The sequence below is a fragment of the Drepanopeziza brunnea genome, assembly GCF_022702325.1.
Source record: "Drepanopeziza brunnea f. sp. 'multigermtubi' strain 214-2 chromosome Unknown ctg16, whole genome shotgun sequence".
Lineage (NCBI taxonomy): Eukaryota > Fungi > Ascomycota > Leotiomycetes > Helotiales > Drepanopezizaceae > Drepanopeziza > Drepanopeziza brunnea.
The window spans coordinates 1,449,954-1,513,446 of NW_027094079.1; the positions used below are offsets into that span (position 1 = coordinate 1,449,954).

The 63,493-nt window shown below is 49.0% G+C and overlaps 13 protein-coding genes across 13 annotated transcripts; 7 read left to right on the top strand and 6 right to left on the bottom strand.

The window, feature by feature from the left end:
- Positions 1-4,127: 4,127 nt before the first annotated feature.
- On the bottom strand, positions 4,128-5,639 carry L3040_008696 (uncharacterized protein; the record flags this gene model as incomplete). The annotated part of the gene is made up of 1 exon (XM_007290871.1): positions 4,128-5,639. The coding sequence occupies one exon, from the start codon at positions 5,637-5,639 to the stop codon at positions 4,128-4,130; it is 1,512 nt and encodes a 503-aa protein (XP_007290933.1).
- Positions 5,640-21,924: 16,285 nt separating this feature from the next.
- L3040_008697 (uncharacterized protein) lies at positions 21,925-22,696 on the bottom strand (the record flags this gene model as incomplete). Its single annotated transcript, XM_007290870.2, has 3 exons — positions 21,925-22,358; positions 22,422-22,527; positions 22,583-22,696. The coding sequence occupies 3 exons, from the start codon at positions 22,694-22,696 to the stop codon at positions 21,925-21,927; spliced, it is 654 nt and encodes a 217-aa protein (XP_007290932.2).
- Positions 22,697-26,273: 3,577 nt separating this feature from the next.
- On the bottom strand, positions 26,274-27,555 carry L3040_008698 (uncharacterized protein; the record flags this gene model as incomplete). The annotated part of the gene is made up of 3 exons (XM_007290869.1): positions 26,274-26,478; positions 26,584-27,099; positions 27,155-27,555. The coding sequence occupies 3 exons, from the start codon at positions 27,553-27,555 to the stop codon at positions 26,274-26,276; spliced, it is 1,122 nt and encodes a 373-aa protein (XP_007290931.1).
- A 758-nt stretch (positions 27,556-28,313) lies between these two features.
- L3040_008699 (uncharacterized protein) lies at positions 28,314-30,029 on the bottom strand (the record flags this gene model as incomplete). Its single annotated transcript, XM_007290868.2, has 3 exons — positions 28,314-29,816; positions 29,927-29,936; positions 29,995-30,029. The coding sequence occupies 3 exons, from the start codon at positions 30,027-30,029 to the stop codon at positions 28,314-28,316; spliced, it is 1,548 nt and encodes a 515-aa protein (XP_007290930.2).
- Positions 30,030-31,643: 1,614 nt separating this feature from the next.
- Positions 31,644-33,476, bottom strand: L3040_008700 (uncharacterized protein; the record flags this gene model as incomplete). Its single annotated transcript, XM_007290867.2, has 1 exon — positions 31,644-33,476. One exon carries the CDS (start codon positions 33,474-33,476, stop codon positions 31,644-31,646), a length of 1,833 nt encoding a protein of 610 aa, XP_007290929.2.
- A 308-nt stretch (positions 33,477-33,784) lies between these two features.
- Positions 33,785-35,395, top strand: L3040_008701 (uncharacterized protein; the record flags this gene model as incomplete). Its single annotated transcript, XM_007290866.1, has 2 exons — positions 33,785-34,307; positions 34,356-35,395. The coding sequence occupies 2 exons, from the start codon at positions 33,785-33,787 to the stop codon at positions 35,393-35,395; spliced, it is 1,563 nt and encodes a 520-aa protein (XP_007290928.1).
- An 886-nt stretch (positions 35,396-36,281) lies between these two features.
- On the top strand, positions 36,282-40,841 carry L3040_008702 (uncharacterized protein; the record flags this gene model as incomplete). The annotated part of the gene is made up of 5 exons (XM_066157164.1): positions 36,282-36,969; positions 37,045-37,142; positions 37,196-37,639; positions 37,690-40,485; positions 40,542-40,841. 5 exons carry the CDS (start codon positions 36,282-36,284, stop codon positions 40,839-40,841), a joined length of 4,326 nt encoding a protein of 1,441 aa, XP_066010424.1.
- Positions 40,842-42,602: 1,761 nt separating this feature from the next.
- Positions 42,603-45,396, top strand: L3040_008703 (uncharacterized protein; the record flags this gene model as incomplete). Its single annotated transcript, XM_007290864.1, has 4 exons — positions 42,603-44,224; positions 44,275-44,343; positions 44,449-44,659; positions 44,707-45,396. 4 exons carry the CDS (start codon positions 42,603-42,605, stop codon positions 45,394-45,396), a joined length of 2,592 nt encoding a protein of 863 aa, XP_007290926.1.
- A 1,124-nt stretch (positions 45,397-46,520) lies between these two features.
- On the top strand, positions 46,521-47,447 carry L3040_008704 (uncharacterized protein; the record flags this gene model as incomplete). The annotated part of the gene is made up of 4 exons (XM_007290863.1): positions 46,521-46,571; positions 46,836-46,942; positions 47,112-47,264; positions 47,399-47,447. The coding sequence occupies 4 exons, from the start codon at positions 46,521-46,523 to the stop codon at positions 47,445-47,447; spliced, it is 360 nt and encodes a 119-aa protein (XP_007290925.1).
- Positions 47,448-47,808: 361 nt separating this feature from the next.
- On the bottom strand, positions 47,809-49,170 carry L3040_008705 (uncharacterized protein; the record flags this gene model as incomplete). Its single annotated transcript, XM_007290862.2, has 2 exons — positions 47,809-48,936; positions 49,084-49,170. The coding sequence occupies 2 exons, from the start codon at positions 49,168-49,170 to the stop codon at positions 47,809-47,811; spliced, it is 1,215 nt and encodes a 404-aa protein (XP_007290924.2).
- A 1,078-nt stretch (positions 49,171-50,248) lies between these two features.
- Positions 50,249-50,636, top strand: L3040_008706 (uncharacterized protein; the record flags this gene model as incomplete). The annotated part of the gene is made up of 3 exons (XM_066157166.1): positions 50,249-50,434; positions 50,502-50,543; positions 50,634-50,636. 3 exons carry the CDS (start codon positions 50,249-50,251, stop codon positions 50,634-50,636), a joined length of 231 nt encoding a protein of 76 aa, XP_066010425.1.
- A 3,099-nt stretch (positions 50,637-53,735) lies between these two features.
- Positions 53,736-55,226, top strand: L3040_008707 (uncharacterized protein; the record flags this gene model as incomplete). Its single annotated transcript, XM_007290861.1, has 1 exon — positions 53,736-55,226. One exon carries the CDS (start codon positions 53,736-53,738, stop codon positions 55,224-55,226), a length of 1,491 nt encoding a protein of 496 aa, XP_007290923.1.
- A 2,553-nt stretch (positions 55,227-57,779) lies between these two features.
- Positions 57,780-59,435, top strand: L3040_008708 (uncharacterized protein; the record flags this gene model as incomplete). Its single annotated transcript, XM_007290860.2, has 9 exons — positions 57,780-57,935; positions 57,992-58,117; positions 58,174-58,296; positions 58,359-58,437; positions 58,503-58,614; positions 58,698-58,969; positions 59,044-59,129; positions 59,215-59,245; positions 59,317-59,435. 9 exons carry the CDS (start codon positions 57,780-57,782, stop codon positions 59,433-59,435), a joined length of 1,104 nt encoding a protein of 367 aa, XP_007290922.2.
- Between the last annotated feature and the right edge of the window lie 4,058 nt (positions 59,436-63,493).

The window sequence follows — 63,493 nt, forward strand, 5'->3', positions numbered from 1 at the left end:
GTACACGTACACAAGATCTTGGGCTTGTCATCCTCGTCACACACACTATTGTGTGCTGTGCTGGTACTCTGCTGATTAGAACTGGGTGTGTCCAGGTCTATATTTGTATTCTATGTCCTTCTTACCGAGTAATCCTGGCTCTGTCTGTCTGTCTGTCTCTTTCTCTCTCTCTCTCTCTCTCTCTCTCTCTCTCTCTCTCTCTCTCTCTCTCTCTCTCTCTCTCTCTCTCTCTCTCTCATCCCGCCGAAGACGACATCTCTGCGCTCCTTTCGTTGGGTATACAATGTGAAAATATCACTCAATGTACTAAACTACTGTAGTTGTATTTGTGTTTGTGGATCCAACCCCGATTTGTTCCCTACTGCCTGAGTGAGCACTGGACCTCGACTCTGCTCCGTCTGTTCGGACCAGAACTTTCAGAGATTGAGAGAAAAAGTCGCGTACTCTGTAAGCTCGTTCGTATGGATAAGGCAGGCTGGTTGGTTGATTACGTGGTTGGTTTTTTTTGCAGCTAATAGGTACGGGGGACACCTATCAGACTATGAAATTATTGGGAGAGAAGAGAAGAGAAGCTGTCTTGTATACCTGTATACCTGTATAAACGATAAGCTCAGCACCCATTTCTTGCATCCTTATGGAGAGCCGCCGCCGTCTAGAGCTCTCAAGTCTCAAGTCTCAAGAGGTCAGGTCGCCTACGGAGTATAGATACACTGTCATCGAAGCCAGTGTGAGTGCCATCCCCGAACAGCCAAGCTTGCAATACCCGTACCTAGGTAGGTACCTAGCTGTAGCAAAGCCGCAGCGGGCGCTCACGTAGGGGCTGGACTCGGTACCTCTCCGAATTCAAATTCAAACTGAAGAAAAGTGCAGCAGCGTGTATGCGTTACCGAATCTGCATCCGGCAGGTTCTGGGTAACATAGGCGTTGCAACACAATGGGAGAGCCTGCGTATATGGCTGCGTTGGTAGGCGATATACAGAAAAACCTTCACGTAAAGATACCTTGCTGGATCTAAGGAAGGATGGCTACCTCGTAACCACCCATATTTTTCACGAACCGATTTTTTGGCTCGTGTTCATAGGTAAGGATACATTCACTCCGTGATTACCTAGGATGTCCATAGGAATCTAGATCCCGACAGGGCCCAGTTGGGTAGTCCGTACCTAGCTGTACGGATATCCTTCCGCAGAGGCCAGTACGTGGTTCAAATCCCTTCTCTCTCTCTCTCCCTTTTTCTTCTTCTTGATAACACTTATTCATTCAGCCATACATTCCTTTTTTAAAAAGGCCCGTTTGATAACGCTTCCTTCCTAGTCATCTTTCCAGGCCATTTTCGAATTCCTACCTATTTTATGATATAACGGTAAGTCAATCAGTGTTTGTTTGGTGAGCAGCTTTCTCCGGATAGGAATCGAAACCTCGAAACTGAAAAAAACCAGGAACTAGGAACTAGGAACTACCGAGGTAGGAAGCAAGCTCGAAGCCTCGAAAGTAAGTAGGTCGGAGCCAGAAATGTACACAGCACTTGCTCACTTCCGAAGCACCTAGTTCCGAGAACACCACAAATTCCAATCCCAAATTCCAATCCCAAATTCCAATTCCCAATTTCCTTGTTCTCCACGTGCCTTTGAGCCCGTATACGGAACTTTTCTTGTACGGCTCTTGTAACACCAATCGCCACTACGTAAAAACCCTTTGATACGCTACCTGACCGAGGCAGGTACTTCTCTACCTTACTTATCATACATTGACTCATCCTTATCAGATTACCAAGGATGCCGTACGGATCTCATACCTACCAAGCTACCTCCCTATCTGACCGACAGGAGGAACGTCAGTCGGCATCAAACCATCAGCTACCTACCTAACCTACCCACTCAATCCTTTTTCAAACGAAGAAGAGTACATCCCGTATTTCCCGCACTCCCAAGCACCAGTCACACGTAGTAGGTTCTCCAAAACCCGTAGAAAGCGCTTCCCAAACAAAGACTCTTTGGCGAACTGCGTCAGAGACACATTTCCAACGCAGGCGTTCTACGTGGGAACATGAGCCGTCTATTTCTATCTTCTATATTCTGATTCCTTCTTCCTAGCTCCTGGTACTCCGAGATTCTCCTCCCGAAGTGACTAGATGAGATTTGTTAAACGGCATCTTACCTCTCCCATAAGTGATGATGATGATGATCATCATCTCTGCTCTCCTCTCTCTACCCCTTCCAAACCCAGCGTTCATCTTTCATGACCGTTTGCTCGTAAAAGAACCTCTCTCTCTCTCTCTCCCTGTCTCATCGCCAATGACCATTCTCCTACCTTTTCGAATAGATACCAACCTCTCCATCTACCCTACCCGCTTCCAACATCGACCTATCCACCAGTGATGGTAACAATAAGTAGATAACAGCGCTAACTCTAACTCTAACTCTTTCTCTACCTCTGGTTTAGTTTAGTAGATCCTGCATGCATTGTAGATACCCCTCCTTTTGGTTTTTGTTCTAACCTACCTACTCCTCTACCTACTACCTACTCCTACCTACTCCCACCTACTCCCACCTACTCCTCTACCTACTACCTCCCCCTACCAACTCCGTATACCCCGTATACGCAGGTGCCAAGCACATCGCCATACACCAAAAGATAAACAAACATCCCCTTCCTCCCCCCATCCCCCCCCACCCCATCCCCCCCATCCCCATCCCAGTTCCAAACCCGCGCAACCCATCCACCCACACCCACCACCCTCTCCATCCCCCGCCCCCCCTCCACCAATCCCACCCGCATCCCCAACCCCACGATCCCCAACCCCAACCCCACGATCCCCCCACCGCCAAAAGCAGCAAGCACACCAAACAGAGATCGCAGATCCGCCGTTCCTCTCTCTCACTTACGCGCCCAAACCCAACCAACACCGACCCCAAGTACAGTACTTGTGCCTACCTACCTACCTACCTACCGACCTGAGACCGGCTGCATACCCGAATGCGCGGAGGAGAGTCTGAGATGGATACCTACATACCTACCTACCTAGCCACCTACCTTAGCTAGGATGCAAGAGGACGGTCGTCGACTTCTTGTTTACTACTACTACTCCTCCTACTCCTATTGACTACTACTACATACCACCCCTCCTCGAATCCGAGATATCCCACTTACCCACCACACATACCCACACACCACACACCACACACCCACCATCCACTTGACCCTTCCCCTCCCCTCCCATACCAAACATACCAAACATACTACCTACCTACCTACCCTCCCCTCCCATACCAGCAACCATCTCAGCAACCATCTCAGACTCCAAGTCTCAGTCTCCGAATCTCAGACTCCAAGTCTCCGAGTACCGCTAGCTACCGGGTATTGATTGATTGACTTTGATGAATGAATTACGTCAACCAACAGGCGGTGGATGGTGGATGTTGGATGTTGGATGTGGATTTTGGATTTGGGATTAGGGATTAGGGATTTGGGATTTGGATTAGGTTGCATAACATAACATAACATGCATTCAAGTCATTCGTTGGTTGGTTGATCGATGACGATAACTTACCGGGCGAGAAATTTTCATTACATATTGCACAAATGTACAGGAATACGGTACCCATCTCATCAGTCCTGGTAATAGCCCAGAGGAGAGGGAAGAGATCACAATAGTCACTATGAGGCAATGTAGATCAAGATCTTTGGTGTTTGAAGATCTTGCTTGCTATTACTTGGCATGCTATGATCTGTGTACTAGCAACTCATGTCTTTCCCCAAGTGCGATTTAGACTTTTTCCCCCCCCCCACGCTCCCACGCTCACATGTCCCCCACGCCCCCCCCACACGCCCCCCCACGCTCCCCCACGCCCGAGAAAATAAGAAAAAAGCAAGGATCAATCCGCCCTTGGGCATTGATGGATGCAAAGCTGTAGCCATCCGACGCCATACGCAATGCAAAGCAGACCCTGTGCCACCCACCCACGCCATCAATGCAGTACCGCAGTACATATCCCGGTGAAGCAAAATGTGCTATGCTGGGAAGAGGAAATAAACAAAAACAAAATAACACTAAATGTACTCTACAGTCGAAAGTCGAAGAATGAGCATCCAGAGCAAAACGAATGAGATTCAGGGTAGCCTCGGCTCTAGATCAAGAACTTCTTGTCCAAGACCCGAATCGCTCGCTGGTCCTCTCCCACAATGTTGAGCTTGTCGTGCGGAATATCGGCCGTGGATCGTTGGGCATCCCCTCCGGCAGACTTCGGGCTCTTACTACCGTGCCGACTGGCGTTGCCGTTGCTGTTGCTCTTGTTGTCCGACATGACGCACACCGAGTCCGTGGCATGCACCAAGCTGGAGATACTCGGGATGCTCTGAGCTTGCGAGGTACTGGCCGACTTTGGTGTCTCTCTCTTGGGAGAAGCGGGTCGAGTCGCCGGAGAAGGGGTAGTGGCTCGAGATTGGGCGGTGCCGTTGACTTGAGGAGGGGTGGTGGTTCTCGGAGTCTGAAGTTGGACTGGGGCGAGTGGCACTTGTACCGGTGGGAGAGAGATCGGGGCCATGGGAGTCGAGAGTCGGGGATCGATCATGGGAGGGCTTTGCAGGGCTCTCTGGGCGATCTGGGCTTGCTCGGCGATGAGGCGGGTAGTGGGAGGGACGCGCGGGCTGGGATTGGATGGGTAGCTTGGCATTGACAGAGCCAGGTTCGCAGCGGTTGCAGTGCTCATCCCTCTGGAAGAGCTGGGAGGAGGTGGAGGGAGCGACGCCTCGGAGAGAGGCGGGGGCGCTCGCTCGTAGGCAGCCTGGGGATGCGGTATCAAGCCATTCTGAACATGACCGTTCATCATGTGAGGGCTGTGATGTGGGTATGGCGAGCTGTGGACAGATCCGGGGGGTGGGGGCGGGAGAGGAGAGTACATCTGGTGGCCTGGATAATGGCCATACGGAGGAGTCTGGGCGGGGGAAGGTGGCCACGAGTATCCGGACTGGTAGCCGTAAGGTGGTGGCGGAGGTCCTCGGTGGGGGGTAGGCTGCATGGGTTGGTGTTGCATGTATGGACTCTGCTGCATAGGTGTTCGGGTAACAGCAGGTCCCTGAGCCTCGTGTACGGTCGATTCGGGATACATGCCCTTGACTGGGACAATGTGACGAAGCTGTGGGTCTGTCGTTGGCGTATGTAGCTCGGGCGCATTTGGATGCGGTCGAGAGTAGTAGCTGATCAGATGGAGGTGTTGGCCGGTAGAGGTTGTAATGCTGAAAGATTGCTTCATCAATCCATCAGGCTTGTATCTGTACCCGTCTGGCCCATCGCCGTCCATGTCGAGGTCCTCATCACTGCCTCTTCCGCTGTCTGGTGTCTTCCCATTAGGCCGGCGAACGGGCGGGGGAACAAATTGGCCTCCTCCTCTCTTGCCCTCCATCTCGCGGTAGGTCAGGAAACTCCCCGAAACTCTGCTCGCACTCCACGATTTTCCGTCTGTCCATCTGCGCATGCCTGCTTCCCTCTCGTCCCACACGAACACCGATCCAGACTTGATGGATTGTCTCTCCTTCTCCGACAGTCTGCGTTGCACTCGAGGTAATAATCCCAGGCGGCAGGCCTCGAACAGCTTGATTGCGTCTGCTGGCGACCTGACGTGGCCGTAGTATGTATCCATCTTGTCTGTACTCTTCTATCCACACAGGTGGATTACCTCTTGAGAAAGTTCTGAACGCGATTCCAAGATTCTCGTTCCTCAGCGCATGCCTCTGCAGCGCGGAATGATTGCTGTTGAGTGGCGCCGTCTAATATCTGTGGCCTCCTGCAGATCCTACGTGGGTGTCTCCACGCGATCTTGGGGCGTCAGAGAAAGCTCAACTGGTGGGCCTCTGGCACAGTGGTCAAGAACTGTGGTAGTCGGAGGCTGTTTTGAAAAGGGCGACCGCGGGGTGAAACGGTTGCCGTATGAGATTCCGGTCCTTCGGATGAGTGTTAGCTGCAGCTCATCCAGCCATGCAAAAAAAAGAGTCGACGACGATCTGGACGGCGAGATAAGGTGAAGCACTAAGTGTCAGAAAGCTTAAATAGGCTTCTGGGCAGCTCTGTGTATCGTCTTGCCCCGACTGGAGGCGTTATAGAAGAGTGCTGGCCCTAGCAGCGTAGAGCCGGGCGTGATCTGCCAGAGCGCGGAGAATGTTATGTATGTGCTTAAGTGCTGGACTAGGAAAACATTGGGGCCCTCCGCGTACATGCCCAGAGGCCGAGGCGCGCCAAACAGGTGAAAGTCACCAGATAGTAGGGATGGTTTTTCCATGTGTGTAAAACGACGCGACAAAGATCTGATAACGAGAGAAAAGGTACGCACCTTGCGACGAAGCGTCGGCGGGGAGATCAAGCGTTTCCCAAAGTCGTGTTGGGCATGTGGGTATGTAGTGGTCGTCGTTGGGTAGCTCGGTCGGAGGGGATTGGAGAAGCTTGAATGGTTCTGGTCACGGGACTTCTCTCCCAGGTCGACTCTCTTTTCTTGCACGACTCTCCGTCTCAAGGCACAAGATGTGGACTTGGAGTATGTTGATTAAGAGGATAACCCCCCCTTTTTTTTTTCTCTTTTGGTGCGTGAGTTTCTGATGATTCCGAATATAATCTGATCTTTGCTGGATCTGTCGTGCTGAGCTGAGCTAAGCAGATCAGAGCAGTACGGTGCGTTGCGGTAGAGAAGTCAAGTCCTTTCTTTGTGGACGCCGTCTCGAGTGGTCTTGAGGGAGCAATTCTTTTAAGAGTAACTCAGCGGCGGACTTCACGGTATATCAAGGACTTGCCATATGCCACGTTACCGTCCCAGGGATGGACAAAGCCGTTTGGCGTTCGTTGGTTCAAATTATCTTAGATTAGGCTTTTACTTGGGCCCGGCTAGGGTGCACAGGCAAGTATCTGTAAGGACCGAGGGGACGGAGGCTACGACACCGTTTAATCCTATTTAGGCAATGGAGGCAAGGTTTCCGATCCCGCATGGGGCAGTATATGCTATGGTATGCGTGAGGAAAGGTCGAAGGTTATGCCCTGGATAAGGAAAAAGATCTGACGGGAGTAACGGTAACAAGCTAATTAGTTGTACTTACTGTGCTCCGTACCGCACTGGGATGTTGCAAATGCAATGCGCATATCAGACGTCGGAGTCTAATTGATGGGATGGTGTTGAAGAGCGCCTTGGCCTTGGACTTGACCTTGGCGCTGCTGCTCTGGCTTCCTTTTCCTCCAAGGCCAGAGGTTCCGAGGCATAGCAGAGAGAGAGAGAGATAGAGAGAGAGAGAGACTCACTCTGTACTGACCATATCTCCATAGATGCCTCCCTCGCTAAGATGGAATTCTTAGGTACGAAGGCACGTACGTAGTATGTGTAAGTAAGTGTATGTATGTACGTAGTAAATAGCCATGCTTCCTTCCACCTATCAAGAGCCAGCCCCCTTCTTCCCTTCTTCCCTGGGTATACTATTACCGTCAGTCACAGCTGACTTGGCTTGTTCCGACAAGACTCTGAACAAGCAAATATCGGACACCTTGGCTGTGTGGCTTTGTTTCTCGGACAGGGTCTGGGTGGATGGCGGGTCTCGGACTCAGGACGTGGCTATGCTTCACGGGAGCTGGAGAGTACCTCCGTAGAGATGATGGGTGGATGGATCCCCTTTTGGCTGGCTGGCTGACTGACAGACGAACGAAGAAAGGAGAGAGAGGCCTTTGCACATTGCACATGCGGTCGAGAGAAATACTACGTACGTACCGGTAGTATGAGCTTACCGATTCCACCCCCGTTTCTTGCCGACCAAAGGATCCATCCTCATCCGGGCTTACAAGTGCAGGCAGGAGATCCCATCCAGTCTAGTCCACCGGTAGTCCAATCTTCGGTTTGGTGGCTGGCAGGCAGCCTTCCACGTACCCACTCGCAAGATCAGGGTTGGTACTTCGAGTACACGCAATTACAGCTGGAGTGCTGCAGTCTCAGCTACAAATACTCCGTACTACTATATTCTTCTCATCTCGCATATCGGCCTCCGCGGGAGAGCGAATGGCAGGTCACCCAAAGAAAGTGATGCATTAATGCATGCCCGTGCTCGGTAAACTCTTTCAAGCCCCGACCGAATCGAATGTCTAGGTAGTCGACGAAGAAAGTTGCTTGGAACATTGAGCCAAGTTACGGTCAAGAGGGAAACCGGAGGTAATGATTTAAGCACCGCTAAACAAGATGAAACATCTAAGTAACTGCTGACTGACTGCACCGAGTGACAGACACGGCATTCATACTTATCACTTCATACTTATCACGAGTTGGTCTGTCGGTCGATGGACTGCCTGACTGCCTCACCTCGTTTAGCCTTGCCTCGCCTTACCTCGCCTTATCTCTCGCCTTACCTCGCGAGGCCTCGCCTATACGGGTTGTTTCTCTTCCTTCCTTCTAGCGCAGCTTTCTTTCAACGACTGACGAGGCCTGTGGGTCCTCTCCGCAAGGCCAGGCAACCCTTCGCAACGCCCGTGATCAGAGCATCCAGGTAGGAGGAGTAGCTTCCTATTCTACGGACGGCAGTTCGTCCAGTTCAGTTCTATTCAGCGTCGCTCTCTCTCAACCCGACGTCCACCACCACCACCACCAGCTCCTCCTCCCAACCTGACCTTCACACTCCTATAGCCTGTAGTAGACTAGTAGCTACCTACGGAGTGCTCGGGCTTGCGGAGTTTGAGCAACTCCTGCCGACGATCTGCCCATTCCATTTACGGAGAGGAGGATAGAGTTGCGCTGTAGGGCAGGGGGGGCCAGTGCTTCAAACCCAAAACTCTAATGGAGACTGGGCACGCGTATGCCCGCATCTGGGCACAATTATGAACAACTCACTCCCTTCAGCCATGATGATGAGAAAGGCCGCCGATCTCTTCGTCCATGCTCTGTGGCATTGCGATCCTCCTCCGCCCAACGATCGAGATGGTGTGTCAGTCAGTCCCCCTGGTAGTTGAGAAAGCAAGCAAGCAAGCAAGCAAGCAGAAGGTCTTAATGCCAGAGTTCATTAAGGTCTTAAGGTCAGAGTTCTATCATCCTCCGGTACAGTAAGAAGCCTTATACGAGGTGCCAAGCCAAACCTTCTCACCCGACACGGCTGTACGGCGCCTTAACTCCTGACCAGCGGATTTCTTATTTTCTTATTTTCTTGTTCTCTTATTTTCTTATTCTCTTATTCTCTTGTTTTCTTACTTTCTCACCTGATCGGATCCCGAGGGGCCCAGCGTGGCTTGCGCGCTAACAAAGCGATTGGCAACAAAGCGGAGGGGCTTGTCTCGATGGGCAGAAGCTTGGTGAGTCTTGGTCGTCGCAGATCGGCCTATGAGTTCATACGTCGCACTTTTCATATACGTAGTAGTAATATTAGTAGAAGTAGTAGTAGGAGTATTTATTTCTAAGTACTTAGGTACTTATGACAGTACGTATAGCCCTTATCTCGCATTCGGCAGTTGGTCTGGTCTCACGCCGCAGAGCAGCATTGTTTCAATCAAATCATCTACCTATCCATCCAAGCGAGATAATGCATATGGTTGGTAGTTATCTTTACCCCCAAACCCAATAAGCGACTATTCCCGCCCTCTGAATCCATACAGTACTGTAGAAGTAGTTGTACTACCGGTACCGGTACTACATAGTAATACATACCCACCCATCTTCCTTCCTTCTCCTCCTCCCCCTACCCCCTACCCCCTTCCTTCCCCCCTTCCCACCTCTCAGTCTCCGTACGGACTAGGGCTTACCTTACCTCACCGCACCGAATTAGTTGCGTATAACTTTATTCCCCTTGGCGCGGCAATCCGTGTCGGTCTTGGCGCTGCATCCCAAATGCCGTCGTGTCAAACAAATTCAAGGTTTTAAGCATGTTTTTTAACCTACTGCAGATCGCCCCCGCCGCCCGCCGACGGCCGGACACCCTTGCTTTGCTATGCTTTGCTATGCTCTGCTATGCTTTGCTATGCTTTCCATTCCAAATCCCATCCCAACCCAATCACACATCCGAAATGAATCGGTAAGTACGTACGTAGGTGTGGCCTTATTGACACCCCTCTCCGTCTGCGAGCGAGTGAGCGGGTGGGAGCGGGTATGGGTAGCAGTGAACGACTGGGCTATTACTGTAATTGGCATTGAGATACAAATAGATACGCTTTCGTCTCCGTTTCGGCTTAAGGTTTAAGTTGAGCTTTTGCGCCAAGGGCGAAAAGGAATACTCCGTACGTACCCTATACCCTACCGAGTATGCCTGCAGCCTGGACGGGGGCGGGGATTACCCACGTCGCGACTAGGCCTGGTCGCGACAAGACGGACTTGGATATCAGAACGTAGTAGTAAGTAGTCCTACTACAGTACGTAGTACGTAAGGTGGATCCGATCTCGGCTTGGCTGACGAGAGTTTTTTGGGGGTATTTTTTTTTTCTCATTTTCTTTTTTTTTCTTCTTGTCTTTTTCCTTTCTTTTTTTGTTCGTCGCTTTACTTTTCGGCTTTTACTTTTTCTGCTTGCCTGTTTTTGTCTGCCTTTCCGCTTAAGATTCAAGTACTGCGTATTACGTATCGCTTCCGATCTCCGCGCGCGCCCGCTAATAATGCAATACGATCCCCATGCCAGACTATACTGTACCATATTACACTACACCAACCGGTGTCTACCTACCTCGCTAAATATAATGACTAATGGATAAGTCGTACCTAATGGTAACCGCCCTGCGTGTTTTGCCTTTCATTTTCATTTCGTAAAATCGGAATTACGGAGGGAGATCCGAAACCAAGACTTGCTTGATTTAAAGTACAGCAATTTTAAAACAAAAAAATTATAACATAAAAAAAAATATTCCGAGAGATCCAAAATAAAAACCCTGGACCTTGCGCTTTCTAAACGTATCGTCCCGTCCGTCCGCCGTCTGCCGTCCGAAGCTTGAGATGAGATGAGACGAGACGAGACGTGAGAGGGGAAGGGGGAGAGAGAGAGGGAGAGAGAGACGGAAAAAAGAGAGTTAAATTTAGGGTTAGAGTTGGGCTGGCCTTTCTATTGGAGTCTCGCACTCGCAAGCCTACCCAAAGAAACGGAACGGAGTATAACCAAGTACACACGGATACTACTACTACGTATGTACTGCACGAAGCCTGGATGGACTGTACATAGGGCGAGCTTGGATTGAGATGAATGGAACTAAGGGGATGTCTGTTCGCAGCGGAATACGGAGAGCGGCTGAACGAAAGCCCATCACATCGCAGGAGATTATGTATGTGTGTAATGTAGGTAAGATGAGGAAAGCATATACTACTTACGATGTAAAATCTTAAGTACGTGATGTAATGTTATGCATTCCCCCCCCCCACGCTCGCCCCCCCACGCCTTCGAAGAGCGCAATATAGGGGAACTACAGTACCCACGGTACAGGGCTAAGTATTCCCCCTAGTACGTCCCAGGCGTAAGTAGTAGTATTACCCCTCGAGGGTAGGGTAACCAGGGGGTTTAAAGTGGAAACTAGACTTTTGAGGCACCCTCGAGGGGTAATACTTAGGCCTGTCCCGTGGTAGTAATATGCTACTAGTAGTAATCCTCGAGTGCATCAGGTATTCATTCTTGTACGTAGTAATTTCCACAAATTAAATTCGAGATAACCGACCATTAGCTCCGTAAGTAAGCATGTACTATACAAGACATTTTTCTCCGCTGCTGCATACTGCCAAGAGCGGCCTTGTCCCCCTTACGGATATTATACCTGATGCGCTTATCTCCTGCTCTCGCTCTCCGCACGTGCACACTGACATATAGTTTGAGACCTCTGCTAGGCTGAGTGTCAAACGGGAGAAGATCGATCGATCGAATAGTAGTAAGTAGCGACGGATAAGTTATACTCCGTAAACAAATTCTTTCCCCTACTAGTCTATTTCATGCGTGATATTTTATCCCCCCCCCCCCCTTACCAACCCCCCGCCCCAAAAAAATGTTGGCATGATAAATAAAGGGATATGGATCTAATTAACCCCTTCGCAGATATATTACTGCTATATATTCTCATTTCGTTCGTGCGCCCTACCACTCAAGGCTTCATTGATTTACAGCGTCTCGCGCAGCGTCAACGCCGCTTTAGGCAGCTCCCGCAGTTGAGTTTGACGCTATTTCCGTAATCGTAATACGACTGCCGTATTTGATATGAACTACTAGTCTATTTACTACGTACAACGACTTCCGTAGTACTAGTACGTTTTGCTACGCCTGAGCACCGATCAGTTAGTATTCAATGATTCAACGCGCATGCTGTCGAATGATAGAACCCTAAGTGGTGGGGCGCGCGAACAGAGTGAGGATATACGGAACGGTATCCAGTTGGAAGAAATACGCAGTAGATGAGACTTCCGTCTACGGATTACAGTCCCCCGCCCCCGCCCCTCCCCATTCCCCTTGAATACTACGTAGTACTACCTACTGTACTACGTACTAGTACATGTCGAAAAGCATAGTAAAATTTGGCACAGGCCCTTACCAGGGCTTAAACCAATAAACTTATAACGATCTAGTTTTGAAAAGTATCTCCAGGCAAGTCTCTAATTTATGCAATGAAAACTGATAAGGCTTTTAAGCCATTCAGAGACCGCCGCTCTACTGTACTCTGTACGATTTATCAGGCTACATTAGGTCCCGTATGCAGTCAGAGAGGGTGGGGGGACTGTACTACTTCTAAAAGTAGCGGAACCGAACTAAGCTTTCGCGAATCGGAAATTGCAGTTAGAGTTCGTCATTGGCATACGTATACGGCACGGAGTACTTAACTGTATACAACACTCTCATCCCCAAAAGCAAAACTAGAGACAGATGACGGCATGTACGCGCTAATCGCATATTTAGACAGAATTGCGGAGTCCGCGATGTCCGTCTCCGGCACGTGAGAGAGGCAAGGGGAGGGCGCTACGAAAGGTCAGAAAAGAGTCGTAGCGCCGACCGTACTTTGTTACTCACCTGTGTTTGGCAGCCTTGCGGAGATTACGGAGCTTACGCAGAGGGGGGGAAGACGGAGACCAAGATGGAGATAGCGCCTTAACCTATCGTAAGCTTGCCGTCCTTGAATTTAAGCTTATCCGTGTCTTGAGTCCTGACCAGCTCTCACCGTCCAGCTTGTTTGGCTGCTACCGTGGGCTTTCTTCAGGATCGACTCCTCCAGGACTCTTTTTCAAATCTCCTTGCTTGCAGTTTCGCAGATACCTACACGTATGATATTCGCGGGATCTCATATGTACCGTGATCAACCGTCGATATCTGACCTCTCTTTCTCTGTATCCTTCCTTTCCGGACGAGAAAAGAAATAAACCTCGCGTTGCTTATTGTCGCGTGTTCAGTGTCAGCTCCAAAATATAGTAGTACTACCTCCTCTTCTTCTTATTTTCCTCTTCTTCTCCTTTCGTACTGTACTCCGTGTTAATTATACTACCCCGCCTCTAAAAAAAATAACGGATCCAGTGTAGCCTTATACGTAGTAAATCGTGGAGCGGTGGGTTTCTGAATGAATGGCTCAGAGCCTTGTCGACTCTATTGCATAAATTAAATACGTGCTTAAAGATCCTTTTCAAGGCTACTTCCCCCCCTCCTTGAATAAATGTAATACCGGGTCTTTTATGGGCTGATTCCAGGGGGTATAGCAGGAGGCAAGGCAAGGAGTAATAGTGGAGTATACAAGGATTTGAAGCCAATTGAAATAAAGCCTACCTAACTTTACTTATCCTTCGTCTTGCTTAGAATCTTTCTTTTTTTTGCTTAACATTCTTGTGTGCTCGACCCGTTTTCAATCTATTAATAGCGATAATATATATCAATCAGTTATTACCACGGTACAGGCGTAATTATTACCCCCTTGAGGGTGCCTCAAAAGTTCACGTTTCCATTATAAACCCCCTGGTTACCCTACCCCCAAGGGGTAATACTTACGCCTGGGACGTAGTAGATCCACCGATTCCTTTTTTAAAGGAGCTTTTCTACGACCTTTGCTCTTGAAATACCGAAGAAACGTCGTATACGCTCGAAAGACACTCTTTTATGTAACAAAGATATTTTCTATCTGTTTATATCGCTTAGTCGATCTCTTTTAAAAGACGACGAGAAATCACATCGGAGGCCTTAACACGCTGTTCTTGATAGCTATATCGAATCTTTATACGAATCGTAATAGAAGCGTTGTCAAGCTATAATTGATATTCAAGGAGGGCCAATTTCATGCTAGATAAAATCTTAATCGATTGATATTTTATTTATTCCGATTGGCTCAAAACCCTTGTACACTCCACTATTACTCATTGCTATGCCTGCTTTACCTCTGGAATAGGCCCACAAGAGACCCAGTATTACATTTACTCAAGGGTGGGAGAGTATACCTACAGAGTAAGTTTATTAGTCTAATCCCTATTAAGATCCCTTGCAAAATTATACTTTCGTCTTTCATTTAGAAGGGGATAGTACAGTACCATCCCGTCCCCCCTCCCCCTTCCTTAGTAGTAAAAACAACTACATGTCGAAAGATTTTTTGGGCAAGGGCTTTCTCTTACGAGGGCTTGGACCAATAAATTTATAACGACTTAGCCTTGGAAAGTATTATTAAGCAAATATTTACGGAGAAGTCTGTGCAATACAGTTCGCAAGGCTTTGAGCCGTTCAGAAACTCGACTCTGTACGATTTATAGGGCTAAACTGGGTCCGGCTTGTACTACGTATTTAGGGGGGTGGGGGGGACTGCAAAGTATAAACTCAGCCTTCTTTTTCGCAAGCCTTGGCTGCGTCTGACGCAGCCAGCTAGCCAGCCAGCCACCAAAGCCGCGTCTGTCTCTTCAGCCTTACTTGTACCTTAGCTAAGGTTACCTCCGTACGGCGTACGGACGCCGGAAGGCAGTATAGCCGCCGCCGTACTACGTAGCACCTATACAACCACGATTATGGTTATCGGGTTGAGCTAGTTTCCGACCCGAGCGGGAGGGCTATCACGGGGAGGATATCGAAAACACAAAAAAGCTGTCTAGTTCCTCTGCATTCCTTCGCTAACCCTACTGCTCGATGGCGCGAAGGAGCAAATCTTCTCGCAAGACTCCTGGTCCAGTTTCAAGGGCCGATTCCGAAACCGTGGTGTTCTGATCTGCTTCCTTCCCTGCTTGTCGAACAAGACTTTTTTTATTTGATATAAGCTCGACGGCTTTGTTTAGAGTTGCGACAACGTGGAATCGGATATTGGCTACGGACTGATGTCTTGTCTGAGATATAAAAAATGACCCGCTCTTCAAACAAGCTTGCGGCGATGCGGTAGGACTCTTCAGTCCCCCCACCCCCCTAAATAGTATAGTAGAAGATGAAAGTATAATCTCGCAAGGCTCTGACCAGGGCTTGAACCAATAAACTTTTAAGAATTCAGCCTTGACAAACAACTTTAAGTAAGTAGTACTACTACAGCTATGCAGTATTTAGTCTGTGCAATAGAGTTGACAGGGCTTTGAGCCATTCAGAAACGACCGTCCACGATTTCTGGAGCTAAGCTGGGTCCGAGACATTTACTTAGTATTTAAGGGGAGGGGGAATACTTCCGTAAGGTAATACAGCCATAACCCCTAACTATATATATAATCAGACGATCTTACTCGCTTATTACTACTAATTTGTCTCAGGTCCGGTTAAACCTGTTTGCCGTCCCTTCCGGGAGGCTTTCTAGGGAGCTCGTCTCCTATTCGTCTCCTTGAGGAGCTGGCTCTAGCTGGGCTTGCTAGGCTAGCGCGAGGGCGAGTCGAATAAGAAACAAATATATGTGTATACGAATAATAGCCAGCACCCTCGCGCGGACATCAATCCGTCTACCCATCCATCCTATTCGGGGCTCTCGAGGGGCTCCCGTACGGTAAGGAACGTCGTAACAAGCTTAATCCCACTAGAGTACAATAGGCAGTCCCTCACTCGAGCAAGAAGGCCGCCGTCGCCGCGACGGGCTCAGGCCGCCGTCAAATTTGAGTCTGCGTAACTTGGCTCTTTGTCGGCCGTTACCGTAAGATAGGCAAGTCCTTTTGCGTTTATTATTAATCCTAGTTAGTTCGTGCTTACCGACCTCCCGCACGGTACTTCTTCAGATAGAGATGCATATACTCCGCTCCGTATAGTTTATATGTATGTATATACAGTACATAATACTCATGCCTAATTTCACATGTGAGCGGCACGGCAGTTGCTTATCGCATTACGATGCCAGTCAGCAAGTGCCTTAGTACCTTACCTCCTATTATATTATATTATTAATTCTATCACATTGATTATCAGAAACCTTGAATCCGTCAGCAGCTTCGGCGTCGACGTCGACCGAATGACATAACCCTTGGCATCCTTCGCATAAGCAAACAAGCAAGAATACGATGCGCCAATACCAAGCCCGGGAGGCAGGGATCCCACACTTGGCGGGATAACCTTAAACTTTCTTTGTACCGTACAAGTCCGGATACGGATACGTAAGCATACTAGCTGTTTGAAATTTCTTGCCTGTTGCTTTGGGTAAAGTAGCGGTGACTACTCCATCGAGAAGAGAGAAAAGAGAGAGAGCGCGCGAAAAGTTAGCGCGTGGATCTTGGCATTCCTTAGTATTAATACTAGTATTGTTAGGATTATCATTATCATTACTAATGTTTTGATCTTCCTGGGCGGAATTTGGGAATAAAGGAATGGGATTCACGCGAAGGAAGAGAAAAATTGAGAAGAAAAAGAGGATGCTGTTATCAATTCTTTCGGAAGAGGAGACTCTAAAGAAGAGACGGATTGTTAACCACAACTCCTTCAGATTTTCACGTGAAAATATAGACAAGCTGAAAAGATGATAAAAGTGGGGCTGCCTGATGATGATAAGTGATGCTCTAGACTCGTACTCTCCCCCCCCCCCAATGAATACATGTCGAAAGTATAATTTTGCAAGGGATCTTACCAGCTCTTAAACCGATCAAATTATAAGGATTCATTTAACCTTGAAAAGTATCTTTGAGCCAGTTTTTAGTCTGTGTAAAGGAGTTGACAGGGCTTTAAGCCATTTAGAAATCACCGCTCTACGATTTATGGAGCTAAACTGGGTCCGACATTTATTGAAAGGGGGGGGAATAGTATTCTACTTATTTCTACTTATAGGTTGGATGTCTCATTCTTCAGCTAAACGGGGCTCATTTCTCTAGGAAGCTCTACCCATCGTCCTCGGGTTTCGGTTCATGCTTTATTTTATTTTTTTTATTTTTTCGGCTTTGAGTCAATTTTATTTCTCACCTGCTTACTGTTCTTGCTCGCATCGGGCTAAGGCCTTGGTATGGCATTGATCGGATTTGATCGAATCTTCCTTCGTCTCAGATAGAGTGGAACTAAAAGAGGAAGACCGAAGGCAAGAGCCTGTCAGCCTTACGCTGCACACTGTATTTATTAAGCAAAGCCAATAATGTTATGCTTATCCAGCCATGAGTTCGACACGTGCTGCTACTTTATGCGAGGAGATGTGTCAACTTAGTTCTGACTGCGTGCTAGCTTGGCTTCGCTTTGCAACGAAGTGGAAGAAGCATTCTGGTCCACGCCTGTAACTCGCCCATGTTACCGTCAATCTACTGCTAATCTTCCATTGTGGTTATGGTGAATCCAGACCCAGACAAGCGTTTGTCTCGTCCCTTGCTACAGTACAGATACAGCCTTAATCTGGCTTGATGCGGCGGGAGGTACTTGGCAAGAAACGTGCTTGCGGTGAAGCCTAGATTAGATTAAGAATTCTACGTTTGCAGTGATAGAAGCTTGGATTCCGAATGTTGGAATCTGAGATAAGCGCTGCTCATATTATCTAATCCGCTCAACTCGCAGCGCAAATGCGAAAGCGAAGGCATACTGTTAGAAATGCAGGGCTTGACCAATTGGCCTTCTCCATCATTTTCTTTTACGTATTATATGGACTTACTTTCATTCCAACGCTTTCTATTTTAGGGCTGGCCTGTTTGACTTGTGTTTGGAGACAAGGAAGGAGGACACGGCATTCCGTTATCTCAAGATCAAGAGAAAGGTTCGCTAGGCGTTAAGTTCTGATTTGTCGTCGAAGGCAAGGAGTAGACATACGTAGTACGTACTAGTATCATATCTCACCGCTGAAGTTTATCTATTCTTAGCTCCGTTCACGGTATACCTAACACGCATGGAAAGAAAATACGTAGTATGAAGATGATTCAACGTTCTCAGTAAGGAATAGGGAATCCTGGAAGGCCTTGGATTAAAGATGTAACTCAGAGGGGGTTCTCTTTCGGATTTGGAAAAGAAAGAAGGCGAAGAGTGAGAATTCTCCGCACTTTCGCTTTCAATGCCAATACTGACAGATGAGACTAATATAACTGCGCGGAAACTGAATTTAATAATATTCTTTTTGTTCACCGGTATTGAAGCAGAGGTAGTCTTTTTTTTTACCGTTTCTACGGCCCTTATATCAAGACGAGCAAATTGAAGCTGACTAGCTGAAATGATTAAGAATCTTGTTCGTGGATTTTCGCACGGTCAAGTGCGAAACAGCAGCGGAATACTGATATCCAATATATATACACATATATTTATATGCACATCTGATAGAGCCATTGATTACAAGTTGGTGCAGGCGACAAGTGATGTTTAGACTCGCCTGCAAAACAAGCGAAGTAGTATATGTGCATTGCAGCCTGTCGAGCTATTGAAGCCTCATTTACTGATAAACAATATGATTAGTATACTCACGTATGCTTTGAATTCTAAATACAATGTGAAATCTGGTTTATTTAAACTTATTTGCATGGAAGTGCTATCCACGAACAGCCTTGTACTTGCGACAGGTTCTCCAGCTCCAGATCCTTAAAGTTGGAATTCAGACGTAGACAAAGACCAATCTACAATAGTGACCGCGAATGAAAAAAAAAAGAAACTCTACAGCGAGACGGCAGATTTTTCCTCGAGCGAGCTGTGGGAATGTATGCACCAGGTCACGTGGCTACACTAGGTACATAGGTAGCCTTGGCACCAGCATATAGCTCTCCCTCAGCTAGTATAGCTGAGTCTCTTCAGACTTAACGAATACAACTAGTACCACCCATATATTCGTACTTCTCACTCGGTACCTGTAATACCGACACGAGCCATGATTCGGTGTGCTGTCATCAAACCTGCGAGCTGTTACCAGGACTTTGACAGCAATTACGCCTATTGCAACATCAAAGACCAAACCATTCCCGTTGCCAGGTTTATATAGTTGCTAGAGTTGGCAATAGCGGCAAGTCCGGTGAGGCTCAACTCTCACATACAGATTTATGAATTTTGAGAGTGGAAAGAATGCGAGGTAACTCGATTCCCACGCCAGGAGAACACAATGTTAGGAAGCTGCTGACTTCCAGCTACTCAGGAACATCTGGACCCTTGTGTAATTGTAGCAGAGCCGGGGATTGAGCTGTCAAAGGAACAAGGACTACAATGAAAGGCAGGAACTTCAAATAGGAAAGCTCGGGGAGCCTCGTACGATATTTAGGATGTGAGACTGCAGGTAGTTTGGGATCCCGGATATCTTTGACCTATTGAAGATTACGATAAATATTAGTGGTATTTGATAATCTTCCGATTCTCGTAAATTGTTGCAAGGAAAATCAGACATGAATTTTCTTCAGATGTAAGCCGCGATTAGTATAAGATCACCGTCTCCCTTATTCTGAAATCCAATAATTTCTATTGTCTCTCTTCACAGTATGTCATTTTCAAGCCATCTATAAAGAAGGACCGATCAAGATAGATTTACCATTGAAAGCTGAAAAAATAAATGACAGCTGCCATTTTTATTGTTATTATCAAACTGATCATTAATATTGTCGGATCACTGAGGGCCATTGTGGCCATGATGGAAGTGGAAGGTACGAGAGGCCTTAAGCTTGGCAGTGACACGTGAGGATGGCAAGTGCACCCGCGGTTCCCATAACGAACCGCCACAATCTTCCATAGCAATACCAGACATTACCAACACAACAATCCAACCAATTGATACGAGACTAGTCTTATATCACAAACACCTGTGTTACCAACAAGTATCGTCTCGTATAGTGTGCTGCTTCAATCGATAAGACTCATACTTTAATAAAGTTAATGCATTGCCTCTGCTAATTTATATTTGGCGTCCATTCTGTTAAAAATTGTAGTATTATAAAGGAGACCACTGGCTTCTGACTTCGATTAATCTGATCTCCAAACATGAATCATGATTATCAGCAGTGACACTTTATATGCTAAGTGCCTGTTGTATTCGCAGAGAGGTCGGGGTACGCTTCGCTCTACGTGGGCCATAAGGGGTAGCTTAAATTGAATTCCGTATTTCAGGTAAAAAAATCAGAACTTTCGCTTGATATGTATTGATGTATGATGTTCACGATTTGTATTTGTATTGCAGTATAAAGAGACTGTTCCCGTGTTCGAGGAGTTTAATTATTAGATCGAAACTTGCATCCGCGTCTCCTCGCTTAATATATTCTTTACAAGTGTCCAATGTCTATCAGGACGAAATTTCTGCTTCGTAGTTCTAGTGCAAGTTTGAATTCATATTCCCTCAATCTTTACTGCTGTCGTTGATCTTCTCATTGCTATATCATCTTCAGCTCTTTATTCCAGCTTTGAGCTGACATCTGTTTACCGCCACTGCCAAAAGATCTACATGTACAGCCCAATGGCTGCAAGAGATCGCCGCCGACACGTGCTGAGAATAAAAACCAATTGATGCCCCAAGTTTTCGGTATGGTGGTGTCATTTCTGAGGTCTTTAATGTTGAACATTCGGTGATGGCCGAACTTGATGAGGTTTATATTGCAACTCCAGAGGCCTCTCTACTGAACAACCATGATGAATGAAAGAAGCACACCACGTGAGTCCTGAATATTTAAATTACTATTCACTCTAAAAACATTTTAAAACTGTATTCGATCAGTTCTCTTCGCATTAGGCAAACAGAGAGGCAACTAATTTGCAAATAAAGCTCAAGCTCCGTCGGGAGGGAAAGAAGAGTCATCGTATCGAAGCCACCACATTTCGAAATCTTGTAGGGTTTTGGACTATCATTCCCTAATCTAAAGCTTGTTATTCATGCCCCATTCGTTCTGTTAAAGAACAGAGTCTCCTGAGTCGTTTGAATCTTTATATTTATGCATTAAGCCTTATATGGTTGGAATATCTGAGTCAATATTTTAAACTTAATTATAAGGCTATTAACTTTCCTAGGATATTCTTGAAGTTGCATGACGAGATTTGTTATCTAGGAAAGGGCGAACGAAGCTGGGTCCTTAGAGTACAATAGCCTTCTAGATCTCTCCAGCCATGTTTCCGCTGATAGTTCACCCGCCTCACCACTTCCTCACTCCTTTTGCTCCTCTATCCTTTCATATCTTCAACCTCCCCTCTTTTTCAATTTCCAACCTTCGTCTTACATTCATTCATCTTCTTACCTAACCTTCCAAGTTTTCTCGGACCTCCCGTTCCTATTCTCCTCTAATCAGACACCCTTCTTTAAACAAAGAAAACCAAGACAAATCCAGACTGCAAACAAAACCAATCTAATCCAGCTCAGTTCAGCTCAACTTAATTCAACTCAAACCCCATTCTCCCTCCACAATAAACTCAATATCAAAACCTTTCAAACAACCCATCGTCAGCCTCAAGCTCCATCCAGTACCTACGATTCTATAATAAATTCCTTATATCCAGTCCAAGTTTTTCGGCAAAAAAATTCTCCAGAGAAAAAATTTCGAAAAATCCGATCGATCGATACTTCCCTAATCAATTTCAATTTCATTGCACCCTGCCCACTACTAATTACCGCCAGTCTCCTTCAGGAGGACCGCGTATCATAAACCAGAAAAAGAGAGGAAGAAAAACATCTTAACCACTCCCATCTGATTGTGCTACCTGCGAAAGGCGCCAAGGGTCGGTCGTCCACGATCTCCTTTAATCCCCCAAGTTCCCGCCCAATTAATGATATCGCCCGAAAAACGCACCAGCTCATCTTCTGATTCAAAGCATTTGGCCCATAAGTCCAATTTATCTTTCTTTACCACATCCGTTGGAATAAGCATCTGCATCTCCCAATATCCCCGCCTAACCCACGAGAAGCGTAGCGCTTTCTGAGGCTTTCGCATCCATAACTCTGAACTCATATAGTTCACGATGACAGTTTCATCTTGGTTCCACAAGAATATTCGCCTGCTAACACCCGACTCCAGCTTTAAAAGAGATCTCGGGATGTAGGCTTTGCGTATCTTTTTCATCTGCCACTTGCTCGCTTTAATGGCACAATACCAACTCCCTCCTTCACCCTTCCAGATATCAGGTTTGTTTACTATTTGAATTATTAGCTCCGCGTGATAAGTTACGATGTACGGAGTGTATAGATTTAACTAACCCATATAAACGCCAGGTCCTAATTGAGTAGGGCTTGCGGATTCCGTTACGTGTAGCTTATCATGTTCATATAGCTTATTATGTTCATTGATTTTCTCAGCCTCTTCCTATCATTCGCGTAATTAACACAAGCCTATATTATATAAACCAATTGAAACTTACTTTGGAAACTGTTGCATAGCCGATGACCATTTTTCCAAACCAAAATCCGTGAGCTTCGTTGAAGAGAAAGCTCAAGGCTAGCAAGGTCGCGAAGGTAAACGTCGATCGCAGCATCATGCTTATAGCTAACGAAAAGGGAACAAGCTTGCAAGAAGATGACGAATAAAACCCAAAGCAAAACAATGCGAGCTAGACGAAAAGGGAATATGCTTGTAAAGGAAGAGGATGATGAAGTAACCTTGAAAGCAAATGCAAGAAGAAATTTATAATATACACCTTTCTCTTATATCGCATTTGAAAATTCTACTTCGGCTATAAATACTTATGCGGCTAATAACCATCAGCCCACTGGTTATTACGGAGGTACAGAGGTAAAGTATCGCATCCATCGTCGCCTCACGGAGCAGCCACTTTTCTTTACCTAATTGGATTCTGGTAAAATGAGGCTCTTCGAGATTCCGTGCCTAGCGGTCACGTTATTGCATGTTGTGGGCCCAAGCCAGCAGGCCCCTAAGGTGCACAGACCACTGGAAGAGGAGGATGTAACCTCGCGTTGCACATAGCTCTCGAGAGCAATCCACCAACCTTTGCAACTTCATTACTTACCATACCTTTACACAAGTGGGTTACAAATAGTAGCTGCGGATCGACGAGGGTAACGGAATTTAACCGCTGTACCTCCGTAAAAATTTTATTTTTTTGAAATTTTTACATCAAAAATCATCTCAAATGTGAATTATTTATAATATTGCAATCCCCCTTTCCAATTTCAAAAGATCAACGTACCGAGATACAGCGATTATATCTCATGTTCTGATCCACTATGTAAACTAGCTTACTTGGTCTATACATACCTTCGCGATCTTACCTATCGTCGACCTTGGCGATACAAAGCGGAGACCGTGAGGGTATAGCCCAATAAGCTAGTCTCCATAGTAGTTCAGAACATACAGGATTATATAACCGCTGTACCTCCGTAATTACATATAATAATAGATCGGATTAGATCTGAGTGGTTCGGATCCTTGAATACCTAGTAATTCAAGAGAGAGAGCGAACGCTAGTCGTTTAGCGTACTTGGCAAATAGGGGGAATTAATGGTTACGCCGCTCCGGGAAGCGGGCCCATATCGAAAACGTATTTGGAGTGTCTCATCCATTAGTACTAGAATTTGCTATTTACAACTTTCAATGTTAGTATGATTCTTCTGAACCATGGATGCTAAACGAAAACTTGGTCCTAAATCGCCTCTCAAAGAGTCTCATCTATTGGACGCTCCGAAATCCTTTATCTTCTAAGGAGCGCGCTCCTCGAGCACGGCCTGGGAAGAAGCCCAAGACATTTGCCTATTATAAAACTGGAAAAGACGCTTACAACAACTCTTTTGCAGCTTATACACCTCGACCTCCTATTATATACCCGTAGATATTTAGATCTGAAAAACACACGGTCGAGGTAATGCTATTCCTCCATTTTTATAAAATCGCATAGATAATCCTTTTGCCCGCTTACCCGAAACATTCTTCAATAATGTTTTGTTGCTCTATGATTGACCGAAAATAAATGGTTTTTACCGCAAAGGTCCCCCCGTCGCGAAGAAAGCAATTCAATAAAGGGAACGCATGTCGTCGTTCCCGGAACGGCGTAACCATTAATCCTCTTTATTTGCTAAGTGCGTCAGACGGCTAATCGTCGGCTCGCTTAGGTGGGCCTCCTTACATCCTTTCAGTCTATTAGCGTTCGTTCATTTTCTTGAATCACTACGATATAACACTTAAATTTACACGGTGCAATTCGGTGCGGTATAATGCAGTATACATTCTCCTTATATCCATCGTATATATACAAGATTTATATGATAATGTACCTTGAGGCAAGCGGGGGTTATTCAACGGACTTTCTTTAAGAAGACGATCATTAAACCGTCTATTGCTAGGTATAGTAGAAGGAGAGCAAGGTGCACTGGCCAGCCTTGGCACTGGTTCCTACTACAACCTCGTCCCAATTCCTAGTTCAAGAGAATACAAGTCAAGTCAACCACATCATCAGAACTGCTTCTTCCTGTGACCTAGTATTATCACCAGACAAGTACTAGCAATATCGTCTAAAGTTAGTACTAACCTTTATTCGAGAACAGCTTAGCTAATAGACCGTCCTATTAAAAAAGATCGTCTTATGACCGTCCTATAGCTATCCCCGTCTAATTATTCAGAACGGGTTTCTGGAAAACCTATTTTTAAGATCTAACACAGTCTAATAATCATTCCAATCAAGATATGATGAAACACTTTTTTTGAAGATGCGGTTTTTGATTATAATTTCATGAATACGTGCCAAGATATTTCTCGGTACCGTGGCCACAGCTTATATTAATCGTCCGCTCGCTTAGGTGGGGCCTCCTTTCATCCTTTTAAGACACGCCTTAAAAGATTTAAAACCGGGAACGATCGATTCAATCAAAATTTGCCCCAGTGAAGTTTGATTACCACGCTTCATAAACCTAGGGGTAAAGGAGACGGAGGAGCGGGGTGGGGGGTAGGAAGTGGGAGGAGGCAAAAGGAAATGGAAGTAGCAAATCATTTTACTTTCTAATATAAGTTCTCGAGGACGGTCGTCAGTCCGGGGACGCTCCCAAGATGGCCCCAAAACGCTTGGAAACAGATCCCAGGATAGTCTTTTCGTAAAGAGACCAACTTCTGTAAACGACGATTGAATCGATTTAAAAGGGTTTTGATATAATAGTAATCTTTTCACGAAAAGACAAGCTCTTACAAACGACTGTTTAATCAATTAAAATAGTTCTATTTCAGCTACGATTTAGATAATTCGAACCGTTTATTTCCAGAATCTACTCCATCTCAGGTATCGGCCTAGGGTGATCACACTACCTTAGAGGCAGGGAGGAGGTTATTTGGACGGTCCACGGGCCGTCTTCGGACCGTCTCTTTTAAAGATGGTCCGCGACTTTTAAGACGATTAATAGACTACTAGTCGTCAAGACCTAAAAGAAGACTATACTTGATAAATGACGGTTTGAGTGATCTGAACCGTAATTGAAGTGCGTCTTTTCGCGAAAAGACCGTCCCGGGACTGGTCTTTCAAAAAAAAAAAAAAAAAAAAAAAAAAAAAAAAAAAAACCCAACTTCCGCAAAAGATGATCCAATCAATTAAATCAATTCCATTTCAACCAGGATTCAAATAATTTAAATCATTTGTTTTCAAAATCTAATCATATCTCAGGTATCAATCAGCCTGGGATGATCCACTACCTAGCCATGCCAACCTCTTCGGACTATCCTCAAAGGAGATCATCATCGGATAACCAGCTAACCGTTTATGTTTGAATAACCCCCTACTTGCCCCTGATTTCAAGGTAGCTATAGTACAGCGTGAAGGTGAGGCCCAGATGGTGTAGCGAAATACAAGAGCAAGGGGCAGGATTAAGGGTGGGTATTCAAAGATACCTAAAATAAAGGTCCTGAGGCGCTACTTGCTGGATCGCATTATCTCCTCGTCCAATTTCAGAACATTAATCTCCATTAAAGACAGATGCTACCTAATCGTATACAAATGCCCATCTGGGGTAGAGCTCCTGATCAACTCCTTTTTGAAGAGTAACCATCAGAACGCACAGGCTACAAGCTTCCGGCTATAACTCGACGGCCAGGTCCCTAATCTAAATTACAGTCTCTTAATCCTCCCATTGGCTTTTCATCTCATCTCCCATAATCATGGCTCTTGTATTCAGCCTAGCACTCCAGACCATATTCTCCGTCGTACCCATCTCCCTCAAGTTGCCGAGCCCGCCGCCACCCACGACCTGGATATCCGAGTCGCCATTCACATATCCCTTAGCTCTGTGGTGCATGAAGACGGGTGGCGTAACGGTGAAACATCTATCAGACAGATCAGCTTTCCGCGTTCAGAATTCCTTTCGCTTGCCAAATGTTCAAATGCCATCCGAGAAAATGATACGCCTCCAATGCCACTCAAGTACTCACCTCATTCCAAGCCTCCCAGGATCCCTCCCCCATCTGCACAATCCAGCGAGCGCGTTATCAAACGGCCCAACCAGGTGATCTACACTCAGATCATATAGAACCTTCCTCGCGCCCTCCAGACTCAATGCATACGCGAACGAGCAGATCGGGCCTCCCGTAACATGGACCCAGCGCGTACTCGGGTGTGCCGTGTAGTTCTGAAAGCCGGCCGTGTGAGCTGGCGGTGGAACAGTCGGGTCATCATGTATGGTATACTTTTTCGACAAGTAGACGATGTCAGGGTTTGCAGCGTCCATGGTAGCGTACTCGGGGAGGGTTTCGGGAAAGACTTCGCCGCAGTGGCCCAGCCAGAGAATATCCCAGTCATCGCCGTAGGGGTAGGTAGAGGAGGGGTTTGAGGAGGATTGCAGAGAGCTTGTGCCGGCTGCGATGAGCTGGAGTTGGTCCTTGAGCCGGACGTCCCAGTCCATGTCGTCCTCCATGATTAGGGCGGTGGATATGCCTTCTTCTACTATTCTGCGTACCGTCTTGTCAGCAGCTATATCTTAGACATGGCGGAGGCTAAACAGACTTCCTGATTGCATTCATGTGTCCCCTCCAACTCCCCAAGTTAGTTTCCCACAGCTGCGTGCGATTTACACCATACGGCAGTGCTTTATCCACAACGCTCTCGCCCCGCACACCATCCACCCATTCAATTTTAAAGCCCGTCAGGCTGCTGATCAGCGCCAATGCGTCCCTCTTATCACTGCGCTCTGCTAGTCCAATCGCGAACACCCTCTCGAAGCCCAGCGTAGCATTGGTAACGGGGTCAAAACTCGATCCTGGGTCCGAGGACGTAGTTTTCGTGTATGAAGAGATGACATGGGACGGGTAGTCGCTCAAGGAGTACGGCTTGGAGTAGACGATGAAGAGGACGAAGAGGCCGACAAGAATGCCGACGGCGAAAGTTAGAGTGCGTTGTTGGAGCATGGTGACCGTCGGCATTGATTTATATTTGAGTGGTGGGTTTCGATACGAAAGCCATCGGATGACGCGCTTAAAGGTTTCGTTTTGGTTTTCGCTGGCGTTGAGCGAGTGAGTGAGTGAGGGAGTGAGGGAGTAAGTGAGGGAGTAAGTGAGGGAGTAAGTGAGGGAGTAAGTGAGTGAGTAAGTGGGTGAGTAAGTGAGTGAGTGAGTGAGTGAGTGAGTGAGTGAGTGTGTGAGTTACTGAGGTTGTGTTGTACGAGAAACATAGCTGTAGGTTCCGCAATGCGTTTAAGTGGGTCCCGCTACCGCGCCTTCCTCTTTAGATCCGTGCCACCTTCGGGACCAATGACTTAGCTTCGCACGGAAAGCTGCATGCTAGTCAACAAGCACCGCAGAAAGTGGGAAAAATAGATTAAACGGCGTGATCTTTACATGTTACCTGGTCAGCTTTACTCAAACTTGGGGATTATGAAATGAGAGGATTGCGGAGCACAGATGACGGGATTTGAGTCGTACAGAGAATATATTTTGAATCTCCGTAAACTTTAGAGTTGAAAGATCCCCAAGCCATCGAAAGATGAGTTCTTTGTAAAAGTACCACCAATGCCGCTGAAAATGCTCAAATCCACCATATTGCTCGTTGATGTCTAACGCTATACAGAATGAGTGCCGTACTCCACCGCATGGCTACACGCGACCACCTATACCCAGTTCCGATGCTATGCACGTAAATGTAACGTAATTGCAACCCCCCTGATTTCTTATGCAGCTTCATCCGTGTTCGTAATCGTATTCGAGCCTGCTGCATCCATACACAAGAGACCAGTGTTGCCAGACACGTTGGCATACATCGCGAGCATTTCCTCACAATAGGTGTCCAGGTTGATAATTTTGAGCTTCCCCTCCCACTTTTTGAGGAAGTCTCTCCGCCGGTATTCGAAACTGAGGCCCGAAGACCAAGCGACAATCTCCACTTTCCAGTTCTTTTGAAGAGCTCGTTCGACCATTTTCAGGAATCCTCCCGAATATTCGGCCTCAGCTGCATCGCCGCTGGCAAGAACAATGGTCGAAGGCTTCTCGTTATCTACCAGACTTTCCAAAATCTTCATGTGTAAAATCTCATCCACCCCTTGCTCCTGCATGACCAGTCGAGCTGTTGTGCACTCTGATGCGCTCGAATATCCGGAAGTGACGAAGCCATAACCCGTTCCACGTTTCGCCTTCCTCGGTTTTGTAGTTTGCCGGGGTTTAGCCACCCTTGCTAAAATATTGACCTCGTACTCAAGCAGCTTAGCGTCTGCTAGAAAGCTCGGCTGTTTCTCTTGCGAGTCCGCTTTAAAAATCATCGAGCCAAGTACCACACGTCTAGCAACACCTCTACCTCTTTCGAGAATGTGGGCAAGAGAACGGAAGGCAAGAGGCGGCTGCCTCACACGTGCCTCTTCTGAAAATTTTCTTTCCAGCTTAAGCTTGTTAGCAAAGCCAATTATTATGTTGGACAGGTCGACGAATATGTGAATTCCGCCGGGCATGGTGTCTCCTAACGGCGGGCACCGGCTTATCTGTGTCGCCTCATTTGGGAAGTTCATGGCCAGTTTCTCCAAGAGCTGGGTATTTTGCTCCTCAGGTGTAAGAATATGAAGAGGTCGAATGATATTGTGATCGAAATAACGCTTCAATGGGATTGGCTGAGGTGATACCGGTTGGAACAGCCTGACGGAAGCTCGGTCAACGGGTAGTTTCCGAGAAGATAGTATAGAGCTCGGTTTATAAGACTTTGCAAAAGTTGAAAGTTCCTGAGGAGTACCGAGTATTCCTTTATTGCCGGTACCAAACCCATTGCTATGCGTAAAAGGCTCTACGGCCAGTGTTCGAGTAGGCGCAAGAGCCACCCTCCCTATAGTATCTTCCGTCGGGCACCAATCTTTGTTGCAAAGGCTGCGCCGGCATCTTTCGTCCTCCCATCGAACCTCCTTCTTTAAGTCCCAAATTTCCAGATCGTCTAGCTCATTATCTTCCTGGGCGGATGTTGGTGGCGTTGATTGACCGAGCGTACCCGCAGACAAAGACGAACTTGTCGAAAGACGTCTTACTGTCGGTGGGGGAATATCCAAGGGTTTACCAAGGAATATGAACAGTCGGTCAAAGTCCCCCAAGTTCTTGGGGACATCTGATCTGGGATCGTATCGTGCCAGGTCGGGGACGTCGAGTTCGGTGGCGAATTCGGATTCGGATTCGAAACTTGAATTGAAGGCATGGGAGAACTTGCGCGCAAGCCTGAAGTCCCAGACATTGGCATCGCTGCTTTCCGAATCTGATTCCATGGCTATTGTTCGGTAGGTATGGGTGAGAGTATGTATAGGATATAGATTACGGGGGTGGCTCTGCGTGTTGATGTTAGCCTAGCGATCCCTCTCCAGAAAATGGACGAATGTCTCTTACGTTGCAGCAAGGCGCTGAGTAGCGGGCGTGGTCATGTCTAGAGAGAATTCTGTTGCTGGTAGGTATGTTTGTGTGGTGTGGTGTGGCGGTCGTTGTTTTTCGTTTCAGAGAGTGCGCGGGCTAGTCGTAGTCAAATATTAGACTCCATTTCCATGGAGGCGAGTCCGGTGGGGGCAAAAGGGAGGGGCGAGGCTGAGCCGAGCCGAGTTGATGCGGGCCCGGGGGAACAATCTTCCGGCTGCTTCTACAAGTATTAATATACGTAGTATAATCGTCGGCTCGCTTAGGTGAGCCTCGACGATTATTTATTCTGCCTTATTTCCATCTCTCTCCTCTACCACATCGATATGATCAACGTTCTCCCACCTCTTATTATAACCTAAGCTTAAATCGCATGTCAAAGTTACATCTTCATTTTACCATCTGTAGGATAAGTAACAGCCTGTCTACCTACTATATAGACATTGATTTGCGAAGATACCACTTCGGTCTATTCTGACATTCGGTATTACAATGCTATGCCTTCTCATTTCATCATCCTAACAATGGCATTCTGCTTATGCCGAGTCTTGTCTTGAACGGGCGTGAGAGTGAGGCGATACATTCAAATGCAGAAGTCTCTGCTTATATGGATGGAGTCTAGCACTCCAGATGCGGATGCGCATGAAGACGCGGATGTGCGTAAAGATGCAGACGTGATGGATTCACTTCCTCACTCTCGCCTGAATTTTCCATTTCATTCACTGGCATTCCTTGTCTCAAAACGTCCCAGGATGCGCGTCAAAGTTTCTACAGTTGCCAATCTCCAAACTTGCCGTATAATTCTATTCTGCGCACATTTCATTCCACGCCTTGCAACCAAGCAAACATATACACACTCTCACTCGAGTCTTCTTGTGACTTGGAAAACACGGCTACGAACTTAGAGGACTGCAAAACTTGGGAGCAAAATCGGGCCACATAAACTGTTTGATGGACGGGGTTTTGAGTGTTAATGGTCCCGTTAAGACTACGTTCCATAGGAAATTATAGCGAAGATATTGACGATTTTGGATCTGAATTTTGGATCAAATCTGATTTGAATTCAAATCACGGTTATTTTACAGCTTGGGGAAACCGTCGCGAGAGAATGCTCGCTTTCACGATGAATGATTCTGGTTAGCCAATCTTGCAAAACACTATGTCGATTACTGCCAGGCAAGCGAGGAGGACATTGTGTTTCGCGACTTTCAATCAAATTTCTTCCTTCCAGTGGCCGAGGAGGTTGCGGAGGAGGTCGAATCGATTTGTGGAGGGGGTTTTTTGGAGGTGATGGCAAGGAATATGACAGTGTGAGGTAGAGGTAGAGGGAGGGGGAGCTGAAATGGGATGTGCAGGTGAAGTGTAGCAATCCTGACGACGACGGGGTGTCGATATGGGGGATGGAAGGGCATCGGTATTGGCCTTATCTTCCGTTGGTGGAAGCTGGCGAAGGAAGGTAGTTTCGTCCATAGATTGGAGGGTTGGAATCAAGGAGTCGGGGAGACTTATAGAAGAATTTACAGCTCTGAGTAGATACCACAAGTATGATATGTAGGATTTTCGATATATATGATACAGAAGCGTTTATTTACATCATCGTTCGGAGTCCCAAAACGAGGCCACCACGCTTAAATCCTGGGTCGTCTCTCCTTCTCACGGACAGCCTCGCGAATCTTCGCATGCCATTTTGGAAATCGGTGGCGTTCAAACTCCGGCATTCTCCATAGAGAGAACAATGCAGTCCCTTTCTCGCCACGGAGAATCGAGGTCTGCAGCTTTACGATATCACGCACGATCTTGTACGTATCTTCGTCGAAATCCAGAGCAGCATCCTCCATTTCACCAAGAAGATCAAGAATGCCGCGGAAATCGTCGTATCGGTAGCGGTAGATGCGGAGGAGCTCATTGTAGAGTTGGGTGCTTGCGCCTAGGACGTGCGAGATGAAACCTAGGGATTTGATTTTGGGGAGTATGGAGAGGGCAAGGGGTGATGGCTTAGCGAAGGATCGGTCCAGGAGGCGGAGGCCGAAAAGGAGGTAGGATGGGTAGAGAGGGCCATAGAGGGCGAGGGGGGAAACACCATCTAATGGTCCTTTAGGAACAGCCGGGATAGTAGATTCGACCGCTGAATCCTCTATCGGATCTTCTCTTACCCCTTCTGATAGTCCATCAGTTTGCTTGGGCGCCGGGGCCTGATTCTGCTCTCTTTTTGCTCTCAGCTCCGCCTTCTTCCACCCTTTTACCCTTTTTGCCTTGGTCGGCGAGTCTTCTTGTGACGGCTTCACCCCCGATTTTGGAGCATCGGCCAGTCCCAACTTCGCAATCAATGAGAATACCTCCTTCTCCATGATTTCCATCAACTCAAAATCGGTCTTGGCAGAAATCATCAAAGCCTCCACCCTAGCTCTCTCCGGCTCCCTGAGAGTTTCCAGCTGCTCCGTATCCAGCAATCTTCGAGTAGTCTCACCTGCTTCTGCTTCGTCCTCCTCCGCGACGTAACCCATGGCCTTCGCAGCTGCAGCTCTGAGTGGAGACGGGTACCTCTTGATGGCTGCCTCCATTTGTTCTCGACTCAGAACACTCGTTTTCATAGCAGTCGCAAAAATATTCTCGAGCTTTAGTCTCGCTTCCCGCTGATTTTCTAAGACCGGTTTATTGCTCATAGTGCTCGGTACTGCAAAACTCGAACCCTCGTCATGCTGTTCAGCCCGTCCCGAAGCGCTGTAAGCATCATTGAACCCATCTGATCCAATTCCTGGAGAACCAGAGCGCTGAGATCTTTGGAAGATGTCCGAAAATATCTTCTGGAAGGCTGCTCTTTCGGTTTCGGTGATTGTCGAGTTGGGCGATTCGGGCTTCATTGTCAGATCTTGAATGTCGTCCGAGCTCCCTAAAAATATATCTTCGTCTTCCAGTTCCTCGTCGAATTCGATCGGCGAGTTGTCAGCGTCAAATTGGTTGGCCACCGTGCGCCTTGAAAGCGATGCATATCGCGGTTTCGTAGGTAAAGTAATGCCCGGCGACGGAGACGAGTTCAGGCCCGAGGGTCTGTGATAGACATTTCTTTTGATCTTGAAGCCCTGATTAGGCTCAGGATTGTCTGGCACTGGAAAGTCTGCTCTAATGTAACGAGGTCCGATGCCCGTGTCAATTCTTACTCTCCGGATGCTGGGTCCCTCGCAGGGCGGTGGAGTATCGAGAGCATCTGGAGTAATGGCAGGGCCGCAACTGGACGCAGGTGTATCTGGACCGGGGGTCTCTGTTGTAGTCCTCTCGTCTGTATTTTGGGCTCGGATTGTGCAACTCAAGTGCCTTGGAAGTACAGCAGATCGGTATCTGGCTCGATATACAGGTTTCGCTCCTGTCCATGCCCAGCTGGAAAGGGTTTTGGTCTGGTAGAGAAAAGGCATCGCTGTTGATGCAGCTGTCCCAGCTTCAGCGATGGCTCTCGAGGCGAGCATCACGGCGGTGGCGGATCTTTTGCTATCGCAGCATGGAATCCCGGCCGTTGAATATTCTACTGTTGTGAATGGTGTAGTTGCTACGGTATGGGTGTCTTTCATTGAGCTCTGGCCAACAAAATAATAATGCGATAAGCTTTGGGCCAGCCAAGATATTTTAAGCTAGTGAGACGCCTCGTCGCGTGCATCGACCGGTTGGACGCGCCATGTTCGTGTAGATGACCTTAACGATATTTCTCTCTCCTCAACAACCACAAACTTTCCATACGTCCTGCAAAACCCGACTACCGCAGTTTCAGTCCAAGACTATGGCGCCCGTAAAGAAGGAGAAAGAAGAAATGAGCGCTTTTGAGCGAAGCCGTCTCGCCAATATCGCCACAAACCAAGCAATCGTCAAGGACCTCTCCTCTGCCGCAGCGAAGATTGCGCCCAAACCCATCGCACGACCGAAATCCGCTGCTCCACGCAAAAAAGCGACGCCTGTAAAGAAAGAGATTACCAGACCCTCGAGGACTAGTTCACGGTTGGCGGGTATCGAGGCAGACAGCGAGACGCAGAAGCGCAAGGCCGAGGTGGAATATGAGTTTGCGGCAGAGCAGGCTAAGGCGAAGAAGCAGAGAGTTACGGGGGATCTGAACTTCAGTGATATTGTCGTGGATGGGAAGAAATACCGTAGGGATGAGGGGTTCTTGTCGGGAATTATGCGGGGTGCGCAGCCGAATGTAAGGACTTTCACTGAGGAGGATGTGAAGGAGACTACGGATGAGGGATTGAAGGCTTTGAGGGAGACAATGAGTGGCTTAGAGTTGTATGAGGGATATGAGCCGAATCGTAGGTCTCTTTACATCGTCAGGAGACAAGTTATGCTGATTTTTACAGAAATCAAAATCACTCCTGAGCGCATCTACTCGCTTGGCTTCCATCCTTCCGAAGACAAAGCACTGATTTTCGCGGGTGACAAGCTGGGGAATATGGGCATTTTCGATGCTTCTCAAACCGGACCAGAAGCCAAGGTCGAGGACAACGACGAGGAGGAGGAGGAAGCAGACACTCCCGAGCCAGCTATCACTGCTTTGAAGCTGCATTCGAGAACAATCACTTCGTTCGTCTTCCCGGCTGACGGAAACCACTTATTTTCAGCTTCGTACGACTCTTCAGTGCGCAAATTTGATTTGCAAAAAGGTGTAGCCGTGGAAGTCTTTGCGCCCGCATCAGCGGATGAGGAGTTGCCGATTTCATGTATATCTATCCCGGCTTCCGACCAAAATTTTCTGTATTTTTCGACGCTCGAAGGCTCGTTCGGTAGATACGATTTGAGGACCAAGCCTGCCGATGCCGAGATTTGGCAGCTCACCGACAAGAAACTAGGAGGGTTTTCCAGCCATCCGTTGTACTCGCATTTGATCGCAACAGCTTCTCTGGATCGAACTCTGAAGATCTGGGACCTGCGGAGCATCAAAGGGAAAGGAGAATCGAGAGCTCCAGCGCTCATGGGCGAGCACACCTCCCGGCTGTCTGTATCCCATGCTTCATGGTCTGCCGGAGGTCACGTTGCAACATCCTCATACGATGATACGATCAAGATTCACTCTTTCCCTCAGGCCGGATCATTCACGCCTGGGCAGGATTTCGACGATGATGCTATGGCACCCGCTGCTACTATCAAGCACAACAATCAGACCGGCCGTTGGGTCACGATTTTGAAACCCCAATGGCAAGAAAGACCTGACGATGGCATTGACAAGTTCGCTATCGGCAACATGAACCGTTTTGTCGACGTGTATAGTTCAAGCGGAGAACAGTTGGCCCAACTGAGTGGAGAAGGAATCACTGCTGTGCCGGCAGTTGCGCATTTTCATCCCACGAAGAACTGGGTTGCCGGTGGAACCGCGAGTGGAAAGCTGTGTCTTTGGATGTAATGTCGTACGTTATGTTCTTGCATAGGGAGGTAGGCAGGCATCTTTTGTTTGGTTTTGGTTTTGGTTTTGTCGATTACCGACCGGTACTTGGGGCGTTGACCGGAGCGGGAACACGGCGTCTCCAGGGCGTCGGACTTCGCTATTCGCTGTGAGGCAGAGCTCTCACTGCAGCTGGGTGCGGTGTGCTTGCTCGCTCGGACACAGTAGAAATTCAGCGATGAAGTGGCATAGGTCCTGGTTCTGTTGTAGCCAGTACTCGAGAGATAGTTGTCGCCCCTTGGATGCCTTGACATGCCGTCCAATGTGACTGTTTATCTATGCATTTTGAGTCAGCTGGTAAGCTGACAACAGGGCTGTGACAGCACGTCTAGAGGCATATACGTCTTGGTCTGTTTACAGTGTGGATGGGGGGGGGGGGGGGGGGGAGGGGGGGGGGGGGGGGGGGAGACCCAGGGAGAGACAGAACCTTAAAACGATTACTTACTTACCGTAACTTAGCGTGTCATCGAATCGTGTGCAGTCCCTATCCAATCCCGTGATCAGCCTGTAATGTCCCTGCTTCTCATCTGAATTTACGGAAAGCTAACCTCAGACAATTCCCAATATCTTCTGATCGGCTCATCTTCCTCTTCCACCACCCCCACCAAGCATGTGACTATCCTTGTTTCTCGGTTAGTGACCCGCGATCTGATATCGATACGGTACTCCGTACTTGCGATAGCCACAGCCACAGCCGCTTCAGTCGCCCAAGACGAGGCTTATCGATAACGCTTCATAAGACTGCGCGGCAGCTTCGCCTACCATCCTCCCTCCAGCAGCCACCACCCATCAGCAACAACACTGCCTCGAGCTGTTCGCTATCTGGACCTCACGACAAGAACTCGCCATGGCGCCAGAGGGACTCTCGAAAAAGCGCGTGGCGCGCAAGCTGACGAAGAAGAGAAAGGAGGGCCGCCAGGTCACAGTGGAGATCCCAGAGCGCTTCCGGGACGGCGACGATGCCGACGAGGACTGCACCGCGCTGCACGGCCGGAACGCCTACATGAATCAGTCTGTATTTGGTATGATAGCTGCGGCGGGCTCCCAGGTCGATTTCAATGCTAGATTCGACGGGGGTTCGAGCGACGACGACGATGAACCTGCGGGGGGGCCTGAAGAGTTGAGAGTGGATAGTAAGACGAGGAGGGGGAAGCTACCTGCGAAAGGAGAGGAGAACCATCGGACGAGGTTCTCGGAGAACAAGCTTTTGAGGAGCCTGTCCGGGCTGGGGTCGAGGTCGAAGTCGAGGGAGCCGAATAATGGTGCTGGGTCTGGATTACCCTCTATAGATCCTTCTTCTGAAGCTATTACGCTCAAGTCACCGAGTAAGCATGGGCACCCCAGGGATACGATGGTTATGAGCCGGATGTTGGAGGCTAAGGCAGAGCTGTCTCTGCGGCCGAGTTTTGATCTTCCTAGACCGAAACCAGGCCACTTGAGGGAAGGGGCGGTTGCAGAAGAGCCGGCCTCGAGTACTTTGGCGAAACAGCTGATGGATATCTTCGAGTTCGATGCTGCGGAAGATGTTATTGAAGGTACGAGACTGAACGGGAGCAAGAGCTTCCCAATTTCTGAAGGGACTCCAGGACACAAAAAGCTGACTTGTGTAGAATATCAGTGCTGGTTATTAAAGAGTGTCCTACTTCAAGGCTACATGTACATTACAACTAAGCACATATGCTTTTACGCATATCTGCCTAAGAAATCTGTAAGTGCTGGGCTTTGACGGAAGCTCGAAGGACCGGGGCTGACACCACCTAGAATGAAGTAGTCAAGTCGGGATACCTCTCGAAATCTGGTAAACGGAATCCAAAATACAACCGGTACTGGTTCAGACTGAAGGATGATGTTCTCTCCTATTACTCAGATCCGTCCGACTTGTACTTTCCATGCGGTAATATCGACTTGCGTTATGGAATCTCAGCGACAGTGGCGGACAAGGAGAAAGGGAAGGACGCTACACACTTCACGGTCGTAACACATCAGAGGAATTTCAACTTCAAAGCCGACAGCATACCGAGTGCCAAGGAATGGGTCAAGTCGCTGCAGAAAATCATCTTCCGTTCGCACAATGAGGGAGACAGTGTGAAGATTTCACTACCTATCGAGAACATCATCGATATTGAGGACAGTCAGATCATAGACTTTGCGGATACTTGCAAGATTCGGGTTATTGATAATGACGAGACCTACGCAATCGATGAAGTCCGTTTTCGATTCCTTTGAAGTTTTGTTTACTTACTAACCGAGCCTAGTACTTCTTCTCGTTCTTTAGTTTCGGGAAGGAAGCCTTGAATGTACTTCAGAAATTGGTTGAAGACACTACCGCTCAGCAAATACCGGAAGACGTCTTAGTTTCACCAACCCAAATAGATAGCACGCGGAGCTCTAGATCACGTAGCATTGGCTATACAAGACGGAATTCATTGCAGGGACCGAAAGAGAAAAGACCAATACAACCACCACCTCCCACTCAGACTGCAACACCACTATTGGAAGAAAGTGTCAAGGCTACTCTCTCACCTTTAGGTGCAGTCAGTCCCCGTGCTAGTACTGAGATCAGCCGAGCAAGTTCGGATCCATTCCGGAGGAGCATGGACCTCAAGAACTTCAATAGACGGAGTGTCGACCTGGGTAGAATCAACATGGATGGGGCTATCCGTAGCGTTAGCGCGAACAGGCGGAGCTCAAGCAGGCCCGGTCTTGATGAAAGACGCCACACAGAGAAACCAGGCTCGTCTGATTCCTTTGTTCACTCACTAGAAGAACCAGGATCGCCTGCAGCGGTACTCTCAACGAGTGACGATACGCAAGCGTCTGCCAGTCAGATACTGAGAGGATCGGACGTCTTTCTATCGCCAACTATCCGGCGCTCAGCGTCAGCGACTTGCCGAAGAGACCCCGATTCTAATAACGACGATTCGCGGTCTGACTCACCGTCTCGTGTTACAGCCAACACAGCGATGGAAGCCCCGAACCCGCGTCACACTGCCATGACAGGCTCAATGGCAGCATCAAATGCTGATCAAGTTGAGCCATCCTCCTCAGCGCCAACACTGCAAACTCTTGTAAAAGCTGGAGCCTACCCATTGCAACGCGCAGCTGGCTTTGCAGGATATCTCAATCGGCATTCCAAGCGTATGAGCACTTTGTTGGCGACCGAGTCTATGGGATACGTTGAGAAAGTCTCAGGCATGTGGAAAGGTGGGAAGAAACATTACGACGAGCCGCAAGGTCTTGCTCCGGAAGACAACATGTACGATGATGATGAAGATCACACCGCGTCGTATGGGGATCGATTCCGAGACCACTTTGCTCTTCCTGCGACTGAAAAGCTTCAAGCATCGTATTTTGGATATCTTCACAGAGTCTTACCTCTCTATGGCAAGATCTACATCAGCGATAGGTCGTTCTGCTTTCGGAGTCTTCTGCCTGGTACACGGACGAAGCTTATTCTACCATTGAAGGATGTCGAGAATGTTGACAAGGAGAAAGGATTCCGATTTGGGTACTCTGGGCTGGTGGTGGTTATCCGAGGACACGAAGAGCTGTTCTTCGAATTCTCTCAAGCCGATACTCGGGATGACTGCGCCATTACGTTGCTCCAGAATCTGGAGTCTACGCGATACCTCAAGGAATCTGGGCTGTTGACGATGGAGGAGAAGGAGAGCGCTCAAACTGCCAGTGATGAGCATAAGTCTCTCCAACAAGCTCGGATGGAAGGCTTTGCCGATCATGACGTGAAGATGCCGAAGACGGCTGAGGAGGCTAGAACCGATGGATCACCAATATTGTTCGACGACCCTAGAGCGTCCATTCTGAACTTCAAGCCCACAGAGTCTCTGCGGGTCACCTGCCTGACTATTGGTTCCCGTGGAGATGTTCAGCCGTACATTGCCCTCTGCAAGGGACTGATGGCGGAAGGTCACACAACTCGAATAGCCACTCACCGTGAGTTCAAAGATTGGATCGAGAGTCACGGAATCGCTTTCGCACCTGTAGAAGGAGATCCAGCGGAGCTCATGCGCATTTGTGTTGAGAACGGGATGTTCACCTATTCTTTCCTACGGGAAGCATCTTCCAAGTTTCGAGGGTGGATCGATGAGCTACTCTCTTCAGCTTGGGCTGGCTGCCAGGACAGTGATCTCTTGATTGAAAGCCCGAGTGCTATGGGAGGGATACACATTGCCGAGGCACTGGGTATTCCATACTTCCGAGCATTTTCCATGCCATGGACTCGGACTCGCGCGTACCCACACGCATTCGCAGTACCCGATCATAAGATGGGCGGCGCCTACAACTACATCACATATGTTATGTTCGACAACGTCTTCTGGAAAGCCATCGCTGGTCAAGTCAACCGCTGGAGACGGAAAGAACTCGGTCTTCAAGCCACGAGTCTCGAAAAGATGCAACCCAACAAAGTCCCGTTCCTGTACAACTTCAGTCCATCAGTGGTCGTGCCGCCGCTTGACTACAGCGACTGGATCCGCGTAACAGGCTACTGGTTTCTAGACGAAGGCACAGGCTGGACACCGCCGAAGGAGCTGACGGACTTTATCAAGAAAGCTCGGCATGACGGCAAGAAAATCGTGTACGTCGGCTTCGGCTCGATCGTTGTCCAGGATTCCGCGGCAATGACCAACACCATCGTACAATCAGTCCTCAAAGCGGATGTTCGCTGTATTCTCTCCAAAGGCTGGTCTGACCGCCTAGACAAAAAGGCTGCCAGTGCCGTCGAAGAACCTTTACCGGCTGAGATCCACCTTATCAAGTCTGCACCCCATGACTGGCTCTTCAAACAAATTGACGCTGCGGCCCATCATGGGGGCTCTGGAACTACAGGCGCTAGTCTTCGGGCGGGTGTGCCAACTATCATCAAGCCGTTTTTTGGGGACCAGTACTTTTATGGATCGCGCGTGCAGGATCTGGGCGTAGGCATCTATCTCAAGAAGTTGAATGTTAGCACATTCTCGCGAGCGATTTGGGAGGCGTGTAACAGTCAGCGGATGATTGTCAAGGCGAAGGTCCTGGGGGAGACAATCAGAAGTGTAAGTTCTTGCCCTGTTCTTTCGAGTGTCACGTGAATCTAACATAAGGCTCCCAGGAACACGGCGTCGACGCAGCTATCCAGTCCATCTACCGCGACCTGGAATACGCCAAGTCGCTCATTAAACGCCGCGACGGCAAGTCCAGCGACGAGTCTGTAGAAGACCCCGAGGAGAGCTGGACCTTCATCGGCGACGAGAAGGATCCTGCGCTCGTTAAGCGCATTCATGACTGGGATAGTCTCGCACAGAGCGGGTGGCTGGCGGGGAACCTTGGTACGGGGAAAAGTGGAACGACGACGGGGAGCGAGGGGAGCGGCGCGTTTGACAATTTTGAGAAGGACGATGTTGCCGCTTGAGGGATGGCATCGAGATCTAGCTAGATAAACGTGGGAGAGAGTGATACAGGGAGGGGCTGGTTCATTATGTGGTAACGGCATGGCGTGGCGTAGCGAGTTCTTTCGTTTCTCCTGCTTCGGTCTCAAGGGAGTCTGGCGGGGTTTTAGGGTTGGATTGGATGCTACCGATGACGCGATACGATACAATTATGAATATAGCGAGCTAGCGAGGAGTGCGGCGACAAATTTGTATTGAAGACGACAGACAGACAGACATTACCTACCTAACATTCTTGGGTCCTACGAGCGAAGGGGTGTTTGTATTCTTGAGTAATTAGGGGTGGTATAGTACAGACTTTCCTGGTGCATAGCAGTCAATAGCTATATAAGGTACTTCTGTCCCTTTAGACTCTGCGTAGATAGTAGGTATTGATCACGCCCGTAGCTGCTGGGGAAACTGTTTCGATTCGGCTTCGGCTGGGCTGGGTTGGGTTGGGCTGCGGGCTCGCTTAGTATGTTTTGCAGGTAGAGAGGTAGAGAGGTAGGGAAGGGAGGTAGGGAGGTAGAGAGGAGGATTTAATTTCAAGTTCAAATCTTCATTGCACTGGGCCAAAAATAACCTATTATTTGAGAGGCTTGTCGTCGAGGGTACAGACTGTGAGGCCTCTTTCGTGGGTACTGCTCGAGCCACTTATTTCTTTGGTTAATTCAGTAGAGAGAGCATATAAGAGGACTTATTTTATAATGATCGGGTGCTCCAGGGATTGCTTTGTACATGAACAGACGAACTTTGGTTTATTCTGGATGTTATGATGTTTTTTATGTATGGGGGATTTGTAACTTGTATGATCACAGAATATCTTGCCCCTTTACATAAATACATACCGGTCTTGGTAGGGAGCCCGACAAATTGGCTGCAAACGGATCCGGACGAGATTGAGCCGAAAGCGTGACTTGGGCGCATTCCAAGCCCGCGTCAACTCATGCACCGCCGCCGCAGCCTATCAGACGCACGTGCCCCAACTCTCCACTTTTGTTTTCTTAAAAAGAATGAAATCCCCCCAGCCCGAATACCAGCGGCGCACGGTAGCGAGAACAAACCAAAAAAAGAAACGAGACCACCCCCCAATCGAACCCAACCCGGACCGCCGCAAATTAGTTTATCCGAACTGGCTCTGCTGGCTCTGCTGACTAAGGAAGCTAGCACCTTCCTTCCACCTACCAACCGTGACGAGTGGAGACGGACCGACGAAATCCAACATCCCTGTCAGTACCTATCGCGCGTCAACCAAGCACGTTAAACCAACAAACGGACGAGATTGCTATTCTGTATACGCGCACTCCTCCATCACGCTGCGAACCACCGAGATATCGACGAGAAGAGAGAGGAGAGCATACTTGCGACGCAGAGATACAAGGTGAATACCTACTGGTGCGGGAATTTGGGGGAGAAGGCGTTGGCGCAGATGCACCTGGTACTTCACGCGCCATCTATGCAAGCTTCCAACAAGCTTGAGCCACGAGTGTACGTCCTCTGGCTTAGTGAAGATGCTGCTCTGTGTACTGATGGAGCTTGCGCGAGCTGTTGCAGGCTTGTCAGGCTGCGCGTTGACTCGGGCGGTCCCTGCTTGCTTCCCTCTATCTGCGTCCTCCCCCACCCACCTCTTCACTTTCGAACATTGGCTAAATTGTTGTTATGTTTTTCCTTATAGTGAATACAGAAAACCTGGATCTGCATGACCACAAGAAAAGCGATATCCCGACGGAGGACCAGGACACAAGATGGGCAAGCTACTGAACCTCGGGGCGCGGCTCAAGTACCCGCTCACCATTATCAAGCTGCTCAAGAAGCCCGGCGACGAAATCAAGAAGCTCGAGCCCATCCTCGAGTATAGTTGGCCGCGCATCGTCGTCGTCGGTGACACAACATCTATGGAAGAGGGCGCGCAATGGACCAAGGCAGAGACGGCGTACGGCATGTGGGAGAGTCCTACAGAGGGCAGCCTCAAGTCGTGGAAGGTGAAGGAAGGTATGGTCATCGAGCGGGACATGCGATTCGTAGACATCGAGGAGACGTGCCCGCATAGTGTGCAGTTCCAGGGCCTGTGCGGTATGTGTGGAAAGGACATGACGGAGGTGACATTTGCGAGCTTCGGTGATGATACCGCGCGCGCGAATATCAACATGATTCATGACCATACATCGCTGAAGGTTAGTCAGGACGAGGCGTCGAAGGCGGAGGATGAACTGCAGCGACGGCTGCTGAAGCATCGGAAGCTGTCGCTGGTGGTGGATCTCGATCAGACGATCATACACGCGTGTATTGAGCCGACGGTGGGGGAGTGGCAAAGGGACAAGAACTCTCCAAACTACGAGGCTGTTAAGGATGTCAAGAGCTTCCAGCTGAATGATGATGGACCCAGGGGCCTAGCGTCAGGATGCTGGTACTATATCAAGATGCGGCCTGGTTTGGCGGAGTTCTTGGCACATATCTCGGAGCTGTACGAGTTGCATGTGTACACGATGGGTACGCGGGCCTACGCTATTAATATCGCCAAGATCGTCGACCCGGACAAGAAGTTATTTGGAGATCGGATCATTAGCAGAGATGAGAACGGAAATGTGACGGCAAAGAGTCTAGCGCGACTGTTCCCGGTGGATACGAAGATGGTGGTTATCATCGATGATCGGGCGGATGTGTGGCCACAAAACCGACCGAACCTGATCAAGGTAGTTCCATACGATTTCTTCCTGGGAATTGGAGACATCAATTCGAGTTTCTTGCCGAAGAGAGAAGAGTTACCGCCGATGCAGTCTATTATCAAGAAAAAGACGTCGAAATCTGAGCTGAAGTCAGCCCAAACAGGCGAGGACGGAGATACTTCCAACCTCAAGGAAGCCAGCCCCGAGGCCGTCAAGCTTGCCGAGCCAGAGCCAGACGAAGCCAAGAAGGAGGGCGAATCGAAGATTAGTGCCCTGGAGGAGCTGGTGAGGATGGGAAGTGGCGACGACCAAGCTCTGCGACTTGAACAAGCTGCCGAGCAAGAGAAGTTCCTGGAGAAACAATTGACGGATCGGCCACTGCTCCATATGCAAGAGAAGCTCGAGCAAGAGGACAGTGAGGCCCCGGCCCAAGATACGCCAAAAGGCGAGGCGGCACCCGAACAACCTCAACACAAACACAACCTGCTTGTCGATAACGATGTGGAGCTCAAGTATCTGGAGCAACATTTGACTCAGGTGCACAAGGCGTTCTATGAGGAGTATGACGGTGCATTGGTTAATGCTCATGGAGGTAGGGTTGCACAGTTGAAGCCGGGACACAACAAGAAGATGTCAATCAAGACTAGTGCGGCAGATCTCAAGATAGTGCCTGATATTGGACAGGTCATGCCACGGTTGAAGTAATTATCCCAAACCCTCCAGCTAAGAGCTCCTTACTAATATGAAACAGGACAAAGACATTAGAGGGTTGCACAATTGTGATGTCAGGCCTCGTACCGCTACAAGCAGATATCATGAGGTATTCAAGCTCTTTTCATTTGCCCCAAATTTTGCATGATCAATTTTTTTGCCATATATTCTCTCGTACCATATGCTCTCATATCAGACACTTACGGCGGATTAGGACTGAGATTGGATTACAAGTTGTTAGCTTTGGCGCGAAAATTCAGGCGAAGGTCAACCGCAAAGTGACGCATCTCGTAGCTTCGACGAGTAGGACCCGTACGCACAAAGTCCGGCAGGCGGCAAAGTACCCGAACATTAAGATTGTGAACCAGCAGTGGCTGCTGAATTCTATGAGTAAGTGGAAGAAGGAGGACGAGACCCCTTACTTGGTAAGCTTAGGCCCACCCACCCGAAGAGAAAAACCTGACATGGATAGGTGACCATCCACGAAGCCGATCGCGTGCGTTCTTCAGGCTTCGACTCCAACTCCAGTACAGCCTCCTCCGTTGACGACTCTGACTCTAGTTCTTCCGAGGGCGGTAACGAGGACGGTACCGAGGATGGGATCGACGACGCGCCTAGTAGCTCGCAAGATGAGACAGTCGAAGACTTGGAAGGCGTGATGCCAAGCGATATGGAAGAGGGACGCAGCCCAATCGAAGACCTTCAGCAATTCAACTGGGGAGAAGCAGATGATGAATTAGCAGAATTCATGAATTCCGACTCGGAGGGCGAAGAAGGCGATTCAGACTCCGGGAGCGAGAGTGACACCAGCCGAGCGAGCGACGCGAGTAAGCGGAGTCGGCAAGGCAAGAAGCGATACCACGACGAAGCCACGGAAGATGGGGAGAGTGAAGAAGAGAGCCAGCTGGCGAAGAAGCAGCGCATTGCCAAGGAGAGGACGACGGGGCTCGCAAGTGGTGAGGTTTTGGGACTCGAGGAGAGTAGTAATAGTCTGTCGACGCCGGCTGCGGATGAGGACGAGAATGTGGATGAGGATGTGGATGAGGATGTGGATGAAGATGTGGATGATGGCTGGGGAGACGATTTGGAGGCTGATCTTGAGGCGGAGTTTGCAAGGGAGGCGGAGGAGCAAGCGAAGAGTGCTGCGGATGCGTCCGCTTGACACGAGTGATGCTGAGGGGAGGGAGACGGGGGGTGGGGGAGGGTTACATTCTTGTCTACGTTTTGAAGCGGCTTTTTTTCCCCTGAGATTTTGACAGAGGAGCACACGCACGGGGGAGGGAGAGGATGAGATACATATCGCATGTTTCCCGTTAGAGCGGGCTGGTGTTCCGGAGCTTGCTATCGTCAAGGGACAGACGGACGGATGGCTGGCTGGCTGGATGGATGGATGGATGGATGGATGGATGGAAAGAATCACGGACGGCGTAACTTTGTATTTCTCTGTCCATGTTTTGGATGGATGGATGGCTGGGTGCGCGGCTTGCTTTGGATGGGATGGGGTTTCGGTCCATGGGCTAAGCAGAAGACGCATAAGCATAGGACAAGAAAAGCAAAGCATAGGACAGCACAGTACAGCATGGCATGGCTAAAGCATATAGGGCAGGCGTCGTAATTTTTCGTGAGCGATAACCTGAGAGCTCGAAAACTTGGGTACCTGGCCTAGCCTACGGTAGCTTGCCTAGCTAGCATGCAGGAAATGGAGAAAGATCCCTTTTTACCATCCTTCGTACTGACTGGTATTGGTTGGTTGTTGGTCCGTCTCGTGATATAAATCATATCCTGCCGCTACTACTATTAATATTACTATTAGCACTTCATGACTTTGAGCAGCTATGTATGTATATATGTAAGTATATACTTACCAGCCTGCCTAACGGAGAACGGAGATGCAGAGGGATGTGTGTGTGCTAGCCAATCCAATTCAATTCTCACTGTACGGAGTTGGCTTGGTAGGCTTAGTCAGCTCAGCTCAGCTCAGCACTCCACTTTTACCGCACCGTACCGAGCCGGAGCCTCAATTCCAATTCGAACTTCAACCTCAACCTCAAGCATTGCCAGAGAGAAGAAAGAGGAAAACCACGCATACACGCACGCACGCGACGCACAAACGGACGAAAGCATCGATAGATTGAGCGAGAGACGGGAATTCGGCACGGTTAAAGCGGGGAAATAAATTCCGAAAAGTGGGAGGTGAAAGAAGAGGGATAGAGGATTGAAAGGACGAGAGAAGACAGAAGGATTGGCGAGAGAGATAGGAAAGGGAGAAGGATACGATACGATACAATGCCTCAAGATTTGCCGCCTCAGGGGGGGTACGAGCCTGTGCAGTATAAGGTGCGTGATTTTATGGGTTTCCTCTTTTTTTGTGGGAGGGTTTCTTGTGTCTTGTTGGTGGAGGGGATGAGGGGGAGTGGTGAGGAGGATGACAGATGGGATGAGGGTGTTGGAGGAATAGCTGTTGAGAGGGATGGAACTCGATTCGATTCGACGAGCTAGATGGAGCACAAATGGCGGAAGAGCAAACATGAAGCGCGGGGTGTGCGGAGGGAGACTGGAAGATTGGAAGAAACATGCTGACGGACTGTGTGTGCACGGCAGAGGAACCTCCCCGCGCGCGGATTCCGGCCCTCGGTCATGCTGGCGGCGATGTTTGGCATGATGGGCTTTGGCTTCTACAAGGTTGGCAAGGGGATCCGAGAGCAGAAGTAGGTTCTATATTACACCATTCCATCATACTCCCATCCGTGTTAGTATGCACTTGGGATTGGTTAGGGAGATGGGAGGGGGAAGTCTCAGATCAGGCTAGGCTGGGGATTTGGGGATGGGATGGGTCGGGATGAGTCGAATTGGATTGAATACTGATCTGGGGTATAGTGAGCTTGCCCGCGAGAAGATGTGGTCAAGAATCCACCTCATTCCTCTTTTGACGGCGGAGGAGGATCGCGATCTGGTGAGGAGGCATTACGCGGATCAGGCGCGGGAGAAGGCGTTGCTTGGGAGCGAGACGAGCGCTTATAACTCTGATCGGTATGTTTTGCATCTATAGGGGATATTTGCAGTATCCTGCAGCCGCGAGTAAAGTTCGGGGATAGGCAGGGGATTTCGTATCTGGGGAATGCGATGGATGAGATGTGGAAGTGGGCTAATGCGTGGGTGTGTAGATTCGTACGTCCTACTTTTGCGGTTACCCCGAGTCAGATATCGAAGTAGAGTCTTGCTTTTGGTGGATAGGGACGAAGAGATGAGAGGTGCTTAGGCTTAAGTGGCTGAATGTGAAGTCAGGCTGGAGAGAAGGGCGTTGTACACATTGTATTAGGAAATAAGGCAAGAATCACCGATTGATCTGAAAGTAGTTCGCAGGTCATACACAGCACTCGTTTCTTTCGAATCTGTACCGCAATTTCTTTTTAAGCAGTAAGTAGTGAGTGCTGCCAACTTTTCCCCCAAAGGCAAAGGCATAAGGCATATAAGCGAGAGTAAACATCACATCTGCAAGCGATTCCAAGCCTCACACCCACATCACTCACTCACACCCAACTTTTCTTCCCCTCCTCCTCAACATCCAGGATAATCAATCATTCTCCAACACCACATTCTCCACATCTGGAAACCACCTCGCCAAACCCGCCCCACAACCACCCTGAACCTCCTCCTGCCTCCCCTCCCTCACCATCCGCATCAACACCTCGTGATTCCCACACTCGACCCCGACCTCCCGCGCCCGGCGCACCAGATAACCCGTGATGTACTCGATCTCGGTGGGCCTGCCGGCCCGCACATCCTGCAGCATGCTACTCACGTTGCGGGCCGTCTTGGCGCCCACGGCGGCCACCGTCTCCCGCAGCCGGCGCGGGGCGAAGCGGGCACGTGTCCCGGCTGATGCGGCTTGCAGTTCGGGGAGGGCGAGCAGGATGGTGGAGGACTCGGCGACAAGGAGGTGGATGAGGGCGAGTGTGCTGGTTGAGCTGGTTGTGCTGGTGGGGTTGAAGAAGAGGTCGCCGTTGGGGAGTTTGAGGAGGGCTGTGAGCGGGTTGATGCAGGCGTTGACGACGAGCTTCTCGAGCTGGAGGGGGAGGAGCTCGTGCGCGGGGACGGCGGTCGCGTTTAGGGTTGGGCTGGCTGTGATGTGGTCGAGGAGGAAGTGCCGGGTGTCGGAGTCGGAGTCGGGGTCGGAGTCGGGTAGCCTCTCTTTCTCCTTTGTGGTTTTGGTGGTGGTGAGCCGTGAGGTAGGGGGGGATACGGTGCCGATAGTTATGTTGGCCAGTCCGGCGTGGACGCTGTGGAATGGTCCTCGGGAGTACACGCCGTGGCTTGTTACAGCCGCTAGATACCTCGGCCGGGTCGACGGATCCGGGAAGTAGGTCTCGTTTACCTCTTCCAGCGCGCCCATCCCGTTCTGGGCAAATAGGAGCGTGGACTGGGCATTCAGACGGTGGGCGATGGGTCGGAGGGCGCTGACGGTGTGGGGGGCTTTGGTGGTGATGATCAGGTTCTTGATGGTGGAGTTGGTGGCCTGGTCGGTGGGCTCGATGCTGTAGTTGGATGACTGGGAGGTTATGCAGTTATCCCGGGACGGATTGGAGAGTGTGTCCCTGGTGGTGGTGATTCGGATCTTGGAACCTGCGGCGGCCCATTCTGCGAACAGGCTGGGCCGGTGGAAGAGGAGGGTTAATTTCGGCGGCGTTGGTTGGATAGCGAGCTTGCAGGTTGTTAACGGCTGTTTGCTATGCTATCAATTCTATCTTAACGTTTACGGAGAATGTGGTAGGTGTGAACCAACAGACAGAGATCTGTATCAGCAGGGCCTTGAGGAGTACCAGCTAGACGAGAAGGTCTATTTACTTACAGCGTGGGCGAATAGCCGACCGAGGTTCCCCAAGCCCAGGATGTGGATTGGGGGGTTGGATAGGGACATGGGTGCCATGGATGTCATGGAGAGACCCTGAGGCGGCCGGATAAATGGAATGAATCTCTTTTACTGTTTCGATATTGTGCAACTAATAGTCAGTGCACTGACTTTGTGACCTGCGGGCTCTCGGTCACAGTCAGGACAAGCAAGTGTCCCAGGTCAAGCAAGTGTCCCATTTCAATTATTTCAACTTGTATTAGATATAACTTAGCAACGAATATTGCTATGATATTCAAAACTAGATGCATAGATCGGCGTAATCGAGATCTTTAAAAGTCTAACCAAGTATAAAATATTTTTATTAATAATTTAATAATAAATAGAATAAATAATGTTTGATTATCGATTGAATTTGATTGAAAATCAAATATTTTGTATTAAAAAATCTATGTTTTTGAATATTAATCGTCTTTTGAATTGAGCTTTGATATAAAAATTTGATATTTAAAAAATTCTTAATCAAGCGGACTCGTACCATTTAGCTTTTTTATTATAACTTGTATAATTATTATTTTGTTTAAGTTACAAATATAATCGAAAAGTTGATGTTCTTGAATTTTCGCTAAATTGTCCGAGCTTTTTTCGCTGTTACAATTGTGATTTTGCGTAATAAATGTTATTTTACTTATTTTAATAATAAAAAATATATAATATGTTTAATAAGTAAAGTATAATTCACTTATCTCGATTCGTATATTTAATTTTTATTATTGTATCTTTTTTTGTTATTGACTTATTCTTAATACAAATCGCGATTTTCGATTCTTTTCGATAAAGAATCAAAAACAATTTTTTTTTACGATTTGCAACTTGAATTACTTGATAATAAAAAGAGCTATATTGATAAAAATTGAATGCATTAATCGGCGGAATCGAGCTCTTTAAAACTATCAAATTTTTAATATCATAGCTTTATTCGTTATTAAGTTATTTCTAATACAAGTTAAAATAATTGAAATGGGACACTTGCTTGACCTGGGACACTTGCTTGTCCTGACTGTGACCGAGAGCCCGCAGGTCACAAAGTCAGTGCACTGACTATTATAAGTGGCATCTTCATTGATTTCAGGCTTTCAGGCATACTCACTGCGAAGGCTAATTTATGTACTTCACCGCCTTTCCCGGGCTTTTGGTGGCGAAAAGTTCTGCCGTCTACTCTACCAAAGTTCACCCTCTCGCTGTCGCACTTGCGACCATCGGCCCATGTCTCGCGAATGTGAAGACATTACCTGGCTTGGCTAAGCGTGAGGAGGTAGATTGCACATGGAATAGAATCAACTTCGACGTTGTAAGTTTTTCTATCAAATATGCAACCGCCTATATCAACATGAGCATCTAACGTTATACAAACGCAGCCCGTGGACAAGTGTGCTGGTCTTAGTTGGCCATGTCTCGGCGTAAGTCCCTTCCTCTCATCCCTTCTTTAGGGTCCAAGAACAAAAACAAAAAACTCATTGACCGATTGTATAATTCCCTGACTTTATAAGTGATTGAATTAGGGATCTAAATGTACGGATGGATGGTGTAACAGTGTTCCCGACGTACGTATCCCCATTCCCAAGTACGAAAGAAGGGCCGCTGGATGTTCGCTAACGTTGTTTCAATAGGATTGCTGGGTTAACTGCGTGCGTATACCCTCACCGCGGCTAAGTTGTTTATTTGGTCATTCAAGATTCTAGTGCTACGTTGCCGACAACCCGCGCCCGATGTCCAAGAGTAAAGACTGGAGGTCGTTTTCTTGGAGATGGAGAGGTTGCTACAGGAGTGCTGGTCTATTCTGTATTTCTATGAACTCGCTAGTCTGGGACTATGTTACATACAACTGCTTTAATGCTTTGTATACAAGACCGAATATTCGTTTAGTGGGCTATCACCAGTGACCCGTTTGTATGGTTTGACTTCAGATCTCCGAAATGAAGGAGCTAAGGAGATTGGGAGGCGAATAGGTTTCCGGATGCGTTGGTGTTAAAGATGACAGCACCGGGGAGAGTTTTCTGTCCAATTAAAAATACTGTATCTTTATTTATCGTGCCTGGTCATACTTTCAATGATAACTGTTGGTAGTAGTACATCAATATCGACCCGAAGTAGTTAGTAGGTGGGGGTGATGTGGCAGGCTCGGGTATCTCAGGCACGGATGAGCATACCTCGCTTAGCGTGGCACGCCTTTCAGGGAACCCCCAACTTCGGTAGAAAACCTATTATAAAGCTAGTACACGTGATTCCTTCTAATCGTATAGAAGGAATCAGCTCCCCTAGACGTTGGGGAACACACAGAAGTCAAGTACCATTTTTACCCATTGTTTTGCAACTGCAAAAAGCTACGTGCGCTGCACGCTAGTGATTACGAAGTTGCGAGCGTTCGCTACCGGCGATCCAACAATAACGATTATAGTACTTATATGATACTACTCGAAAGTCTGGTGTCGTCAAGATGCTCTGAAACTCTGAGCCTTTCACGTGACTCGGCTTATAGCTTAATCCGCTCTATCAAACGGCAGACGGTCTACATGTTCCTCCGTGCTTATGCTCCGTCTATATGCTCCTATTTCGCTGAGTGTTTGTAGCGCCTATCTTATTTCTTCTTCCACTGCTTCTAGGGTCTCACTCATTACTGTATGGGTATCAATTTCCTGCTTCGTCTCTCCTCAAACAGCCTACTCCCAAAGCTCCATCCAGGATAAAATGTCGCATCCTTCGGATAGCCTGTACTCTGCGAATGGAGCATCCGCCTGCGAATCCATGAGCGATGCCATCAGTCCTACAGCTGGCTACTTCAATCCGAGCGAGATGCCGTCCCATTCGATGGTTCGTCAATTCTATGGTTCATGATCCTACCTTCGGCCGGGACATGAAGGTTGAAGACAAGACCTGGATACCACCGCCGAATCGACATCACGGACGGGACACAGCTCGAGAGGCTCGCCCCATCCCCTCCTTCTACCATCTCTTCCATTGCATAGGTACGCGTTCCGAGGCACTAGCTGCAGGACCACTCCATATTCCCCCTCCTCACGTATTCCTTTATCATCTGTGTCTCGTCGGAGCGAAGACATTATATCGAGGAGAGTCATCTATTAGACGGACTCCCGCCCGCCTTCATAAACTCATAGTCCAGTATTGCCACGGATGCCACACGCGTCAGCCGACAGCAGCTATAGCACGTTTACGGAACATCGGTTGGAAGCTGGTATACAGTACTAGGCAACTGCTATTGGCCACTTAAGCGAGAACATCAAAATCAACTTTAGATATTCAACCATCACTTCTCAATTGCGTGATAGTTGCGAATAGAAACCTTACAAATATTATACCATTCGACTCCTTGGAGCTCATTTATTCTTCTTTATTTTCGGCGTGATTATTAGAATGCGCACGGACCTTGATATTTAGTATGCCAGCCTTCAGCCGCGATACAATCTTCAATTCTATCCGGCATACTCTGATACCGACGGCTACTTTCAGGCACGGCAAATCTGTAAGCCTGGTACTCACTACATTTTGTAGCTGATTCTTTTGAGCAATACCTCTCTTGGTTTTGGCTTCGCTCGTGAACTCAGTCTCGGTATTGGCAAAACTGACATGTATTCAAGGGCGAAATCCTAACATTTCCTGCTAACCCTGGTAAAGAGAAAGTCAAGATAGGCAATGACAGACCCTGTGGACTTAGTCGCAAGCTATCAATGCGTTTCACTTCAGATTACAGCCTAATTTCCAGAAGATGGCGGAGTTGAGCAATTTGCTGATCGAGGCTGTTACTCTCAACATGGGGGTCAGTTATGATATCAAGATCGAGGTCTCTGGACAGTCAAAATTCGCTAGTATCTCTGGTGATGTTTCGTTCCCCTCATTTTGCTGCAGGTTCTGGGCAGGACCAGAAGTCAGGCTGGGGAGCGTCGGGATCAGGGTATCCTTTCTCGTCACGCCGAATCCTAATCGAGACCATGTCCGGAGACATCGACGGCAATTATCCACTCATGGACTACCTACCTAGGCCTCCCCTCTGAATTTGGGAGTATCAAAGTGGACGTATTCCCCCAGGAAGTGCTACCCGACTACACCCGAAGCTCCAAAACCAACGGATCTGGAGACACAGACTACGTACGTCCGGAACCATCGCCGTCAACTAACTGCCCCCCCCATTGGTCTCAGCGACTCGTTATCGTCTTCTATTAGGGCCACGGTGCAGTAGTTTATATATCCAACTTCAATCTCTTCTGATCTTTTGTCCTGAACACCCCTAATTAATATCTATAGCGACATGACGATTGATTGATACGTATCAGCTCAAAATTGCATATATATACATGATAGTCAGGTATGGGATAGCCGAGTGTTTGACCTTGACATCGACCACCGAAAAGCAGCTTCCGTCTCAGCATCCAAAGTCAAGGCCAAAGTCAAGTGTGCTATTCATTCCAACGTAGTATATTCACTTATGGCTCAGCGCACGCGCCAGGATGTGGACTGTGATTCATGAATGGGAGAGGCAAGCCATCAGGTTCAATCAAGTACTTTACTCCTCATCCTTTTCCCTTGAATTTAACGTTCAGCACACTTACAAGCATACTTACAAGTCTCAATCGAAAATGACCGCGATTCCCCTCGACATCTACTTCCTCATTCTGTCCAAACTCTCTGCCACGTCCCTCGTCGCCTTCGCCCAGACCAACCGGTTCTTCCGCAACCTCATCAACCCCGACCGGGAGCTCCTGGTGAAGCGCTTGCTGGAGCTGGAATGCTTGCCGCAGTACGGCGGCGGGGAGGTGACGATCAACGCCAAAGCCAAGATCATCGTGCCTTCCGGATTGGTCGCGTATGCCTGCACCCGCTGCCTCCGGATCCTCCCCCACACCCACTTTGATAACCACGCGCTGCTCCGTCTCCGGTTCCGAAAGCCGCCACCAGGGTCACGTGTGGCCGGCAAAAGCGGCGGCTGGGTGAGTAACAATGCGAAAGCACGGGGGCTGCACCGCCAGGCCGAGCTCCGAGCCGACACGCTGGAGAACTGGATGCGGCGGATCAACCCGGCCACCCACAGCGCGGCCGAGTGGACGGCACTCTACCACATAGGCAGCCATCGTCGCCGCCGCTGGTGCAACGAGTGCAAGTTCGTCACGGGCATGTGGGCGCGGGTGTCGTCCTACCGGAGCGGCTGGGAGAGAGGCTTCCGAACCTCGAACATTGGTCCCGTCGACGTGCCCGTTATCAAAGGGCGGCACCGGCGCTGCCACGACTCCACGGAGCGCTTTTTCTGGGACCTGTTCCCGCTAGCCGAGGACGCCGAGTGCCCGTGGCGCTTCCAGATGCACCGCCGGGAAAACTGCAACTGGTGGACGCTGTGGTGGATCCGCTGCCCGGGTTGCACCGTGTGGCAGGAGGTGGCAGCGTTCCGCCGCGGCCAGGGAAACACGGCGAGAGTCACGCCCTCCGACCCGGAATTCTCCCTGGTGGAGGGAGAAGTGCAGTTCGAGCATTGGCGCTGCAACCACTGTTACGTGGCGGAGCGGGGCGAGAAAGAACTGTGGTGGGAGCTGATGAAATCCTGGGAAGAGAAGGTCGACTACGAGGTGACTATGTTCAGAAGTAACCTTGAGGATACCTTCGGCGTCGTCGACTGTATCAAAGACGTCACCAGGGGTCGTTACTCGTGGGCGAGCATCGTGGCGATGGACAACCTTTCGTCACCGCAGCCGTTGACGAGGGTTCCGACTGGCAGGGAACTACAAAATGTCACCGATGACTCTGTGAGGCGGCACTATTACATGATTCTGAGGAGGTGGTATCACACCTTGGATAACCCGGGGGAAGCCTTGGGCCGCATGCTGTACGAGAATTTCTTCCGCTCGTGGATCAATGAATACGAGGTGTTGGAGAAGAGGGTGAAGAACTTGCTACGCCGCACGCAGATGCTCCAGCAAGACCGCAGCATCCTCATACGCTATGCATTGCACGGCGAGGGTCTCGACAAAAGGCAGGAGGAGGCACTTTGTTCCACCATGGCTGATTGTACGGACCTCCCGGACTTTCGTTATAGCTTCTCGAAACTTTTCATAGCTCATCAAAGCCTCAATTGTTGAGTTATCGACATATGGATTATGGGCTGAAATCCTGTTTTCGGGCGATCGGTTGGGCTTTCGAGCGCGCGACTGCTGCTGCGATTATTTTATAGCGGGTACATACCTAATAGTAATGATTTTCGTGACAATCGATTGTGTTATTGGTTGCGAGGATTATTTGAGAATGAGGGCGTTTCCAAGTCTTGATCGCATACCGGTATGTAGACGTTTAAATTAACTTTATTAAACGGTACCTAGGTAGACTAGATAGACGCCGGTGTGCGTTTAGCGATGGGGATTTTTCCGGACCCCCCATTTCCCGTTGTCCGCGCCAGCCAGTCAGTTCTGCGTCTTGAACCTTGGCATGATGTAAAGGGAGGATTTGTTTACGCCGGTGGCCCGGTGGCCCGGTGTCGCATTGAAGATGCGATTGATACCTACAGTACTACAACTAATTTGATGCATGGATTTTCTGCCTTCCGTACTGCGAAATATGCCTACTTATCCAGCGATATCTTTGGGCGCTGGTTTGATTGAGCTGCATTTTTGGCTGGACGGATTTTGAGGTTACAAGTACTACTACGTAGTATGTTACCGCTTACGTTTTTGGATCGAAAACGAAGAAGGTTTACAGATATGTATGTATCCTCGCTTATATTATTACACCGCTGCACCATATCTGTGGGATCTTCAAGTCCTTGTGGCGTCTGATAGGGCGCGGGTCTCAGTCACGATTCTGAAATCGGCGGCATATACGTAGTACCCATCGCGGCCAAGGCAACAGAGTGTAATCCAAGAATCACGACAATCGCTGCATTGCAGCTTCGTACACGGATTGTGCATCCAAATCTCGATTCCCATGATCACTTACGGGTGACCTTTCTCCTTGTACAAAGTACCTCTACGTACTACGTACTATCCCCCGCCCAAGCTCCATAAATCGTAGAGCGGTGATTTCTACTACGTCCCAGGCGTAAGTATTACCCCCTGAGGTTAGGGTAACCAGGGGGGTTAAAGTGGAAACTATACTTTTGAGGCACCCTCAAGGGATAACAATTACGCCTGTACCGTGGGTTAATGGCTTAAAGCCCTGTCTACCTACTCCATTGCACGGACTAAATACTGGCTCAGAGATACTTTGCAGGGCTGAATGAATCCTTACTTATGCTTCGTACTACTAAGTTGATCGGTTTAAGAGCTGGTAAGATCCCTTGCCAAATTATGCTTTCGACATGTATTCATGGGGGGAGAGTAAAGATAGGAAGATAACGCGCTTGGCTTGTTCATCAAGGTACCGGTCGGTAGACCTCCCATCTCAGCATCCTGCCAAGAAGTCAAGGGCTCGGCAATGACACCGAACATGCTCTTACTATTTGTTGACCACAGCTTTTCCAGAAGGTTAGGATTTGAATTTGATACTTCTCTCTCACCTTATAACACGCTTGCCCTTGCTATATTAAGTGTACGATTTTACGAGATGTTTTCGGTCGACCGGGCTTGCAACCGAGGAGGCTGTGTATGGCTCTTGGCATCTGTTTGTTGACCACACGAGGATACTCTTCATACTCTGTACCGATATTCCTTCGCGTTTCGCGTTTCGCATCTCGCATCTCTGGGGTCGCCTGTTTGATAAGTGATAGGTAGAGTAACGCAAAGCAAGGCAAAACTCTGTCAAGGCGTTGAGGTCGTTTTCGCATCGCCTCTTGCTCGGCTCGAGGAGATCCGAGATGTTTGTTTGAACTTTGGATGTCGCCTGTCTTGGGTAATGGGGCCTTGGCTCACCGACCGGAGAGTAGGAGCCGAGTCATCTTATGGCTCCGTCTTGGAATGGCCATCTGTGCAGCAACCAGGTTCACGGGCAGCCTGAGTGGCTGCAGCCGCGGATTGATACCACATTTAACCTCACTTAACCCCGTCCAGGCTTGAGCAAACCCTTGAGATTCGGATCTTAACGCCGAAGCCTACCTCGTGCAGCAACGACATGCCAGGACAAGTACTCCGCTCCGTCCAACAGGTCATACCTCCGTCCTCTGTGTACCTTTGACAACGCCGGGTCTGATCTCTCAATTGATGCGCATCTATCCACTTTTCCATCTCATCGATTGATAATCCCGTTGCTAGCCAGAAATACACTGGCTTGGCATAAAACTCTAAATTCTGAAGGAATTTGAAACCGGAGTTGCTAGCGAGCCCTCCTCATGGATAGTACCTTTGAGACGGTTAATCGGCGCAAGGAATCCCTCGACTGCGGGGACATCGAGGCCGCCAATACGTCAGAAAGTCAATGGCTGATAGGCATGAAGCAGTGTAACCCGAGATGGGGGGTGAGATGGTCCGCAAGGGGGAGCGTCTAGAATAGACGGGGGACAAGTAAGTATATCCTCGAATGCCAGCACTATTGCTGGCAAAAACTACTTAAAGAAGTCAGTAACGCGAAACAAAGGCACTGACTGACAGTATCTCCAAAATCAACTTCAGGGCACGGTTTTCTGAAAAATGGCACCTCCTTTTATGCCACCCAGCTCAGCTGAGAAACCGGAAGTCCCAACATGGATCCCTCCCCGCCCAACAAAAATGCGTCTCGATTGGGCTGAGCTTCGGACGATCGAGTTGTCTCTCCTTGATTCAGATGATCCCGCTGTCGTTGCTGAACTTGTGGCCACTACCAGAGCCGCCATCAAAGAGGACGGGTTCTTGTTCCTGACAAACTATGGTGTCTCGCTTGAGCAGGTACATTCCGTCCCGGCAAAGCCACAAGTCAAGTTTCTGATTGACATCTTGAATAGCTGCATCGTCAATTTTCCCTAGCTCAATATCTCCACTCAAACATATCCGTCGAGGACAAGGAGAACCTGCTATGGGACCCATCAACCGGCGTCTTCGCAGGTTTCAAGCCTCGCTTCGGATGGAAGGTACACTTCCCCGTTGTCAGGTGCGAAGTCTGATTGCTCACTGACGAGGCCTGCAGCGAGAAAAGGGCAACTACGACGGCATCGAGCACTTTAACTTCTACTCCCCCGAGTTTGCGGACCTGAGCCGGGTGCCGGCATGCATCCTCCCATTCATGGACGAGATCACGGCATTCTGCGATGTCAGCCACTCCCCCCCCCCACCCCAAAAAAATTCCAAATGCGCGACTAACAGGTTATCCAGTATCTCGTGAGCTCCGTCAACCGTCGACTGCTGAAACTGCTGTCCATGGTTCTGGAACTCCCGGCGGATTATCTATGGGGTACGTCGGACGTGCTTGTTGACTCGTGCCCAACAAGCGACCGCTAACCGAGCTCCACTCCACAGACAACGTGCAGTCGCACGACGGGCTGGTCGGCGACGGCTACTTCAGACACGCGCTCTACTATCCCCTAGATAAAGAAGCCAGAGCTGCGCGCAAGGGAGTCAGGATGTACGGGTGAGTCAACCAGTCACCCCGATCTGCTCGCTTCCGAGCGCTCCACGGCGTGAGCGGTGCTGAGTAAAGTTTGGGGGCAACAGGCACACCGACTACGGGACGACGACCCTCCTCTTCTCCGTCCCCGTCACGGCGCTCCAGATCTGGAAGAACAACAAGTGGAAGTACGTCAAGTACAAGCCGGGCGCGCTGGTCGTCAACCTCGGCGAGACGCTCGAGGTGATCTCCGGGGGCCACTTCAAGGCCACGCTGCACAAGGTCGCGGACCCCCCCGAGGACCAGCAGCACGAGCAGCGGCTCTCCCTGGTCTTATTCAATGGGTCGAAAGGGGGTATGCGTCTGAAGCCTGTGACAGGTACGTGCTCGCCTACTTTGTTGTCTCTGAGAAGTCGGAAAGGAAGGGCATGTGCTGACGAGCAGTGTGACTAGAATCGCCGCTGATACAGCGCGAGGGATTTATACTCGAGCAGGGAGTTTTCATGCAGTTCAAAAAGCTTATCGATTCTGGCATTCCGGTAAGATACCGAATCCAACGCGTAGGGGGAGGGGGAGGGGATGTATGTCTGGGCGACACGCTGACATGGCGAAATTTTTTTTCAGGTCCCCACAAACAAGGAATGGAGAGAAGCTCGTAAGTTTCCCCCCCGCGATGGAGTCTTTCTTTTAGGAATACAGACAGACTCATGGTTATTCTACGGACAGAAGTCAGAACCCGCGTCCAACTCCCTCCCGAAGAGCGACTCCACGGGATCAAAGAGGTCAACGGCACGAAGTACGGACAAGACATCATCCTCGGCGTCCCGGTCATGCTGCCCGTCTAAGATACCCTCTCTCCCGTGGCGAGATGCGACCGGTCGAACGTTCGCGGCTCCTGTAAACTTTTTTTTTATTTCGAGACGAGATCCTTCATCGTCGCGGACACGCACCGACCCTCTCCGTACGTACTTGCTTGACTTAATAGTAATCATTCGCCCGGCCTGTTCTCCTGCGGCGCCGCGCCTCGCCGCGCCTCGCCTTTCCTCTCCTGATCCGCGACTCCTCCTCCCCAGCTCACCCAACTCTGTCTGTCGCGCTTCTCGCCAACGCTCATCATGGCACACGGCACACAGCACACGGCTCCTCAAATCTCAGCAACGCCTACGATCGATCCTACCGCCACCCTCCCTGCTTCACCGAGGTCGATCCAGCTTGGTTCGGTTCTCTCCAGTCTAGCCTATCCTGTCCACCAGAAGAAGAAGATCTCCATCGCCCACCCGCTCGCCCGCCCGTCCATTATTCCCCCCAGCTGGGCAACGGCCTCTAGCTTCGGCTTTGGCTTCGGCTTCCGCTTCGGCTTCCGCTTCTGCTCCAGACTGGCACATTCCCTCACCCCCCCTCGCTCAGCGTCCCCCTCCTTGGCCGGGCAGATACATACCCACCCATGCTCGGCTGGCTGGCTCGCAGGCAGGCCACCACGACGGGCTCGGTTCTGAGCTGGTTACCACACCTCGGAGATCAAAAGCAGGTCCGTCACGGGATGGGGATCTTGCGTCTTGCTGTGTGCTGTGGTGGTATCTATCTATTTGTCTGTCTGTCTGTCTGTTTCTCGAACGGTAGTCGTATAGGCATAGGCCGTCAGTTGGTGGCTCCTCCTCTTTAGTTGGTGGCTCTTCCTCTCTAAACCTTGGTTGCTTGCTTGCTTGCTTGGGGGGCGGGGGAGGGGGATCCAAGTCCGTCGGTATACATACCTCTTTCGTTCTTTTGTTTAACTAGCTAGTTATCAGGGTAGAATTGCTTTCTCTCCCCTCCTTCTCTTTTTTCCCTCCTTCTCTTTTCCTCTTTCTTTCTTTCTTTCTTTCCTTCTGGATGTTCTTTCTCACGCATCGATAAGTCAGTCAGTCAGTCACAGTCACAGCCATGGATCGGTTCCTGGTTCTCGGATCATGGACCTGTCGTCGTTGTTCTTGTTCTTGGAAGGGGGACCGTATGAGGATTTAGAGTATATATAGGATACGATACGATACGGTACGCAAGGGAACTGCATCAATTAAATCAACTGATGATCGATTCTCTCTCGATGTGCTATATGCTTGCTTGCTTGCTTTCTTCCTCTGTTGTTTCTTTGCTCTTAAACCTATCCTTCTGCTTTGCCGTGCCGATCGATGGCCAGCCAGCTAGCGTACTAGGATAGGAAAGGAAAAGAAAATAAAGGTTTACTCTAATTCAATTCAACGATTTAGAAAGACGATATTGCGCTTTTGCATAGAGCGGTTTGTACATATAGATATAGATATATATATAAGTGGGTATATATACTGGCTTTGTTGAGAAGCTAGGCTGCGAGGGGCGGGATTTTGGAGATTTTGGATGAGGGAGGGATAAAGGAGAGGGACGGGGAGGGAGAGAGAGGGTTGTTTGTGTTTGTGTTTGTGTTGTGCGTGCGTGTGGATTAAGGGGCGTTTTTGGTAAGGCTTTAGATTGGCTGTAGGTAGGTATAAGTATAGATAGGTATAGGTAGCTATCCGATACTTGTCAAGAGGGAAAGGTCGACGTGCGGCATTAGTTGTGAAATGCTTGTAGGGGGTTTATATGATATATGATGGTGGTTACCTTAGGTATTTGAACGAGCGAGAGGTTTTTTTCTTACCTTAACGAGCATGGGTTTGGACTTTGGATTGGGTACCGGTACAGGAGTGCTTGTTTGGGATGTGATTCTTGTATTTACGTAGTAGCACGTCGTCGTGCTTTGGAAGGGGGGGAGGGGGTTCTTGGGGTTTGAGGAAGGGTTGCGTTTGGGATAGGTACCTACTACCTACTTACCCGCTCGAGGTTGATGGGATATACTACGTCGCAGGCGTAAGTATTACCCCTCGAGGGTAGGGAAAACAGGGGGTTTAAAGTGGAAACTAGACTTTTAAGGCACCCTCGAGGGGTAATACTTAGGCCTGTACCGTGGTAGTACTAGTAAATAGCGCAATATCTAATTAACTGATCAAGTAGCTAAGTGAGTAATCGAATAATGAAAAACACCCTTTGGATACTTACTTACTTACTTACCTACTTACCTAGCTAGCTAGCTACCTAGCTACCTACTTACCTACATACCTAGCTAGCTAAACGACCTAGATAACCAACCACCAAGTAAAATCCTAAACCATAAGTAGTAGTAACTACCTCAACTACCTTAAATAGTAGTATATGTTCCTCCCTCCCTCTCTCCCTCCCTCCCCCTCTCCCTCACTCAGCCACCCCCACCCCCAAACCAGCCCAAAACCAGCCCAAAACCACACCCCCCTTCGAAAACCCCCACCCTATCCCATCCCATCCCATCCCATCCCTTCCCTTCCCCAAATTCCACCCCCAAGTTCCACCCCCAAGTTCCATCCCCAAGTTCCAACCCCCTCCAAGAAACCCCCCGCCCAGCCCCGCCCAGCCCAGCCCAGCACAGCACAGCCCATCTCTACCCCCTCCATTTCGCCCCCAGCCCCCCAGCCCCCAAGCCCCAAGCCCCAAGTCCAAGTAGTAGTACTACGTACGTACGTACCGCTCCGTCCTCAACTTATCCCTCATCCCCCCTCACTCACCCCCCCCCTCTTCCCCCCATACTCACTCACCAATCCACCACGTCCCGGCCTAAGTACCGCCCCCGTCCTCCTTATCTCCCCTCCAAAAACAACAACTAAGTACTAAGTACTAAGTACTACTACTGTACGTAGGTAGGTACGTAGGTAGGTACTGCGAGAGGTTCCCTCACTCCCTCACTCCCTCACTCTCCCCTCATAGCCTCCCCCATAGCCTCCCCCATAGCCTCCTCCAAAAAACCCCCAAAAACCCCCTTATCTCCGTCGCTGAATAGAAAGAAAGAAAGAAAGAAAGAAAGAAAGAAAGAAAGAAAGCCATGCTTGCTATGCGGGTCTTGTAAGCCGTGCATGCTACGCAAGCTGCGCAGGTGCGAGAAGGGGAGGGAAGGGGAAGGGAAGAGGAAGAGGAAGGGATGAGGAAGGGATGAGGAAGAGGAAGAGGAGGGAAGGGAAAGAAAAGAGAAGGGAAAAAAGAAAGGAAAGGAAAGGATCAATGAAAGGAAAGCAGCAGCAGCAGCAACAACAACAACAACAACCACCCCCCAACGACACCTCCAATCCAGACGTGAATCGCAAGAATCTACTGATCTTCGTTTGGCCCCCACCCATACATAATATTACATTTATATTTCTCCGGTAACCGAACCTACCCTACCCTACCCTAACCGAACCGAACCCAACCTGAGCTTCCTCTAACTTGGCCCCCGTTACACCATTACCCCATTGCCCCAGTGCCCCAGTGCCCCATTCCCAACTAGGTATTCCCCCCCCCCCCCCCCCCCCCCCCCCGCTCCCGCTCCCGCCCGCGCCCGTGCCCCCACCCCCGAGTCCCAAAAATACGTATGCAACTGCAAATAGACCATATCCCTGTCTCAAAGCACAAAAAGCCACCATGACCCCATCCCTCAAGAAACAACTGTCCCCATCCTCTCCTTATCTAGCCCCTGGACGGCCAGTCAGTCACCCTCAGGCTCCAGTCACGCCCGAGCCAGTCGACCAACCGACCGCACCCTCATCCCCCCCCCTCCACCTCTATGCCTTCTGCCGTAGATCCCCTCCAAGCCCCGTGCGAGAAAAGTGGCCATGTAACAGAAGCTCAAACCCCTCAAGGATGCATCGACCCCCAGGGGATTAAGAAACGGATATCGAATCAAAAGAACCGCCATACAACCAAGCAACATGCGAAGGAAATGAGGTATATTGCCACCCGGACAAGTCGAGCCATTGTCGTTCATCAGATTACGCCACACCAACCAGCCCAAAAACAACGCGCGCAATCCGGGCCGAGGGAGAGGTCCGCCGGATTATCAGTAACTCCT